At 45.2% G+C, this 65,649-nt stretch overlaps 1 protein-coding gene across 1 annotated transcript; it reads right to left on the bottom strand.

Annotated features, from left to right (window-relative positions):
* Positions 1 to 34,379: 34,379 nt before the first annotated feature.
* TBC1D22B (TBC1 domain family member 22B) lies at positions 34,380 to 62,683 on the bottom strand. The gene is made up of 13 exons (XM_030220843.1): positions 62,454 to 62,683; positions 49,201 to 49,257; positions 46,414 to 46,718; positions 44,705 to 44,884; positions 44,530 to 44,600; positions 44,165 to 44,293; positions 43,717 to 43,782; positions 41,425 to 41,539; positions 38,412 to 38,518; positions 37,544 to 37,619; positions 37,219 to 37,346; positions 36,389 to 36,484; positions 34,380 to 34,605 (listed from the first exon to the last, which is right to left on the bottom strand). Exons 1-13 carry the CDS (start codon positions 62,507 to 62,509, stop codon positions 34,477 to 34,479), a joined length of 1,515 nt encoding a protein of 504 aa, XP_030076703.1. The 5' UTR covers positions 62,510 to 62,683; the 3' UTR covers positions 34,380 to 34,476.
* Positions 62,684 to 65,649: the final 2,966 nt, after the last annotated feature.

Raw genomic sequence — 65,649 nt, 5'->3', positions numbered from 1 at the left:
TTTTGACATACAGGCAAGTAGGGAGGAAGGAGAGAGGTGAAAATTATCCCCCACCCCCATGGCATAGTCCATTGTAGTAACAAATAACTCCCTTTCCTGATCTGTAGCTCATCAGAATGATCTGAGCACATTTCTGAAAGCCAGTCTGTCCGGCTGTGCTTCCTTTCCACCAATTTTGTTCCTAAGTTTGCTAAACAGTAAGACAAGGAGTATTAGGGGATCTAGCATTTTCCATGGATCCTTGGACTCTGCATTATAGCTGCAGTAGAGGCCTGGAGAATGACAAGGGTCCCCTTCTCAGGCTTGGCAGTAAATGGGAGATATTCATGTCCAGCCTTTACTTTTTTGGCGGATGTGAAGACAGCAACCATAAACAGTAAAAGCAACATAGGATCACCCCCGTTCCTATCGACTGCAACTGGGTAGCATCCTGGATCTGTTCCAGGGAAACCATGCTGGAAGACCTGAGACCCTCTACTTGGAGGGATCTAAAATGAAGCTGTAGAGCTGTGGTTCCCAACATGTGGCCTATTAACCCCTGGAAGTCCATGAAACCATTACAGGGGGGTCTGCAGGACGTAGAGAAGAGAAAAAAATATTTTTATGTTGTTATAATCCATATGAGCAGAATACATTTCTTAGCATTCCTCCAGACCAATTCAGATGAGCGGGTTATGTATTCCTACCAGCAGGTGAAGACTAAGAAACACTAGCTTCAAAGATAAACCTATACATGCCTTGTGCAGTCCACTGTCATTCAGTATTTCTCGGTCTCCAGCAGATGGTAAGTGCCTGTACAGCTCAGCTCTAGTGTGGTATGCTGCAGGTATAAGGAATTGGGGGTGATTCCCAGTGTGCCCCATATACCTATGTTTTTGGCTTACAATCTTCTGGAGCATTGTGAAAAAAGAAAGAAAAAGAATAGGAGAACAGAGGATAGGATACCAGGGCCCCATCATATCTTCACGGAGGGGAGTGAGAGGAGGGACCCGGACACCAGGTGTGACATCCCGAAGGAACAGGGGTATGATGTTGTGCCTCGGCTTTCCCTTCCTACTTCTGGAGTGGAAATCTAGAGAGCATTCATAAGCAAGAAAAATAAAGCACCTAACAGTGGAAACAGACCTGCTCGGTGCATGAGGGAAGCTTCGGGGCTCCTTACATAAGTATTGTCATACTGGGAAAGACCAAAGGTCCATCAGGCCCAGCATCCTGTTTCCAACAGTGGCCAATCCAGGTCACAAATACCTGGCAAGATCCCAAAAAATTACAAAACATTTTATATTGCTTATCCCAGAAATTGTTGATTTTCCCCAAGTGGTCTATGGACTTTTCCTTTTGGAAGATGTCCAAACCTTTTTTAAACTCCGCTAAGCTAACTGCCTTTACCACATTCTCTGGCAACGAATTCCAGAGTTTAATTACACGTTGAGTGAAAAAAACATTTTCTCTGATTCGTTTTAAATTTACTCCAGGGTGTCTTACCCCATTTCTGCTGCTGTGGGTGCTTTAGGCAAGGGAAAGGAGAGGTGTGTGGTGCCCTAGTAGCAGTGTGTTAGGATCTCAGTTGGACAGTGCTGAACCTGCAGCCAACACAGTATAGAGACCTCCAGAGGCACTTGCAAGTTTTGCGTTGGACAGCAGGGTAGCATTGGTGAGAAGTGATGATATGGAGCCGTCTCCTGATATGGTGGCAATACCAATTTCAGCGAGAACTGGGATCTTAGATTCAGCTGTTGACATGGGGGTGACACCATTCTTGTAACCTATGGAGCCACGAGCAGCAGAGAAATCTTGTGGTCTGCTGGATGCTTTTCCTGGGGAGTGGGTTTCTCTCCAGAGTTTATTTTATCCATGTATCAGGCTTTTTGCCCGATACAATTGAGCCAAGCAGCTCCCAGAGCCTGAAGCCCTGTGGAAGGGCCCTGAGGACTGAAACTGCAGCAACAGGATTGGAAGACATCCTGGGAGTATGAAGACTCTGAGCTGTGTATGATTTGAAGGGCCCTGAGGAAGAGCTGCTATCCCAGATTGAAAAGATCATTCTTGGGGAGAAGACCTGCCTCTGGAGGAGGACCCCTTTCTGGTCTAGATTTTTTTTTTTTTTAATAGAGATGAGCTGAATGAGCTCAGATTATCTCTGTCTTAATTTTGCACAAGAGGGACAAAGTGAGGACACAAGGAATATGGACCCTCTCATAGAAGGAATTTGGTGGATCCCCTTTACCCCGGACATTTCTCATACATAGGATAGTGGAGGACATGATTTTGCAGAATGGAATACTGGCTTCAGAGTTGGTAGATCCATGTTGCTTCTTTATCAGATCCCAACCGAAATCAAGGAGAGACTTAACTTTCTGCAGGTGGATCATTGGTCATGGCCATGACTAAGACCACCACCATTCTAGTGGAAGGGGGAAGGCCTTGAAGGATCCTCAGGATGTGTGGTGAGAGCACATCTCTGCTAGGTGGAGCAAATGCTGGATAGTCCATCAGTTTCTTTGCCTGAGGTGGCAAAGGTCAGCAGGATTGAAATGGGGCCAGCTTTCTGGTGTACTGTTGGTATGACCTGGTCAGAGCCTCAACAAAGGAGATGACACTCCTGCTAGCGGTGTGTCCATTTCTCTGGTTGCAGAATTGATCCACAGATTTGGCATCTAAATCCAAGCTGAGCAAGCTTCTTTTCGAGGCAGATTCCTCTTTGGGGAAGAGCTGGATAAGGTGGTGAAAAGTTTTCAGGAGTTCAAAGTTCCCAGGAGTGTGGGGTGAAGTTCTACGACACATGGCAGTTTACGAGAGGCTCAGTGGTATCACTCAGATGGGAAAGTGGTGAGCACAGGCTGAGGTATTTCCTAAGGGGAGCAGTCTTGTCAGAACTAGATGCAGGGGCAGGCCCTCCTTGAAACAGGCCCAAGGTCTATGATGAAGGTATAGGGGCCCTCCCTCTGGTGGCAATAGGAACACATCTTCAGGAGTTTATTAGAGGTGGGTCCAGATAACTGAGAACCAGTGGGTCATGAAAGTCATCAGAGAGGGATACATCCTGGATTTCACCTTGCCTCTGCAGGTCATTTTTCTGATGTTCCCTTGCTGCTCTTGCTGGACACTGTAGAAGCTAGTGCAGCTGCAGATGATAATGCCCATCCTACTACTACTAACAAACATTTCTAAAGCGCTACTAGGGTTACGCAGCACTGTACAATTCCCCAAGAAGAAAAAGGTACAGGTAGGTATTCCATCTACTTCATTATGCCCTAGAAGAAAGGCTCATTTTGATCTATTTTTAGATCTCAAAGGGGTCAACAAGGCTCTGAGGGTGGCCTGATACTACCCCTGGATATTTGTAGGGTGGCCACTGGACTTCATTAGATTTATTTGCCTGACATTATTTCCTAGATGTGCAGGCGAGTCAGGATACTAAATTTGGAGAGTATTGTCTGCAGGCTTAGCAGTCTCTACCTCGTGCAGCTCACTGCTGTGGTACTTCTTGTTTTTCTGAACTTCTGAAGCAATGCTAAGGAAGGAGAAATTAGGTCTTACCTGCTAATTTTCTTTCCTTTGGTTCCTCCAGATCAGAGCCCAACCAGGGCTTAAGCTATGAAAGGGGAGTTTAGTTCCAGAAGATTTGGTTGGAGACATGGGTGGAGTGGCTGCAGTGTTAAATAGATAAATAAAAGAAGAAAAGAGGGATCAAGGTTTCAGTGGTTCTCGGTTTTCTCAGTGTTTTTGGTTCTAGTTTGTTTCCTGGTTTAAAAAAAAAAAAAGATAAGAGTTTCCTAGAAACGATCACGAATAATACAAAGGAAGACTTTGGAGACCTACTCATCTACCTTTATTATCAAAATATTGAGTGACAGTGGGCTACACAGGGCACTTATAGGTTCACTTTGAGGCTAGTGTTTCTCAGTTGGCATCTGATGGTAGAAGTGCATAACCCACTCATCTGAACTGGTCTGGAGGAACTAAAGGAAAGAAAATTAGCAGGTAAGACCAAATTTCTCCAAGGATGCTGTAGAGATAAGTTTCACAGTGGGTGCAGAGATGGTGGTAGCTATGGGGATGGAAGAATCCACTGTGATTGTGAGATTGAAAGTGTCTGCCCAAGAACAGAAGCAGTAATGGCTAAGGATGGGATCAGAAGCAGATGTTTGTGGGGGCAGGGGTAGTAGTTGGTAGCTGTAGAGGATGAAAGCAGGAGCACTTGGAACAGTATTGGTCTGTAGGGCCTGGGAACACCAGTGCAGCATCAATAGATGAGGTGAAGGAGAGAGATTAATGATGGGATCTAGCTGGAGGGTAAGAGAGACTGGCAGGGATTGGCTTGGGAATGGAGAAGAGAGACTAGTAAGGACTGGATAGAGAGAGGGAGAGACTGGTAGGGATAGAAACTAGTAAAGAGAGGGAAGGGAAATTGGCATTGAGGGGAGGGATCCACAAAGAACCCTGGGGAGTGTCCACACAATGTTTTGGATAGAGCAGCTCCAGCCTGATGATTTGGAGTTTTAGATTTAAGGACTTGTCTTTTTACATCTCAGCTCACCATGAGTTGCACTTCAGATACTGTAGCTATTTCCAGAGGGTTACAATCTAGGTTGTATGTGAAGCAATGAAGGGTAAAATAACTTGCCATAAATCACAAAAGAGTCTCCAGGTAAGATGTGGAGTTTGAGCCTTGGCTTCCCTGGTTCTCAATCCATTGTTCTACTAGTCTACTTACGCAGTCCCTGGAAGGAAGCTGAGGAAAGAGGTGGATATTAACCTCAAGGATCAGGAACAGCCTGTTGGACAAAATGGGCTGAATACTTCAAGCAATAGAGAAAAAAATGCTAATCATCATATGAGAGCGTGTGTGTGTGTTTGTTGGGTTGGGGAGGTGTGTGGTCATCAGGTTTCTCTGTCCTGAAGAAGGGCCCATGAGTCGTCTTTAGGATCCTCTTGGATTCTTTTCAGCCTTGGTCAGTTTGATATTTCTTCTAAGCCAACTCTTCTGTGATCAAAGCCTTCTGTTTTGTTTTTTTGGGGAGCTGAGCAAAGACTATCCAACTGTCCTCCTTTTGGGTGTCGTTACTGCTCCCTTCTTGATTCTTTTTGATGCAGGGATTGACACCAAACTAGAGATGTGATTAACTCTCCCAACAGCCATTGGCTGAGCTTTCTTGTGTCTATCTGGGCCCTCCAACTGTAGGCTTTTTGATTTGGAATTACGTTGTGTACTAAGAATTCTAGTTGCCTTGTCATTGCTCTTGATTATCCTTATACTAGGGAGAGTGGTGCCTAGGGCATGGAGATACTCATGCTGGTGGTTTTCTTGTCTTACTGAATGTGCTTTGGAGGATGAGGCCAGCAGAAAAAGGGGGAAAGGGAAATGATATACCGCCTTTCTGAGGTTTTGCAACTACATTCAAAGCGGTTTACATATATTCAGGTACTTATTTTGTACCAGAGGCAATGGAGGGTTAAGTGACTTGCCCAGAGTCACAAGGAGCTGCAGTGGCAATCAAACTCAGTTCCCCAGGATCAAAGTCCACTGCACTAACCACTAGGCTACTCCGTGGCATGCACCATGACTCCCTAGCCACTTCCACAAACCGTCTAAAAGCTTCAGTATTAATGTTTGGTTGATTTGATTAACTTCTTTTTGAATCCATCATTTCTTCTGTCCCAGACCTGTGATGGCATTACAGACATAAGACATAGCTAGAACAGGACCAAAGCCTGGAAGATATTTGATGTAAAGTGCAGGGAGACATATTCTTCAGAAGAAAAGCAAAACAAAACATCTAATAACTGTACCTTGTCCAAGCTTGTTGACTTTATTTTTAAGGCCTAGAAATTATGTGTGGAGGAGTAGCCTAGTGGCTAGTGCAGTGGACTTTGATCCTGGGGAACTGAGTTCGATTCCCACTGCAGCTCCTTGTGACTCTGGGCGAGTCACTTAACCCTCCATTGCCCCTGGTACAAAATAAGTACCTGAATATATGTAAACCGCTTTGAATGTAGTTGCAAAAACCTCAGAAAGGCGGGTATATCAAGTCCCATTTCCCTTCCCTTTCCCTGTACTACAAGCCACTGCAAAACTAGCCTTGTGTTATGGAGTCCCCTGTCCTCTCCTTTTCTGGTAAACTTACATAAGAATATCCATACTGGGTTAGACTGATAGCATCGAGCCCAATATCTTGCTTCCAACCATGGCCAATCCAAGTCACAAGTACCTGGCAGAATCCCAAATAGTAGCAAGATTCTATGCTACCAATCCCAGGGATAAGCAGTGGCTTCCCCTGTGTTTATCTCAATAGCAGACTATGGACTTTTCCTTCAGGAATTTGTCCCAACCTTTTTTAAACCCAGATGTGCTAACCGCTGTTACCACATCCTCTGGTGATGAGTTCCAGAGAACTATTCCTTGAGTGAAAAGATATTTCCCTCCTATTTGTTTTGAAAGTATTACCATCTAAATTCATTGAGTGCCCCCTAGTTTTTCTACTTTTTGAAAGAGTACAAAATTGATTCATGTTTTTGTACCACTTAGGATTTTGTAGACCTCTATCATATCCCAACTCAGCCGTCTGTTTTCCAAGCTGACGAGCCCACACCTCCCTCCATTAAGCTATTGTGGAGAGTGAGCCTGACTGACTGAAGGGTTTAATGCCCTTCCTTTTTTTCCCCCTCCCCTCTTTCTTATTTGGATATTGTAGTTATGCCGTTTTTTCCTCTTGTGTCCTGTTTTGTCAATACATATATATTAAACTATTCTGTATAACGTTTAGCTTGTATGCCGCCTAGACACTTGCCCTGAAAGGCAAAATAGTAAATCTCTAATAAAACTTTCTTCAAATGAGAGGAGTTCCAGTCTTTTAATCATTTTAGTTGCCCTTCATTGAACTTTTAGTACTTCTGCTATATATTTTTTGAGACAAAGTGACCACAATACTCAAGGTGAGGTCGCACCATGAACCGATACAAAAGCATTATGATATTCTTTCTTATTTTCCATCACTTTCCTAATAATTCGTAGCATTCTGTTTGTTTGTTTGTTTTTTGCCACTGCCACACAATGGGCAGAAGATTTGAACATATTGTCCACAATTACACCTAGATCTTTTTCTTGGGTGCTGACTCCTAAGGTGGAACAGTACCTAACATTAGGTAACTATGATTTGGAATATTTTTCCCAATGAGCATCACTTTGCATTTGTCCACATTAAATTTCATCTGCCATTTGGATGCCCAGTCTTCCTGCAATTTTTCACAGTCCAGTTGTGTTGTTAATGACTTTCAACAGTTTTGTGTCAACTGCAAATGTAATCACCTCACTCTTCCCATTTCCAGATCATTTAGAAATATTTTATTTATTTATTTATTGCATTTTTCAATACTTAAACAGGATACATCTGTCAAGTGTAATACAGCCAAATTTTTCAATTCGAAAAGAAAATACAGAAATCAAACTCTATATGGCTTTCTTAGACCTCAATACTGGGGGGGGGGGGGGGGGGGGGGGGGGTAGGAATTAGTGAAGGTTATGCAACATATTTAACACAATTTAAGAAAATTATGGCACCATGTTTCACAACTTTCTAATTTCTATCTTTTTATAGCTGTTTTGAGTCGAGAAAAGATTTTAGCTGTTCAAGGATAGGAAAGCAGAAAAGTCCCTCCTATTTCTATTCTTGTCTTCATAGAAAGAAAAGCTTTCCTCCTTTGTTGAGTTGTTTTAGTGACATGAGGTTACAGCCAAATTTTTTCACCTCTGAAGTTATAATTAGCTGATTTGAAATAGTCTCATAATTGAGTTCAGATCTTGCTTTGAGTTCAGATCTTGCTCGAAGACAAAGGAGACTATCATTGTGGCTCTTTCAGTTACATTATCTAGTGATTGTTCCAATATTGCTGTAATATTGGCCACATCGATATCATCTTTCCCATTGTCCTTTTGTAGTCCTTCTGCACTTTTAAATTTGTTTGGTATATAATAGTTCTCCGAGGACAAGCAGGCTGCTTGTTCTCACGACTGGGTTGACGTCCGCGGCAGCCCCCACCAACCGGAAGAAGCTTCGCGGGACGGTCGGCACGCAGGCCACGCCCACCGCGCATGCGCGGCCGCCTTCCCGCCCGTGCGCGACCGCTCCCGCCAGTTACTTTTTTTCCGCGACTGAGAGAGTGGTGCGTTTGCCTCTCTCTCTGTTCAGCCGCCGGATTTTCGACCGCGTTTACGCGGATCGTCGCTTGGACCGTTCGGTTCCCTCTGTTTTTGTTTGTATTGTGTTAAAGAAAAAAAAATAAATAAATTTTTTGCGCGTGTGGAGCACGCGCTCCCCTTTTTCCCTCGCTTTCTAGCGGGGACGCCACGTTGCGGCCTAGTGGCCGCTCGGTCGGTTGATTTTTTCGTGGTGTGATTTTAGCCACCATTGCCGACTTTGACTTCGCCGACGCGATTTTTCCGTCGATGTCCTCGAAGGTCCCGAGTGGATTTAAGAAGTGTGGTCGCTGCGGCCGGCCGATCTCGCAGACCGACACCCACGCTTGGTGCCTCCAGTGCCTCGGGCCGGAGCACAATCTCAAGTCGTGCGCTTTGTGTCTCGGTCTCCGGAAACGGACTCAGGTTGCGAGGCAAGTTCTGCGGGACCGTCTTTTTGGAACTTGCGCCGGCCCCTCGACGTCGACCTTGACGGCATCGGTATCGAAGGCCGGTTCTTCGGTACCGGTATCGATGCCCGAGACATCGGCACCGATGGCAGCGACCCCAGGAGAACAGGTCCCGTTGGCCCGCCGGTCCGCCGGTGAGAGTGGGGTTGAGAGGCCGCGTGGGCAGTCGGCCCCGGTCACTCCCTCAACTCGTGAGCCACGGGACCGAACCCTGTCGGACCCGGTACCTCGAGACCGAGGGGGATCGACCTCCTCCTCCTCCATGCCCTCCGGCGCCGGTGACGTGCACCGGAAAAAAGATAAGAAGCGCCGTCACCGGGAGCCCTCGGTGCACCCTGAAGAGGAGTCGACGCCGAAGCGTCATCACAGAGAGGAGAGATCTCCGTCGGTGGTGGAGGTGCCGACGCGTCGGGGTTCCGGCACCTCGGTGCCGTCTCCTGGCCCCCAGCAGCTTCTGGCACCGACACCCTTACCGGCCCCACCGCCTTTCCCGGCAGCGGGCCTGGACGAGTGCCTCAGAGCCATCCTTCCGGGGATCCTGGAAGGGCTGATGCGCCAGGCTGTGCCGGCGTCGGGGGTGCTTGCGCCCCCGGCGCCGATGACTGTGGCGCCGGCGAGCTCTAGCCCGGCGCCGGGGCTGTCGACACCGCCGCCGCTTGCGGTGCCGGTCTCGACCGCCACGCAGGTGGAGTCCCCGTCGACGTCGATGGAGGGAGCTCCGTCCCCGCCGGCGCGGGAGTCCACCGCTCGACGACACCGAGACCTTGGTGCCTCGACGTCGAGCCGGGCCCGGTACCGGACTCAGCTACATGAGCTAATGTCCGATACCGAGGATGAGGACTCGTGGGGGGAAGAGGAGGACCCGAGATATTTCTCCTCAGAGGAGTCTACGGGCCTTCCCTCGGACCCCACGCCGTCACCGGAGAGGAAGCTCTCACCTCCTGAGAGTCTCTCCTTTGCCTCCTTTGTGCGGGATATGTCTATAAGCATTCCCTTTCCCGTGGTCTCTGTGGAAGAGCCGAGGGCCGAGATGCTCGAGGTCCTCGACTATCCATCACCACCTAGAGAGTCCTCCACGGTACCGCTGCACAATGTCCTGAAGGAGACGCTGCTTCGGAACTGGGTGCGACCACTAACTAACCCCACCATTCCCAAGAAAGCAGAGTCCCAGTACAGGATCCACTCTGACCCAGAGCTCATGCGGCCCCAGTTGCCCCATGACTCAGCGGTCGTGGATTCTGCTCTCAAGAGGGCACGGAGTTCGAGGGATACCGCCTCGGCGCCCCCGGGGCGGGAGTCTCGCACTCTGGACTCATTTGGGAGGAAGGCCTACCAATCCTCCATGCTCGTGACCCGCATCCAATCTTACCTGCTCTATATGAGCATCCACATGCGGACCAATGTGCAACAGCTGGCGGACCTGGTCGATAAGCTCCCGCCGGAGCAGTCCAGGCCTTATCAGGAGGTGGTCAGGCAGCTGAAGGCGTGCAGAAAGTTCCTGTCCAGGGGGATTTTTGACACCTGTGACGTGGCATCTCGTGCTGCGGCCCAAGGTATAGTGATGCGCAGGCTCTCATGGCTGCGCGCCTCTGACCTGGACAACCGCACCCAGCAGAGACTGGCTGACGTCCCTTGCCGGGGGGATAATATTTTTGGCGAGAAGGTCGAGCAGATGGTTGACCAACTGCATCAGCGAGAAACCGCTCTCGACAAGCTCTCCCACCGGGCGCCTTCAGCACCCGCCCCCGCGGGCGGGCGTTTTTCCCGGGCTCGGCAGGCTGCACCCTATTCTTTTGCGAAGCGTAGGTACAACCAGCCGGCCCGAAGGCCTCGTCAGGCACAGGGACAGCCCCAGCGCGCTCGTTCCCGTCAACAGCGTGCGCCTAAGCAGCCCCCTGCGCCTCCACAGCAAAAGCCGGGGACGGGCTTTTGACTGGATCCATGGGAACATAGCCGCCCTACAAGTGTCCGTACCGGACGACCTGCCGGTCGGAGGGAGGTTAAAATTCTTTCACCAAAGGTGGCCTCTCATAACCTCCGACCAGTGGGTTCTCCAAATAGTGCGGTACGGATACGCCCTGAATTTGGCCTCCCTGCCTCCAAATTGTCCTCCGGGAGCTCAGTCTTTCAGCTCCCATCACAAGCAGGTACTTGCAGAGGAACTCTCCGCCCTTCTCAGCGCCAATGCGGTCGAGCCCGTACCACCCGGGCAGGAAGGGCGGGGATTCTATTCCAGGTACTTCCTTGTGGAAAAGAAAACAGGGGGGATGCGTCCCATCCTAGACCTGAGAGGCCTGAACAAATTCCTGGTCAAAGAAAAGTTCAGGATGCTTTCCTTGGGCACCCTTCTGCCAATGATTCAGAAAAACGATTGGCTATGTTCCCTGGATTTAAAGGACGCATACACTCACATCCCGATACTGCCAGCTCACAGACAGTATCTCAGATTCCGCCTGGGCGCACGGCACTTTCAGTATTGTGTGCTGCCCTTTGGGCTCGCCTCTGCCCCACGAGTGTTTACAAAGTGCCTCGTGGTAGTAGCGGCCTACCTACGCAAGCTGGGAGTGCACGTGTTCCCATATCTCGACGATTGGCTGGTCAAGAACACCTCGGAGGCCGGAGCCCTCCGGTCCATGCAGTGCACTATTCAACTTCTGGAGCTGCTGGGGTTTGTGATAAATTACCCAAAGTCCCATCTCCAGCCAACTCAGTCTCTGGAATTCATAGGAGCGCTGCTGAATTCCCAGACGGCTCAGGCCTACCTTCCCGAAGCGAGGGCCACCAATCTCTTGGCCCTGGCTTCGCAGACCAGAGCATCTCAGCAGATCACAGCTCGGCAGATGTTGAGACTTCTGGGTCATATGGCCTCCACAGTTCATGTGACTCCCATGGCTCGTCTTCACATGAGATCTGCTCAATGGACCCTAGCTTCCCAGTGGTTCCAAGCCACCGGGAATCTAGAGGATGTCATCCGCCTCTCCACCAGTTGCCGCACTTCACTGCTCTGGTGGACCATACGGACCAATTTGACCCTGGGACGTCCATTCCAAATTCCGCAGCCCACGAAAGTGCTGACGACGGATGCATCTCGCCTGGGGTGGGGAGCCCATGTCGATGGGCTTCACACCCAGGGTCTGTGGTCCCTCCAGGAAAAGGATCTGCAGATCAACCTCCTGGAGCTCCGAGCGATCTGGAACGCACTGAAGGCTTTCAGAGATCGGCTGTCCTGCCAAATTATCCAAATTCGGACAGACAATCAGGTTGCAATGTATTACGTCAACAAGCAGGGGGGCACCGGATCTCGCCCCCTGTGTCAGGAAGCCGTCGGTATGTGGCGTTGGGCGTGTCGGTTCGGCATGCTTCTCCAAGCCACGTACCTGGCAGGCGTAAACAACAGTCTGGCCGACAGACTGAGCAGAGTCATGCAACCGCACGAGTGGTTGCTCCATTCCAGAGTGGTACGCAAGATCTTCCGAGAGTGGGGCACCCCCTCGATGGATCTTTTCGCCTCTCAGACCAACCACAAGCTGCCTCTGTTCTGTTCCAGACTTCAGACACACGGCAGGCTAGCGTCAGATGCCTTTCTCCTTCATTGGGGGACCGGCCTCCTGTATGCTTATCCTCCCATACCTTTGGTGGGGAAGACCTTACTGAAGCTCAAGCAAGACCGCGGCACCATGATTCTGATAGCGCCCTTTTGGCCCCGTCAGATCTGGTTCCCTCTTCTTCTGGAGTTGTCCTCCGAAGAACCGTGGAGATTGGAGTGTTTTCCGACTCTCATTTCGCAGAACGACGGAGCGTTGCTGCACCCCAACCTTCAATCCCTGGCTCTCACGGCCTGGATGTTGAGGGCGTAGACTTCGCTGCGTTGGGTCTGTCTGAGGGTGTCTCCCGGGTCTTGCTTGCCTCTAGGAAGGATTCCACTAAAAAGAGTTACTTTTTCAAGTGGAGGAGGTTTGTCATTTGGTGTGAGAGCAAGGCCCTAGAACCTCGTTCTTGCCCTGCACAGAACCTGCTTGAATACCTTCTGCACTTATCAGAGTCTGGCCTCAAGACCAACTCAGTAAGGAATCACCTTAGTGCGATTAGTGCTTACCATTATCGTGTGGAAGGTAAAGCCATCTCTGGAGAGCCTTTAGTCGTTCGATTCATGAGAGGCTTGCTTTTGTCAAAGCCCCCTATCAAGCCTCCTACTGTGTCATGGGATCTCAACGTCGTCCTCACCCAGCTGATGAAACCTCCTTTTGAGCCACTGAATACCTGCCATCTGAAGTACTTGACCTGGAAGGTCATTTTCTTGGTGGCAGTTACTTCAGCTCGTAGGGTCAGTGAGCTTCAAGCCCTAGTAGCTCATGCTCCATATACTAAATTTCATCACAACAGAGTAGTGCTCCGCACTCACCCAAAGTTCCTGCCGAAGGTGGTGTCGGAGTTCCATCTTAACCAGTCAATTGTCTTGCCAACATTCTTCCCCAGGCCGCATACCCGCCCTGCTGAACGTCAGTTGCACACATTGGACTGCAAGAGAGCATTGACCTTCTACTTGGAGCGGACACAGCCCAACAGACAGTCCGCCCAATTGTTTATTTCTTTTGACCCTAACAGGCTAGGGGTCGCTGTCGGGAAACGCACCATCTCCAATTGGCTAGCAGATTGCATTTCCTTCACTTACGCCCAGGCTGGGCTGGCTCTTGAGGGTCATGTCACGGCTCATAGTGTCAGAGCCATGGCAGCGTCGGTGGCCCACTTGAAGTCAGCCACTATTGAAGAGATCTGCAAGGCTGCGACGTGGTCATCTGTCCACACATTCACATCTCATTACTGCCTCCAGCAGGATACCCGACGCGACAGTCGGTTCGGGCAGTCGGTGTTGCAGAATCTGTTTGGGGTGTAAATCCAACTCCACCCTCCAGGACCCGAATTTATTCTGGTCAGGCTGCACTCTCAGTTAGTTGTTCTTCGTAGGTCAATTTCTGTTGTACCCTCGCCGTTGCGAGGTTCAATTGACCTGGGTTATTGTTTTGAGTGAGCCTGAGAGCTAGGGATACCCCAGTCGTGAGAACAAGCAGCCTGCTTGTCCTCGGAGAAAGGGTATGATACATACCTGTAGCAGTTGTTCTCCGAGGACAGCAGGCTGATTGTTCTCACCTACCCTCCCTCCTCCCCTTTGGAGTTGTGTGTTTCATATTTTATTGCTTGTCATTCAACTGGCGGGAGCGGTCGCGCACGGGCGGGAAGGCGGCCGCGCATGCGCGGTGGGCGTGGCCTGCGTGCCGACCGTCCCGCGAAGCTTCTTCCGGTTGGTGGGGGCTGCCGCGGACGTCAACCCAGTCGTGAGAACAATCAGCCTGCTGTCCTCGGAGAACAACTGCTACAGGTATGTATCATACCCTATTTTGTTTATTGGCGGTATAGCTTCTTGTGGGTACTTTACATTTTCCTTAAGAAATCTTGTAAATAATTCCAATGGAGTCTCCCCAAAAAGCCTAGGAAAATTTAGCAAGCGGAGATTTAATCTTCTATTACAGTTCTCTATTTGTTCTAACTTTCTTCGGATATCCATATTGTCCTTTGCCACTATTGCTTTAAACTCTTGCATATGTTCTACCTCGTTTTGTAAAGCTGAAACCTTTAAGGAAAAATCTTGCTTAACTGATTCTACAGCCAGCTTCAATTCTTTAATTTTAGAGTTTAAGGCTTTTACCTCTCCTGATGATTGAAGTAAGTTCTTGTCCATTTCAAGGAGTTTAAGCCAAATCTTTTCAAGGCTAACCTCCATTTTTCTCTCCGAGGACACAGAAAACATGTGATCCTTGGGCCCCAGCGACGTCTGTGTCGGGCCGGGCTCCCCGCTGGGTTTACCAATAGACACACTTCTGGGGTCCATTTGGATTACCTCTCGGCTTGCAAAAGTCGCTGGACACGGAGGGTTCATAGAACTTGGGGGGGGGGGGGGGGGGGGGGGAGACAAAGGTGTTTCATGTTCCCGGGGCGGAACCACCTCACCGGGTCCAACCGCTGCAGGATCCAACCCACTCACCCCTTGAGAGACTACGGGGAAGAAGTGCTCTAAACCTGGTTGAATCGGCGAGGAAGTCAAGGTAGGCGGGGGCACTAGCCGCAACGTTCCTTTTCTCTTTGAGTGTGGCATATTTAATTGAGGAAAATTTTTCTCTCAATCAAACTAGCTGGAGCTGCTTACGACTCTCCTGTTCACAGCACCGTCTTGACACGCCCCCCATTTAGAAATATGTTAAATAGCACCAGTCCCAGTACAGATCCCTGTGGCACACCACCATTTACCCTCCTCCACTGAGAGAAATGGCCATTTAATCCTACCCTCTGTTTTCTATCCATTAATCAGTTCCTAATCCAAAACAGAACATTGATTCCTAGCCCATGGCTTTTTAAATTTCTCAGGAGTCTGTCATGAGGGAGTTTGTAAAAAGCTTTCTGAAAATGTAAATGCATTACATAGATCAACTCACCTGTATCCACATGTTTATTCACGCCTTCAAAGAAACAAAGCAGATTGGTGAGGCAAGACTTCCTTTGACTGAATCCATGCTGATTCACTCCCATTAAACCATGTTTGTCTATGTGTTCAGTAGTTTTATTCTTCATAATAGTTTCCACTATTTTGCCTGGTGTCAAACTTATTGGTCTGTAATTTCCCAGATCACCCCTGCAACCTTTTTTAAAAAATGTGGTGTATATTGGCCACCTTCCTGAACACTATGGACTCATGGGCAAACTCATTTCAACTGAAACTGAACACTGACAAAACACACTGCCTCATCCTGTCATCTCAACACAATACGTACAAACCTACAACCATAAACACCCCAGACCACACCCTCCCTATCTCAGATAGCCTGAAAATACTCGGTGTTACAATCTACCGAAACCTTACACTTGAGAGCCAAGTAAACTCCACAACAAAGAAAATGTTCCATTCAGTGTGGAAACTTAAATGCGTAAAACCTTTCTTCCCGAGGGAAATATTCTGTAACCTAATACAATCAATGGTACTAAGCCATGCAGACTATTGTAATGGAATCTATGCGGGATATAAAGAACAACTCGCAAAGAAACTCCAGACCGCTCAAAACACAGCAGCCAGGCTGATATTTGGTAAAACACGATTTGAAAGTGCCAAACCCCTCTGAGAAAAACTGCATTGGCTCCCAATCAAAGAACATATTACCTTCAAAATCTGCACCCTGGTGCACAAAATTATCTACAGTGAAGTCCCAGGCTACATGACAGACTTCATAGATCTACCAACCAGATCATCATGAACATACCTAAACCTCCAACCTCCATCACCCAAACTACAAAGGACTCAAATACAAAGCAACCTACTCATCCAGCTTCTATATAAGCACACAACTATGGAACTCACTGCCAAAAGCTGTGAAAACAACCTACGACCATCTAAACTTCAGGAAATCACTAAAAACCAACCTGTTCAAAAAAGCATACCCTACTGGCCCAACATAAATGCCTACACTCTGCAACACAGCAAAACCAAAGCTCGTAATGGACACTATATAACCTCTCCTCTCTTCGATCCCCATTGTGCCTGAACCTTAATCGACCACAACATCACCATGTATTTTTTTCTCTACTGGACTTGGCGAACGCCTTTATGGTACTATGTAAGCCACATTGAGCCTGCAAATAGGTGGGAAAATGTGGGATACAAATGTAACAAACAAATAATTAATATATCTCCCAATAACACAGCATTTAAAACACACATACACAAAAACAAGCCTACGGGAATGGTCATGCTCAACTTCATCCCTCTCCCAACTGAGCTTATTTTCAACACATCTATAATGAATATTCAAGACATGTTTGTGTATATTTTATCTGGAACCCCATAAGGAAAATCTGGAATGAGAGAGCATAAGATGATGTTAAAAGTGGATAGATTGAGAAGTAATCTATGGAAATACTTCTTTACAGAAAAGATAGTGGATGCATGGAACAACCTCTCGGTGGAGGTGGTGAAGAGGAATTCATGGGACAAGCATATGTGATTTCTTAGGGAGAAGAAGAGATAGTAGATGGTATGGATGGGCCTTTATCTGCCATCACTATCTATGTTTTTACTATATTTTGTTTCTTCTGATGTTCAGAGCTGGAGCCCTAACTGATGCAAGATGGTTTCATATTACTGACACAACAGGAGTTCTCTTCTACCTTTGAGCCACCTTTAAATCAACTGCAGCTCTACAGTATATGAAATGCACCTTTGGGCAGCCTATCCCCCAGGCCAAGGGTGCTTCCCTGTCTTTTCCCATAACTTGGTTGTTTTTCATATCAACAAAGGAGCAGCTACCTTTGTCCCCTGCATAACAAGGGTCCAAACTTAATGCAATATCTACGTTAAAGAAAAAATAGCAGATGATTTTCTCTCTAGGAAATAAGATTGCAGATCTGTACTTGGAAGGATCATGAATGAGAAAAGGAAACTGCTGGAAGAAAAATGTTGTTTTGTACTTGGCGATAAGAAAGAGTTTGGCAGCACAGACAACAAAAGTGATCCATGGAATAAGGAAAAGAGTGTTCACCAAAATAGATTTTATTGAAGAGGGACCCAACTTGGCCAAGAAATAGTTTGCCATAATAGACATATCAACGGTAGAGATGGTAGGCAGTCTGCCTACTCGTTTTAAGATGTATAAATGATGTAAGTAGCTCAGCTTCCCTTCTGTGTAGCGCTGGGTCCTCCTGGTGTGAAGCTGGTGGTTGCTTCTTGGGTGTATACAAGACCATGCACTTTGGGCCCTGCAGATAGTGTGGGGCTAGGACTGTGGAATTAAAAAAGGAAGCTTGTGGGTTCTATTTCCTGTTGCTGGAATAAATGGTATTTACTGAGCAAAGAAAGAGTTTTTGTTTTCTCGGTTGCATGATGTTGATTTATGTGTTCTGATGTGGAATTATGCTGTTTACTCAGTAAATAACGTCTACACTTAACATAAGTTGGTGGACCTCAAAATCTAAAAAGCCACATGCAAACCTACATTTGTAAGGTCATGATGAGCCTGCAGTTTACATTTCTTTTGATGTGAATTGTTCCTGCTTTTCTTACTGTTTGTTCTAATAGGTTGTTTGGATGACACCAACAGCATTCCTTCAGTACCCCTTACTACAGGAGCATCATTTTTCCAAAAGAATTGGCCAAAATAAGGTCTTGATTTTCCTCAGAACTCAATACTAAAACCCACAGGCTATACAGGGCTCCTGGGTATTGCCCTGCTTGGTGCATGCATGTAACTCTTTTTAGTGGGGGGAGGGCTGATCAGTATACATTAAACCTCTGATGGCTCCTTATTCTCCACACCTTACCAGGGTAACATTTTTGGAAAACAAAAATTCAATTGATACAACTCTGTGAATAGGATTTGATATACTGCTTTTCTGTGGTACAATCAAAGCAATTTACATTTATTATATGCAGGAACTACCCCTAGTGGGCTTGCAATCTTTTGTACCTGGGTCAATGGAGGGTTAAGTAACATGGCCAGGGTCACAGGGAGCTACAGGGGGGATTGAACCCAGGTTCTCAGCCCACTGTACTGACCATTAAGCAATTTTTGGGAAAGACTAATGGAAGCAAAAAGGTTTGTACTTCTGGCATTCCAGGTCTGCTCCAGGAGCTGTAGCTTTCTCTTTCCATAAAGCAGGGTTTCCAGGGACAAGGGCTGCCACTGTTTGGTGGTGTCATAGTTCTCTAAGGACTAGCAGGATGCAGATATGTTGACTGATGGGTGATGTCATCTGACAGCCTAGCATGGGAATTTTCCTATTCCAGAAGCCTTTGAGAGCTGCTTCCTGCCCACCATTACCATACAGGACCAAATCAGTCCTGTTTTTTTCTGCGGAGCAGTGTGGATGTGTTTTGTGATCTTTCTGCACAGCTTGCGTTTCAAGATAGTTTTTGTTTTCTCTATCATGATTCATGGTAACCATTTCCTTATTGTGTGTAAAGGGCCAGTGTTTCCTTTTCCCTCCTTTATTTCATTAGTCATGCTTTTGGCCTTTTCAAGTTACCTTCCATTCGCTATGACCCAGTAGGCCCACTTAGGTCTTGGGCACCCGGATAGGGTTTTTTGTTTTTAATTTTTCTTAACCATCAAGCCGTTTGATTTCACCTTGGCTATTTTTCCTGCAATGTCCCAGAAAGCTTCAAGTGGTTTTAGAAAATGCACTCAGTGCAGCAGGACCATGTTCCTCATGGACACCTATAATTGGTGTCTGCAGTGCCTGGGGCCCAATCATAATCCCTCTTCTTATAAACGCTGTTCACAGATGTTAAGGAGAGGTATTAAACATCGAGAGAAGCAGCATGAACAATTTTTGGCACTGAGAAGTCCAGTCCATTGTTTTTGTCTATGGGGGCGTCAATCTCTATGGCTCTGAGAGCTACATCAGACATATCAACATCAAGGCCTCCACCTTCCTTGACATTGAGCATTGATAGTAGCCACCAGGATCAGGCATCTTCCAATCCCCTCCCAAGGGCAAGGAAGGATTTGTCATCATCATGTTGACAGCATGCATCAGGTGGAGGCCAAGAAGCATCAGCATCAATCCCCCTCGAGGGCTGCTCAACCCCCAAGAACTGGATGGGGCATGACAGCTTCCATCAAGCAGAGAATAGGTCAGTGATACAGCCCCTATGACTTCAAAGGATGTGACCATGCTCGATGGGCACTAGCCTTCATCGATAACAGCCCTCGAGTGGCCATGCTCCAAGAGCAGATGGAGCACTCCTCTGGAAGGGATTTTCTCCTTTCATGTAGAGGGGATGGGTCTGAGGGAAGACCTCTTCCTCAAGAGGCTCTCTGGTGTCTCCTTAGACAGCCAAGAGTGGTCAGAATCAGCAAAAGAGGTAGATCTCTTCCGTGACCACAACATGGTGGAAATCACTGCTGCAGAGTAACCTCTCGTCCGCAGGTGCATCCTCTCAACAGCCAGGTTGTAAAAGAGAATGGAGATGAATCCGGTGTGCTGATGGCTTCCTGAACCAATAGAGTCTCCAACCCCTGCAGCTGCAAAGGATAGCTCACCTTGAGGTCATCAGGGCCCCCATACCATGGTCTCCAGGACCAATCTGGAGCTACCAGGACCACAAATCTGGTGTGGCTCTCTGTACATTGAATGACTCATCCTACTAATAGCCACAGGGGAAACACATAGAGGAGTCCCTGGCCCAGCCAATGCTGAATCCAGGTGTCAATCCCTTCTGACTTCATCGCCTGTTGGCAACTGAAAAAACAGGGAACCTTCATGTTGACTGCTGTTACCATGTCCCTCACCGGAAGGCCCCAAATGTGAACTATCCTTGCAAAGGCCTACCGACTGAGACTCCATTCTGCAGGATCTAAAGCTAAAGAAACAAGATATACCCCACAAGTACCCAAGGAGCCCTCTCAACCCCCCCCCCCCCCGCCTACCACACTGACCCAGACTACACAGACTGCATGTCCACCATCTGCTGGCGACTGAGAATGATACTGGATGGCTAGCTGACAAGTGCATAGGTCTATTATACTAGTATCTAACTTAAGTGTTCTCAGTCTCTATCTGCTGGTAGACGTGCATAACCCAAGCGTCAGCATCTGGACCGATCTGGAAGGCTGACACAAAAGGGTAGTTTGAGTTCTATTTAGAACCCCAATCATTTTGAAAACCTGGCTCCAATGCTTATTGTGCCCAACAATTTAATTTCCTGTACTTTCCAGAAAGCATAGAAAGTCCCTGAGTGAGTGCAAGCAAGAAGGAGTGTGGGACTTTTGCCTGTGGGAGTTTAGTTTAACTGCCTTGCATCTTTTTTTTTTTCTCCCTGTGAATTCAATTTTGTAACATCCTTAATTCACTAGGCAGCAGAATAGAGTGAACCGCATGGCCCATGGCATGACTAGTATTTTGCACAACACAGTAGCAGCAGCTTGGGGCCAGTTATTAGTTTGCTTTGTCCCTCCTACTAAAAAGGTTTTCTGTTGCCTCTGCTTAATCCTCTATTATGAGTAGTGAAACAATGCAAAGAGATGACAAAGAAGGACCCTAAGATAATTGGCAGTTTTTAAAATTTGTGCAAAAACCAAAACGAGCTGAAAGCTATTCTGTCTAGTTGAAACAGAAAGGGTTAAAATCAGATCTTAATTGAATGCGATTCTCTTGCTGTCTGATTTTATTTCTGATGCATCACGGAGCTTGCATGAGGCTGGCACAAACAGCTGGAGAGGATGGCACTACACAGAACCCCCCTGCATGTCACTGCATTATTTAAAAATATGACAATACAAAAGACTCTGAGGAGGCTCCTGCCTGGAGCATCAGCACAAGATAGAAATTACAGCCAAAAGCAAAAGGAGCGAGATAAATGCCCCAATAAATGAAGAGAATTCTGAAAATAAATCCGCAAGCAGGAGGCAATGCTGACTCTGCCATCCAATCAGATCTGGGGTTACAGTGCCTAGCAGGACTCTAGATGCAGTCCCTTCCTCAAGCACAATATCCCAAGGGTAGAGTTGCAAGGGTTTCCTGGCCCCCTCCAGGAACATTGTATCCTATTAGCAGGGCTAAAAATATTCCCCGCCTCTCCTTCCCAGGAATCCCATTTTGCATGGGTTAGGAGAGAGATTTCTTGCCCTACCAGGAAAACTAGAGCCCTTAGGCGGGTTGCAACAACTATCCCCATCCCAGGAACACCATATCCCATGAGTATCATCATGATTAAATGAGGCCTTGTGGTGCCCACAACATGAGTTCAAATTGTGGAATGGGATTTCTGTTAGCCAGCCTCTGGCCAATTCAGCCATCCATCCACTTTTGGTCAGCAAAGAATACCCGGCCTTAGCTGGGGTTAAAGATGACTGGGGAAGGCAATGGCAAACTACCTTGCTACTATCTACCAAGAAACTATTACACAAGTGGCAGCCCTCATGTCATTTCTGACTTAGTACTTGTAAGTACTAAGTGGAGGAGTGGCCTAATGGTTAGAGCACTGGTCTTGCAATCCAGAGGTGGCTGGTTCAAATCCCACTGCTGCTCCTTGTGATCTTGGGCAAGTCACTTAATCCTCCATTGCCTCAGGTCCAAACTTAGATCATGAGCCCTCCTGGGACAGAGAAATATCCAGAGTAACTGAATGTAATTCACCTTGATCTACTACTGAAAAAGGTGTGAGCAAAATCTAAACAAAATAAACATATGGAATGTTGCTACTATTGAAGATTCTACATGGAATGTTGCTACTATTTGAGATTCTAGATGGAATGTTGCTAGTGGAGGAGTGGCCTAGTGGTTAGAGCGCCAGTCTTGCAATCCAGAGGTGGCTGGTTCAAATCCCACTGCTGCTCCTTGTGATCTTGGGCAAGTCACTTAACCCTCCATTGCCTCAGGTACAAAATTAGATTGTGAGCCCTCCTGGGACAGAGAAATAGCCAGTATACTTGAATGTAACTCACCTTGAGCTGCTACTGAAAAAGGTGTGAGCAAAATCTAAATAAATAAATACAGGGAGGAATACCTTTACCATTAGTATTGTGACTCCTGGGATAACTTTGTTCAGTTTCATGGACTGCTATCTGGCCAGTTCAGCACAGCTTGGTGTAGACCCAGTAGCACTACAGAAATGAAAAGTAGTTGTAACAGTTGACAAGAAACTTCCCAAAGTTCATCCAGTTTACCATTGGCTGTAGATTGCCCAGGGATAAAAATAAACTAACATGAAAAACAACCACTCAACACTGTGCAGCTAGAATAGTGAAAACAAAATCCTTCACAACCCTTAATATGGCAAATTGCTCATATCTAAATATCATTGCTTGAGTCTGACTAGGTAATACTCATAACTTTTTCTTCAATGAAACTTCATCCGTTTTTGTCAGACCTCCATCTGTGTTATGGGACCTCAATGTGGTATTCACCCAGCTGAGGAAAGCTTTTGAGCCACTGGATTCCTGTCATCTGAAGTACTTGATCTGGAAGGTCCTGTTTTTGGTGGATGTTACTTCAGCTTGCAGGGTCAGTGAGTTCCAGGCCCTAGTGGTGGATCCACCTTACATAAAATTCATGATAGAGTACTCTGCATGCACCCTAAGTTCCTACCTAAGGTTGTATTAGAGTTCCATCTGAACCAGTCGATTTTTCTTACAACATTCTTTCCCAAACCTCATACCCATCCTGGTGAAAGTGCACTGCACACCTTGGACTGCAAGCGAGCACTGGCCTTTTACTTGTAGCGGACCAGGCCCTACAGTCTACCTATCTTTGTTTCTTTTGATCCCAACAGGATGGAGGTTGCGCATAATTTCTAATTGGCTGGACTTACTCTTGAGGGTCATTTATTTATTTTAAAAACTTAGATGCCATCTATAACTAGGTGGTTTATTTTAGTTACATTTGTACACCACGCTTTCCCACTCATGGCAGGCAATGGAGGGTTAAGTGACTTGCCCAAAGTCACAAGGAGCTGCCTGTGCCTGAAGTGGGAATCGAACTCAGTTCCTCAGGACCAAAGTCCACCACCCTAACCACTAGGCCACTCCTCCACTTTTCCATAAAAATGTTCATAATCAACCACAAATACAAAAACATTACTCATGTATAATTACCAAAACGCATAAACAAAGTTTTGTTTTCAAAAGTTTTTTAAACTGCATAAGGTCAGAGCATCACTGAAGCTGGACAGATAGTTAATGCCACAAGGAGATTCCAGCTGACACAAAAGCCGAAGCTCTTGTATCAGCATATCACAATTGCATTACATGGCGGTGTCGATAGCCCACTTGAGGTCAGCCTCCATTGAAGAAATTTGCAAGGCTGCAACGTGGTTTTTAGTCCACACATTCACATCGCATTACTGCCTTGAGCAGAATACTTGACACGATAGTCAGTTTGGACGACAATTCTACAGAATTTGTTTGGAGTCTAGAATCCAACTCCCCCTCCTAGGCCCATTTTTGTTCTGTTGCAGGCTGTACTCACACAGTTGTATATAGTTTCAGGTTAATTACTATTTTGTCCTCACCATTGCAAGGCCCAATTGACCTATGGTTGTTGTTTTGGTGAGCCTGGTAACTAGGGATTCCCACATGTGAGAATATGGCCTGCTTGTCCTCGGAGAAAGTGTAGATGCTTATCTGTTGCAGGTAACTCCGAGGACAGTAGGCCATTCATTCTCACTCTCCCACCTTCCCTTGGAGTTGTATCCTTTTTCGATATGCTACATTATTGTACTGATGGTCCGGCAATTCTCACAAGCGTGGTAGGGATGCTGTGCATGCTTAAAGAAGTTATTTTTAGCTGTTTAAACTCTGCAGTGGGTGACATGGATGAGAATACCCTGCTACAGGTAAGTAGCTTTGCTACCTCTTTAGCCTTTCCTCATGAGAGAGGAGTTCCATCCTCTTTATCATTTTGGTCAATCTTCTTTGAACCTTTTCTAATTCCGCTATATCTTTCTTACAATACGGCAACCAGAGCTGAACCCAGTCAAGGTGAGGTCCCACCATGGAGTGATACAAAGGCATTATAGTATTCTTGGTCTTATTTACCATCCCTTTCCTAATAATTCCTAGCATTCTGTTTGATTTTTGGCCACCACTGAATACTGGGCAGAACATTTCAGCTTATTGTCTACAATGACACCTATGTCTTTTTCTTGGGTCCTGACCCCCAAGATGGACTACCGATGCAGCCATGGCTCTAACACTGTAAACTGTGACTTGACCCTCCAGCGTCAACGCAGCTTAGGCATGAGCAAAAGAGACACAATCTCCCAGCGAATTGGACAAAGGGCAGTTGCTGATGGTTACCTCCATCCCAAAAGCTGGGTGGACTATCTATGGGCTCCAGCTAGCAGGCCAAGGGTCACCTGAAGTCTAAGGCATGCAGTGCACCCTCACAAGGATGGGCATGTGGTTTGGGGAAAAATGTTATCAAAACAATTGGCTGGTTAAGATGGAACTCTAACACCATCTTAGAAAGGAAATTAGGGTGAGTGCAGAGAATACTGTGTTATGATGAAACTTTGTGTAAGATGGATCTGCCACTAGGGCCTGAAGCCCACTGACCCCGCAAGCTGAAGCAACCGCCACCAAAAACAAGACTTTCCAGGTCAGGTACCTCAGCTGACAGGAATCAAGTGGCTCAAACGGAGCCCCTGACAACTGTATGAGAACAACACTGAAGTCCCAAGACACAGTAGGAGGCTTTATAGGGGGGGGGGGGGGGGGGGGGGAAGGGGCATTCCAAAGGCATCCCGGGTTATCAGCATTTAAGTGGTCAGAGTGACTGCATATGTCCTAATTTTATATGGTAACCCATGGCTGCTTAAGTGATGAATATTGACTTAAGTAGCTATGTATTAGCTGGCTTAAAAATAACCAGATATCTAAAGCCCGCACAAATGCCGGCTTTGAATATCTGGGAATAACAGCAACAGCAGTGAGCAAAACACTCACTGTTGACAGCTGAATATTGAACCCTAATTTAATATTTTTTAAGAGGGGGCATTCCTGCACTAATCAGTGCAACTACATTACCATACTCTGTTAGCATAGGAATAGCGTGAGAGCCTTTACCACCTACAATATGGATGGCAGTAAGTGCACATGCGCCAATTTTTTTTTTAAGTAGCTGTACAGTAGTGCCAACATGAGTGCATTATCATTAATACAAAAAGGCCATTTTTACAGCTGCGGTAAAAATGGCCATAGCACGTGGGAGAAAACTGTGCAAGGGTGCGCGAAGGCCACCGTTTACTGCAGCTTAGTAAAAGAACCCTCTAATTTATTTTCATATATATGGACCAAGTGAATAACGCATGCCTCTACCTTTTCCTACTTGAGCACACAATTCTGGAACGCGCTGCCGCACAGCCTGAAAACGATCTATGAACTAACTTCCGCAAACTACTGAAGACCCATCTCTTTAACAAGGCATACCACAAAGATCAACAAATGTGAACTCCTACAAATATACCCAGAATTGTCTTACAGCATTTGCTTGTCACACTACTATCTTATTTCATCATTATCATGTTAAACAAGATCCTTATGTAATACTAAATGTATATTCTCGTAGACATTTCCAACATTCATGATGTATTGTTAGCCACATTGAGCCTGCAAAGAAGTGGGATACAAATGCAATCAATCAATCAATAAATAAATAGGACTTAGCTAAGTAGGAACTGTTCCTAAGAAGTCCAGCTGAATATTGACCCTTTAAGAGTCTAGAAGTGATATTACTAGTTCTCTGTTTGGCCATTGACTTGCACCCCTCTCTCTTACAAGAGTTGCTTCTCATCTAGTGTCCTCTCTCTCTCTCCCACTGCTACCACCACTGGACCACGACCACGTTTTTATGTTATCTAATGGCCAAGGTTTCCCTACCCCAAATCTGTTCAACGAGCCTAATTTTCAAGGTAAGCACCCTACACAAATTATTCTGACTTGGAGAGTAAATATATACAGGACGATGCATTTCATAAAGTCAAAACCTAATCATAAGAACTCTCAGGACTTGCATATAAAAACCATGGACACACTGGCAAAAAAGAGATAGGAAAGTGAATCCAATAAGTTAAAAATTTCTGGGGCATCACACACTCCCACTTTCTGTCTGTCATTAGTTGCTCATCCAGAACTTACTTTTAATTTAATTCCTGGTCTGCTCTGAAACAGATCTTAACTGGTGTTGTCTCAAGCTTGATTATTGTAACGCACTTTATGTTGGATGTTTTCAATCATCTTTACAACGTTTGCAATTTTTGCAAAATACAGCTGCAAAATTAATTTATGGAAGACATAAGTTTGAACGTGTTACCCCCTCTGCTGCAGTCTCTTCATGGGCTTCCAGTTGAAGTACGGCATAAATTTAAGCGTTGCATTTTTATCCATAAAATGTTCTATGGTTTTAGTCCAGATTACTTGATGGAGCTCTTTACTATAGGAACAACAACTCGTTCTCTTAGATCTAAGGATCATTGTCAGTTAAAACCACTTTCTGTGAAACATGTGAAGTATAAATCTTACAATTCTAGCATTGTTTATTGCTCAGTACAATGTTGGAACTCTCTTCCTTTGGAGTTAAGTGATAGAATCTTATTTACGTTTTTGTAAAGTGGTAAAAGCTTATTTATTCTCCATTTACTTAATGTAAGTTTTAGTAATTATTGTTGTAGACATAAATATGACTAAGTTTATTAGTCATATTTATGTCTAAAAACTTCACTGGCTCCCAATCAAAGAACGTATTGCTTTCAAAATCTGCTCCATGACCCATAAAATCATCTATGACGAAGCCCCAGGATACATGAAAGACCTCATAGACCTACCAACCAGAAACACAACAAGATCAGCTCGAACATATCTTAACCTCCACTACCCAAACAACAAAGGACTCAAATACAAAACAACATATGCATCCAGCTTCTCCTATTTAAGCGTACAACTATGGAACGCACTACCAAAAACAGTAAAAACATACAACTACCTAAAGTTCCGGAAAAAACTAAAAACGAACCTGTTCCAAAAGGCATACCCCAACAACCCAACATAAGAACCAGAAAGCCTGCTACACAACACCACCAAGACTTTAATGGACTCACCCCTATCTCCCTCTTCACACTTAATGTTTCCCAATGCATTTACCGAATGTGAACCATACCCTACCACAACCACAACTCGTACTTGAGCACACGATGTATTTGTTCAGACCGGAACTGACGACCGCTGCTACGGCACTATGTAAGCCACATTGAGCCTGCAAATAGGTGGGAAAATGTGGGATACAAATGCAACAAAAAGATAAATAAATATTTTGTATTTTCCAACTAGTGATGGCCTAGTTTTTTGCTTAAATTGTTATCCACATGGATCCTAGTTGATACATAGCAGAATATAAATTTTGTATTGTATTGTATCCCTGCAGGGTAAGTTGAAAAGATCCTGATCTGATCAACAGTTATTGGTTCTTGCGCAATCCTAGAAGCCCCCAAAATAGTTGTAGCTGTGGGGAAAACTGGTTTGTTAAACCAATCTATATAAATATCTTAGTGATTCTTTGGGGAGATGCTCAGGATCACATCTGAGAACCACAGAACACACCCTGTCCTAGCCCCTGCCTTCTTTAAGTACAAAATTATGCTGCAAATGATATGGCCACAGTTAAAAAGTGAAAGGAACATGCGACCACATATGGTTGGAAAGTCCACAGGTAGCCAGGATGGGTTGGGAGTAAAATGGATCCAGGTGTTAGCACAGAAAGCAGCAAGAGGTGTAAGGACAGAAGAGAATGCAACCAGATATAACAGTGACACAGAGCAAATCTGCACCTGTTATACACTACAGTGAGGAGCTGGTCTAAAGTAGGGAGGTGACAGTAAGGCTTTGTATCCAGTTTGGCTTGTTAGCTATGGCCTGTATACTAATGAAACGGTTATTAGCACTCAATGAGATTAAAGCACCAGCAGCAAGGACAGGCAATTAAGTTTCCAAAAAGTAATTATATATGTTCCAGCTCAGTAAGCTTTTTAATTTTAAGTGTAATGAAGGAGCTCCGACTGATCCAGGTGGAATGAGAGATAAAAGGCATCCAGAACCAGAGGAATCAACTGCAGTAGGAGGAGGATGGACCATGAATGGATGCCTTCCTGGCTAGCTGAATGACCATGGTCTCCTGGAATCTTCCAGCATAATTTAAGTTGACATAGAACATAGAGCGATAAGAACTGCGTAGCTGCAGGAGGATGGAATGCTGCAGAAGAACTGGCTGAGAACCAAAAAGGTATTGACATTATCACCACAGAGTAGCACTTACTCAACCAGGATAATCTAGACAGCCATCAGCATTAAAAATAAACTGTCTGCACTAGGAAAATTGGCCTTTTTAGGATGTGGATTTAGCTCTAGCTCATGCCTTTTCAGTAAGATTATTCAAAGCAAGGTTAGATTCTGATGTAGTAAGTATTTTGCTATCCTCAGAGGGTGATGTGATTTGTTTGAAGTCCCAGGAAGCCACAGTGGTAAAGAACTGGCTTCCCTGGTTCTCAGCCCACTGCACTAACCACTATGCTATTCCTTGCCCTCCTATGACCTTCATGTTTCTCTGCCTACCTTTAGTACTGTTCACCAACTTCATTCAGATTTTTAGTATGGATAGTAAAGCACCCAGTGACTCTCCCCCACCCCTAATTAACATAGGTCCTCTGCATCCCTTGACATTTATGATCCCTTTTTCCTTTTAGTTCCTACTAGTAAAAAAGGCCCGTTTCTGACCCAAATGAAACGGGAGCTAGCAAGGTTTTCCTCGGAGTGTGTATGTTTGAGAGTGTGTGTGAGAGTGACTGTGTGAGAGAGAGTGAATGTGCGAGTGTGTGTGTGTGACAGAGAGAGACTGGGTGCGAGCGTGTCTGTGAGAGTGTGTGCCCCTCTCTTCCTCCCAGTTCCAGGGTCCCCCCTCCCTCCCTTCGTTCCAGGGTCATCCCCCTCCCTCTCTCCGAGTTTCAGGGTCCCCCTACCTCCCTCCCAGTTCCAGGGTCATTGTCCCTTCTTTTCTCCCTTCCAATTCCAGCACCCCTCCCTCCGACTTTTAGAAGTCATCTTCACTTACCAAGTCGGGGTTACGGTAGCCGTCAGCAGCGGTAAAAGGCGTGCAGGCTCGGCCCTTCTCTCTCTCAGCTCTGGTCCCACCCTCATTTCTGTTTCCGCAAGGGTGGGACCAGAGCGGAGAGAAAAGGGCCGAGCCTGCACGCCTTTTACGCTGCTGGCGGCCGCCGTAAACCCCAACTTGGTAAGTGAACATAACTTTTAAAATTCGGAGGGAGGGGGCCTGGAACTGGAAGGGACGACGACACCCTCATGCATGTGACGTCGTGTTCTGTTGCCTGGCAACTCTGCAGCATTCCCTTCCAGTAATTTGTCACTGCTGCTTGTGACGAGCCCGGAAGTACGTGATGTCAATTCAGGAGATGGATACAGCAGAAGCACGAACCCTTCAAAGCTTCACTTTTACGGAGTTAACTTCATAACGTTGGAGGTGCTTTTTATTATATAGGATATGGAATTGGGCCAGTTCAGACATGGGGGAGAGTCTGGATAGAGGAATAATGAAGTCGTAAACACAAATTGGATAGGGAGCAATGTCTTACAAGTAGTCGCATGTTTAGGACTCAGGGCTGGCAGTGTAGACTGCATGAGCAAACTGTTTCACTTGTCCTTACCCATCATACACCATTTTAATTCACTATAGCACAAAGAAGACCTCTGCAAGCTAACTTGCCATTGCTTAGTAACTGAAACATGCAAATTCCTGAACCAAAGGAAGACAGCAGGCATCATAGAAAGTTCAAACATTTTTTTCTTTCTAGGATTTTAATTCAGGTAAAAGACGTGTGCTTAAGGAGTATTATGAGGGGATGTTATGGAGCACATTTTTAAGTTCTGGCTGCTCAGCAGCTCCTTATCACTTAAAAGTAGTAGAGATGCTACCATGCTGCTTATCATCCTTAGAAGTGTGTGTACAGGAAGGTAATCAGACTCCTCCAGGTCATCAGAGGTGAGCCAGGCCTTCGTTTTCCCCTGGTGAATTTGCGAAGTTGTAATATTTCCTTTTATGTTTAGCCCAGTCTAGCAAAAACATGCATTTTTTTTAATTAAACCAAAATAAAGAACTGCAAATTAATTCAATGCAGCAAAACCAAGACTGGCTGAGCCTCTTCGAGCTGGACTAGGAAGCTGCAAACATACACACTGCACTGCTACTTCTCAAACAAAAATGCAGAAGCAGTGCAATTAGGCTGGAGAGGTGAAGAGTTTATATATATCTCTTAAGAGCTGGAAGGATGCTGTTTACCTATAGTTCTTCACTTATTCACACTTTAGATGTAGGCATTAAAAACAAAACAGACACACTTTAGGGAACAAAAAATCCCCCCCCCCCCCCCCCCCCCCCCCCCCCCCCAATCAGTACTTTTTTTTTTTTTAAGAAGCAACAAAGGCACACACAAAAAATCAGTCCAAAGAGGCCAAAAACTAAGAGCGGGTCAGAAGTTGTACTGGGAGGTTCTGCAGCACTTACTCTGACTTCCCTTTCCAGCACCCTTTCAAACGGCGCTATTCACTGCTACTTCTCAGGGGCTGTCAATGAATACAGTTTTCAGGATAGCCCTACTGAATATGCATGAGAAAGATTTGCATTTAATGGAGGCGGAAGGCACGGAAATCGCTCTCTTGCATATGCAGTAGGGAAATCTGAACCATCACTGGCCCTTTTAAGGTTGAGAGTAAACAGCGCTGCTTTAAAAGCTGTGTTGAGAGATGGCATCACGTCTCCTTAGACTGCTCCAGTCCTGGTTTTATCCCGTTGCCTCCTTAGACTGCTCCAGTCCTGGTTTTAGCCCGTTGCAAGCATTCAGATAGAATTTTGATCGAGATGCCAAACCTTTTAATGCCTGGGGGGGGAGGGGGGGGGGTCGGATTTTCAGAAGGGAAAATGCTCAGTAATCTTAAGCCTCTATCACCACATCAGTCATGCAGGCCTGTAAACAAAGCCTCTCCTCTTTCTATTTTTTTAAGTTTTGGGTTTATTATTTTCTGTGCCATAAAAAGTCACATTAGTGCCCGAGTTATCAGGGAATAGAACTTAAAACAGACAAAAGCTTCAGGGGCCAGAGGCACCAATCTCTTATGTCAAAGAACAAACCTGAAAATACCTCCAGTTTTTAATGTGCACATCCAGAAACAGTGCAAGGACTGTCCTAGGTCACCGATAATTGGCCCAAAAAATGGTAGGGATAAATGCCAGGAATTTAAAATAAAAGAAATGAGTGGGTGTGGTCCCTTATGGAGTGTAAATATAATCTAAGGCTGCAGTTCCCAACCTGCCTCTCAAAGTGGAGGAGTGGCCTAGTGGTTAGGGTGGTGGACTCTGGTCCTGGGGAACTGAGTTCGATTCCCACTTTAGGCACAGGCAGCTCCTTCTGACTCTGGGCAAGTCACTTAACCCTCCATTGCCCCATGTAAGCCGCATTGAGCCTGCCATGAGTGGGAAAGCGCAGGGTACAAATGTAACAAAAATAAAACAGATACTATTGGAGATTCTACATGGAATGTTGCTACTATTGGAGATTCTACATGGAATGTTGCTATTCCACTAGCAACATTCCATGTAGAAGGCTGCGCAGGCTTCTGTTTCTGTGAGTCTGAGCAGAAGCCTGCACGGCCACATTGCTGATCTGCACGGGCCGACTTCTACATGGAATGTTGCTAGTGGAATAGCAACATTCCATGTAGAATCTCAAATAGTAGCAACAGTGGAGGAGTGGCCTAGTGGTTAGGGTGGTGGACTCTGGTCCTGGGGAACTGAGTTTGATTCCCACTTCAGGCACAGGCAGCTCCTTGTGACTCTGGGCAAGTCACTTAACCCTCCATTGCCCCATGTAAGCCGCATTGAGCCTGCCATGAGTGGGAAAGCGCGGGGTACAAATGTAACAAAAAAAAAAAAAGTCCCACCTAGCCAGGCAGGTGCTCAGAATCTCCACATTAACTATGCATAAGATACTCTGTATTCAGTGTCTGGCTGGGCCTCAAGCACTGGATGTGTGTCCCTCCGTGCACTCACAGCAATGTTGGGAGGGTAAGGATGATCCAGAAAGCAGGGGGAGGGGGGGGGGGGGAAGAGACTAGGATTTGTCCTCCTGCCCCCCCCCCCCCAAGAGGGTAGAAACTAGTCACAGCTCAAGTGCTATCTACAGCAGGATTCTCAATCCAGTCCTTAGGGCACACCCAGCCAGTCAGGTTTTCAGGATATTCACAATGAATATGCATGAGGTACATCTGCATACAATGGAGGTAGCATATGCAAATTTCTGTCATGCATATTCATGGTGGACGTGGCCCAAGTGCTGGGTTGAGAACCCCTAGTCTACAGCAGAGACTCTTACTGTTAAAAATTCAAGTTAGTGCTCTCTATCTGTTGGACCAGAAAAAGTTTAAGCAGGGTTGAAGTAAAAACGTGCAGCTTACTGGATCAATTAAAAAAAAAAATTGTGAAAATAAATTACACATAGAAAGAGGGATGTCCAAAAAAAATAAAGCATGATCAAAGCTCATTCTCTGAGGCATCACCAATGTCAGCTAAAGATCAGGGCGAGGTCTCTACTAGCCTGTATATCTCTTACTCCTCTCCTCCCCTATCCCCACCACTCATTTGTGAGGGCAAAAAAAACCACAGGAGCACAAACTTCAAAAAGAAAGGTCCTAACTAGAGCTGTACCGAACAGCATACTTTACTATTTGGCCGAATATGAATACAAATAACGGGCACTGAGCTTTAGCATAACAAATAATGAAAGAAGCAACGTGAAATCAGAGGTCGAGTGTTTATTTCAGTAGGATACAGCACAGTACAGCCCTGGATTATTTGAATTTAAATCATTATTTGGCCAAATACGAATAATGTACTCGGAGAACTATTCGGGGCTGAATCGAATACAAATATTTGGTACAGCTCTAGTCCTAACACCCTAGAATGTCCTAGTGCAGGAGCCCTCAAGACCCCAGCACCAGGGTTTTTGAGCCTTTCCCTAAGAAGAGGAACACATGTTATAAATATAAAAGCAGAGATCACATACAAAACAGAAGAGCTTGGAGGGTATATCTTTACCCAAACCCACAAAAACCCCACAATATACAGATAATGCCTTTAAGGAGTGTGGTTATGGAGAAGGGATTCCCGGCGGCACAGTTCCTTCCATGGCCAGCAGGGGCACTCTGGCTTGCAGGAGTCTGGCCTCTGCCTTTCAAAGTTCACAGCTTTCTCCTTTGTGGAGTTTGTTAGAGAGAAGAGGATCACAGACACACAAACTAGCATCCCAGTAAATATTACACTGACATTCTGTGAAACCCGATAGTGCCTGGGAAGATACAACGGAAGCTTCTATCTTAAAAATAAAATTTATGATGTTTGTAATAGAGTTGTGTCTACCCAGTGACTTTGTTAAAAAAAAACAACACGGTTTACTTTTGACGGGTTAACACCCTTCCTTCTTGTCATTCTCAGATTGCAGCGGTTTACTGGCTGCTGCAATCAAGTTACTGTATCCTTAGATAAGACCCTAGATTATGCAGGAAAGCAGAGGCCTTGTCCACCATTGTTTGACGATCACTGAACTCAATGAGGTGTGTCTGCTTCCAACCAAACTATGTAAATGGCTTTCCATGTTTGCAAACTCCCTCCCATCTGCACACAATGCATGGTACATGAATATACCATGCTACACACAGGTGTCGTCAGCCATGCAAATGCACACCTAATGCATGTACAGGCAAATAATCAAACCCACTTCTCTTCCCACCTCTTCCAAAACCTTTCCTCTTCCGGCAGTACCAGTGGAACTAAGTGCTGAAATGTGGCTTTCAGTTTCTATCCTCAGCAGGGAAAGTCTGATGTGACTCACTGTACACTGGGTCTAGATCCAGCAACAGAGTGAAGAGAGGCTCAACAGAGAGCAAGCTTGGCAAGAGACCACATGGCTACACGATGGCTGGGAGCATTTCATTGTGACATGAGGTCATTATCCTCCTGGCTGGCCGAAGGCTGCTAAAGGCTTCTCAGCTCAGAAGGAATACTGATGGTACATCCAGCAGCATTTCCACCCAACACAGGGTGACAGGTAGGCATGTATCAACTTGACAAAAGTGTCGGAATTTCTTTTGCTTTGTTTTGTTTACAACAAAAAAGCAGTTCTTGAACAAATGTCCACCATAGTCACTTGTCTGCCACACATTTCATGGTGATCGTTTATCGCCGGTAATGGTTGGGTGCATCTGCGAACATGTACTTGAGTCTGTAAGCCTCCGCCAGGAGAAGCCCAATCTCTTCGTTGCCCCAGTGTATTGTAGGTAGATTCTGTAGCAACATGAGCAGGCCCTGCACAGCAGAAAAGGGAGCATGCTTATCACCAAGCAATGAACTTGCACTATGAAAGAGCAAAACGCTACATAAAAAGCAGACCACCCAGACTATGCAATTCAAACAAACAGTTGAAGAGAAAACAATCATGCACACATCAGTTGATGTGGGTGTGGACCAAATACACAAAGAGAACAGGGAAAAGAGCCAGCTGTATAGAGAGGCCAAATGCAAAACCCTACTAAGAATGTAACAAAACATTCTGACAATACACAGAAACATGACAGCAGATAAAAGCCAAATAGCCTATCCAGTCTGCCCATCCGTACTATTCACTACCTCCTCCTCTCCTCAAGGGATCCCACATACTTGTCCTACACTTTCTTGAATTCAGATACAATTTTTGTCTTCCCCCCTCCACTGGGAGGCTGTTCCACATATTTACAACCCTTTTCATAAAGACGTAGTTCCCCTTTCACCTTCATCCTATGCCTCCCATGCATTTATGCCACATAAGTATTTAAATGTCTCTATCATATCTCCCATCTTCTGCCTTTCTTCCAAGGATACATATTGAGATCTTAAGTCTGTCCCCATAGTCTTTATGACGAAGACCATTGACCGTTTTAATAGCCAACCTCTGGACTGACTCCTTTCTGTTTATATCTTTTTGAAGGTGCAATCTCCAGAATTGTACACAGTATTCCAAATGGAGCCTCACCACAGACTACAGCATGACTATTGCAACCTACTCCTCACTGGCCTCCCAACTTAGCCACCTATCCCCCCTTCAATCCGTTCAGAACTCTGCTGCACATCTTATCTTCCGCCTGGACCGATATGCTCATATCACCCCTCTCCTCAAGTCACTTCACTGGCTTCCAATCAGATACCGCATACAGTTCAAACTTCTCCTTCTAACCTACAAATGCACTCAATCTGCAGCCCCTCGTTACCTCTCTACCCTTATCTCCCCTTACGCTCCTACCCGAAACCTCCGCTCACAGGACAAATCCCTCCTCTCTGCTCCCTTCTCCACCATCGCCAACTCCAGGCTCCGCCCTTTCTGCCTTGCCTCTCCCTATGCTTGGAACAAACTCCCTGAGCCCATAAGCAGAGCCCCCTCCCTGCCCATCTTCAAATCCTTACTCAAAGCCCATCTCTTCAATGTCACCTTCGGCACCTAATCATTTTACCTCTATTCAGGAAATCTAGACTGCCCCAACTTGACATTTCGTCCTTTAGATTGTAAGCTCCTTTGAGCAGGGACTATCCTTCTTTGTTAAACTGTACAGCGCTGCGTAACCCTAGTAGCGCTTTAGAAATGTTAAGTAGTAGTAGTAGTAGTTATACAAGGGTTCTATCACCTTCCTTTTCCTGCTGACCATTCTTCACCCAAGTATCTTTCTGGCTTTGGCTGTCAACTTTTCTACCCGTTTGGCCACCTTAAGATCATCAGGTATGATCACTCCCAAGTCTCGCTCTTCTTTCGTACACAGACGTACTTCACATGCCATTAAGTGCATGGGGAAAAAAAAACACATGCAGAGAGTGTTCAGGTCAGATGGGGAGATTCTGTATGCACATATGTAGAACACAATGGTGAACACAGAAACGACTGTGCAAGAAGAAGTAGCAGAGACATACGTAGCTAGATCTAGAGACAGCACTTATGTTTACTCCAGCCTGCAGGCTCAGATTCTCCACACTGACAGCTACACAATGAAAAACAAACAAAACAATCCATGGCCACAGCATCCCACCCAAAAGAGTAAGAGCTGGAGGATACCGAATGGCACACCTGAAAGTCCTCTTCATCCAGGATCTCTTTCCGCCATTTGATGAGGAAGGCAGCACAGACATACAAATGGAAATGAGAGAAGCCTTCAGACTCAGCCTGCAATAGGAAGAGACAAGTCAGAACCCGGATGGACTGTGGTATTAACAAATCACAAGCACAGAGCGTGACTGGGTCTTCTCTGCTTGTAGCATGTGTAGAAAGCAGTCATACATTAGAAGAGTTTTGCTAGGAGTTGATCAGGGGTGTGCTGGTAAATTTTTAACAACAGGCTCTTTCTCCGGACGCAGCCAGCTCCGCAGTTGGAAGGCCCAGGGGTGGCCGGGGGGAGCAACACTTGTCTCTCTCCTCCCTCCCTTCGTGTGGGCACGCTAGGCATACCTTTGCTGGCAGCCAATAAATGGACTGCCACCACTCCCAACGTCTTGCTCTGAGCAGCATGCTGGAACTTCTCTCACATGCTCGAGAAGTCCCAGCCTGCTGCCCAGAGCTGGAAACAAGGAGCGGGGAGCAGCAGTAGTCTATTTACTTGGCTGGCAGGGCTCAGCATCCCCACCAGCAAAGTAAAAGATAATTCAAGCAGGGAGCCAGTTGTTAAAGTAGCCATGGAGGGCCCTACTTTAACAACCGGCTCCCAAAATTCTTAAAAACTTAACAACCGGCTCTTGTGAGCCTGTGAGAGCCTGCTCCAGCACACCACTGGAATTGATACTCTTCACTGACGTTTTTATCCTACCAGTTCTAGACTGATCCCGATATTTCAGTGATGCGTCTACTGAAAGCCAGGCCCAGTCTTTGGCTACGCTAAGTCTGCACTGTAGGTCCTGCTATACCTGGTAGGTATCCCAGAGTCGGATAGTGCAACGCAAGGGAAGTTCTCTCATCAGCAGATTGTTCATCCAGCGGAAGGCAAACTGCAGGTATTCCACCTCGTACCGTCGAAAGTGGTTATGCACCTGATCTAAAAGAGAACAAGCTTCCCTTACAACTTGAATATAGGAGTATGAGGAAAAGCCACACCTGCTCATACTGATGGACAGTGGGATAACCACAGGGACCACTCAATCTTCCTATTCCTCAAGTTCTGCATGCTGGACCCCATCCCCCCCCCCCCCCCCCCCCCCCCACCACCATGTGTGCCCTCCCGTGGGCACACACCATCTATTCGGCTCACTAGCTCTTCCAGTGCTTTGACCTTCTTCTGGATTCCAGGTTGTGCAAATGTGTAATTATCCTAGAAGGGAGAAAAAGACACACGGGATGAATTTCAGAGATCTGACTGCTGACAGAGAAGCACTTGCACACACCCGAGATGAGGCTGGGCCATATCCAGCCAGGAGAATAAACGCACCCAGGATGAGCCTAGCACTGCTGCCACCAGGAGCGCCCCCCTCCCCCCCCCCCCCCCCCCCCCCCCCGACAATGAGCTTGATAGCAGAGCACCTGATGGCAGGTAGGGACTGCAAGATGCATCTAGTCTGCCAATGCTAAACATCCAGATGATCTCTGGCTTCTCCACCCCATCCTGAATTCTGATCCTAGCCTTTTTTAAATTCCATTATCATTGTTCTCGCCACCACTTCCCCTGGAAATCATTCCATGCATTCACCTTTCTTTCCATGAAGAAATATTTTACAATGTGACTCCTGAATGTATCTCCTTACAGCTTCAAACTGATCTTTTGTTCTAAAGTTCTTACCCTGAAAAAAATGTATTAAGTATTTCTACTCTTAACGTCGCTGTTATAACCCTCTTTCTCCTCTCCCCGTCTTTCCTCTCCTCTATAGTATACATGTTTAAGTCCTGGCTTCAGTCTTTATGGTTGGACTCGGCCCTATTTCAGTACCCCTTCTCTGAACTACTCTTAACCTTTTTACATTCTTTCACAGGTATGGCTCTGGAGACCTGGACACAATATGCCCCCTCGATGAGCCTGAACAGCTATAAGGCAGCACAAGCACCTGAACTAAGAGAATGATAAATACTGCAGCTGGCATTAGCCTGGACTGCTGCCGAGTACAGTTACCTGGATTCCATCCAGTAGTTTGCTCATACACCAAAAGCTGTCAGCTTCAATGCTTCGTAAGACGTCTTCGGTCAGGCTGTGCACAGCAAAGTTCTCTACATCCTCCTCTGCAAACAAGGAAGGAGGCTTCAGTCCAGGTCCAAAAGCAAAGACAGGAAGAAGGGAAGAGGTGAGGGGAGACAGAGCACGCCAGATACTGCTATGCAAATAGGATGGCACTGGAAAAATATTGATTTTTGGCACCTCATCAGGCACTTGGATCACTTCACCAGACATTTGTGCAACTGAGTCAGCCTAATGGTTAGTGCAGTGGACTGAGAACCTGGGTTCAATTCCTGCTGCAGCTCATTGTTACTCTGGCCAGTCACTTAACCCTCTGTTGCCCTGGGTACAAAAGTGTGGATTGTGAGCCCAACAGGGACAGAGAAAGGTATTTGCGTGGAAACCACTTTGGCTACACCACAGAAAGCAGTGTATCAAATCCATGATCCTTTACCCATGACTCCTAAACAGATGTGTACTGATGTTTACGTTTATTCAATTCTTGATAGACTGCCTTTGAGGTACAACAAAACGGTTTACATATTACAAACAGGTGCACAGCAGCTTGCTACCTACACTTGAATATTTTCCCAAATTTCCCTTGATTCTATGGCTGGGTGAAGTACAGAGCAGAAAGCCTAGAAGATGAACTGTGGCTCTTCTGTAGGCCAGAATCCTTCAAGCTGTCTTTCAGGGTCTAGCATATTGGCTCCAGACTGTCTGAAGTTCTTAGAGACAGATATTCCCTTAGGAAAACACTACTACTACTTAACATTTCTAGAGCGCTACTAGGGTTACGCAGCACTGTACAGTTTAACAAAGAAGGACAGTCCCTGCTCGAAGGAGCTTACAATCTAAAGGACGAAATGTTAATTTGGGGCAGTCAAGATTTCCTGAATAGAGGTGTAGTGGTTAGGTGCCGAAGGCGACATTGAAGAGGTGGGCTTTGAGCAAGGATTTGAAGATGGGCAGGGAGGGGGCCTGGCATATGGGCTCAGGGAGTTTATTCCAAGCATGGGGTGAGCCGAGGCAGAAAGGGCGGAGCCTGGAGTTGGCGGTGGTGGAGATGCACCTCAAGGTGTTTTTCTATAGTGAGCAGGAAACAACCTGAGGGTCAGGTTTAAAGACTGGACAAAAGTCACAGAAAGGCAGGTGCAATGTTTTAAGAAGTCACAAACTGCTGTCCCCCAGCTCCCTCCCTTCACCAAAAGTAACCCCCATATTAAAATGGAGCAGTGCAGGGCTGGCTTGGTGACCTTGGGTTTGATCTCTGGCTCAAGTTTCCCACTCCCTGGAGCAACTAGGGTTGGGGATGAGTGATGCTTTTTGCTGGATTTAGGATTCTGTAATCGGACCGTTCCTGAAGGAGCTGTGATGTATGGCTCCCAGTCAAACCCTGTCGCTACAATGGCTGAACTAATGTAAACTAGGAGGATGTATTAAAAAAGGCTCATGACATGAAGATCCCCAGTCCTGGTTCTAACTGAGCTGGAGGAAATGACTAGGTCAAAAGAGAAAAACCAAAAAAGTTAGACCTCAGACGTGTATTGAACAGCAGACGAACGATCGAGATAAAGGAACTCTCACTATTCTGCTTCCAGTGTAAGGATTGTAAATACCGTATTTTTCGGACTATAAGACGCACTTTTCCCCCCCAAATTTGGGAGGAAAATGGGGGGTGCGTCTTATAGTCCGAAGGTAGAGATTTGGCTGGCTGGCTGGTAGGCCGCCCGCCCTCCCTCCGAGTTCGGGATCGCCCTCCCCACGGCCCTGTCACCACTTCTCCCCTTACTCACGCGATCTTCCTGGTGGTCTAGTGACGTCGGGGCAGGAAAGAGCCCCCTCTTTCCTGCCCAGCGCGCTGCTCTCCATCCTCCTGTATGCATTGCTGCCTGACGGTCTCGGCGAGATTCAAAATGGCTGCCGAGACTTCAATTCTCGGGGTTCTTTCCTGCCCCGACGTCACTAGACCACCAGGGAAGATCGCATGAGTAAGGGGAGACAGGGCCGGGGGGGGGGGGGGGGGGGGGAGGAGGTAACCCTGAGGGCGATCCCAAACTTGGAGGGCTTCGGACAAGACGCACCGGAGCACCTAGGTTTTAGAGGAGGGAAAAAGCAAAATTTTTTGTTCCTATTTCTCTCCTCTAAAACCTAGGTGCGTCTTATGGTCCGGTGCAGTGCGTCTTATAGTCCGAAAAATACGGTATATCTTCCCATTATGAGGCCTATGGGTCAAATCCCAGGAAGCCAACAGTGAGAGCACAAAACATGAAATAATCCAGGCTGAATTCAGATTTTTAACTATAAGAAGCAACTTCCATTTCAGATGGGTTCTTAGATGATACTGTAAAGCCTCTGAAAGAGGCTGCTTGGTTTTTCCTTACTGATAACACACACTGGGAATTTTGGCACTTTTGTCTGTGCTTTTCATATACAGGGGACAGAGAGCAAGGGATGTGTGCTGGTTGCTGGGTTTTGTTGATCAAGCCTCTTCACCTTGCTGTGTACAAACTGCAGAACCGCTCAGAAAGCCTCCAGAATGGTTTCAGTCTCATCTGCTCCAACTCAAAACCCGTTGGTACAGTATTGGTTTTCCTCAAAACAGCAAAGGCATGACTTTAGCTGCAGAATTTAATTGTTATGAATGTCATGTTTTTGCCATATCTATTTTGGTTCTAGTAATATGGTTAAGAGTGGATTTAGTAGCAGAGCGCATACAGAGACGGGTAGTTCAGGCCTTTAGATCAAAACAGGTTTTCTGTAAGCAAATGGCTGGAGAACAGGTGAAGTTTTATGGATGGGTTTCAGTCCCTTTTTCTTCAAAATGGAATCAGGGAAGTGACGTTCTAAGGAAGGAAAGGTGCTCAGAATTGCCAATGTAAAGCCACAGTGCCCTGCAGGAACTGTACAAATCCACCAGGCTGAGATTCTCAGGCTATTCTCACAGATTTAGGGTTCTGGATCTTCTTACCAACATGTTCGGAGAGGAAGACAACAAAAAAGGGTGTGACGAGGTCATTTATTCCCTGCACATAGCCACTAGCCGGATGTCGGATTGCCCAGATGAACAGGATTCTTTCAAATATCTAAAATAAATAAATAAATAAATAAAATATAAACATAAAAAACAAAATAAAAACAACCACCAAACACCCCCCCCCCCCCCCCAATGAGTCACATGTCTCTAGCACAAATCCTCTCCAGCAGGACAAAGGAAGTGCTGGGTCCTGGCACATACAACTGTAACAGAATGTGCTCTTACTAGGCACAGGTTCAAGCTCTGGCTAAGAAGGAAAGCAAGAGATTAAAGGAGACAAGAGGCAAGAAATCCAGCCTACATCTGAACGAAGGCTGACGGCTCTCCTGTCCTCCAGGAGAGGAACTGGGCACACACTAGTAGCTCAGGCAAACGTAAGAGCAGATTTTAAAATGTAAAAGCTAAGACAGTGGAGATAGTTTACAGGTTGGAATCTGCAAAATACAGAAAAGGAGTGCACATGGAGGTGAGGATTACACTGTGGAATATAGAAATGGATGCCCAGACAAAACAGGAATTCTCCATGGACAAGCAGGATGAGTCAGCCACACACTGGTGACGTCATCCAACAAACTCTCCTGCTGTCCACGGAGAACCCTCGTTACAGGTAAGTAACCCCACTTTCTCCTCCCCCAGCTGGCACTTCCTCATTGGCCCTGATGGATGTCTCCTCCTAGTCTAGCCCCTCGGTACCAGTCTATAAATGGATTCCTATCACAATGGCTGTCAGTCAGCCCCCCTCCATCCATTAGATATGAGACTTGAACCTGAGTCTCCCTGGTCGGAGCAAACTGCGCTGCAACAAGGAAAGACTGAAACCATCCCCTGCACAAAAATCTGAAATGTCCACTGTTACCATGAGTTCCAGTGGGAAAATTCATTCATTTATATATCGTGATCCACCACGAACAAAAAGTCACAAAGTGATTTACAACAAAAATTAAAATACAGTTATTACAACCAATTTAGCAACATAAAGCACTTATAACCACTTATAACCCATTGTGTCAAATTCCTATATCCCTCGCCTCCCCAAACACCAATTGCCACAGCTAAGCTTTTACCAATTTGCAGAACTGCAATTAGTTCCCAGACAAATCACATCCAGCAGCCTAGACCACCACCCCAAACCTACTAGGAAAAAAGCTCTTTTTCTAATACACTGAAGACACACTTCCTTGGAACCTGCAAAAAACTGAAGTTACAGCTCGGTGCTCACCATTAATCAGGTAGTGGGAGGCGGGGATAGTGCTGGGCAGACTTATACGGTCTGTGCCAGAGCCGGTGGTGGGAGGCGGATCTGGTGGTTGGGAGGCGGGGATAGTGCTGGGCAGACTTATACAGTCTGTGCCAAAGCCGGTGGTGGGAGGTGGGGATAGTGCTGGGCAGACTTATACGGTCTGTGCCAGAGCCGGTGGTGGGAGGAGGGGCTGGTGGTTGGGAGGCGGGGATAGTGCTGGGCAGACTTATATGGTCTGTGCCCTGAAAAAGACAGGTACAAATCAAGGTAAGGTATACACAAAAAGTGGCACATATGAGTTTATCTTGTGGGGCAGACTGGATGGACCATGCAGGTCTTTTTCTGCCGTCATCTACTATGTTACTATGTCTCAATGGTAAAGGGAGGCTAAGGCACGTAAGGTCTTAAAACTCAACATTAAAACTTTATACATTTCCCTATACAACACTAGCGGCCAGCGCAACACCTTCAGAAGGGGGAAACATGATCCTGAACATTTCATCCGTTCTGGTAGAGGCAACACAGGTGTCCTCACCTGCACACGGTATATTTGAGGGGCATCTTTTTAGCTACTTACTATCAGACAGAAAAAAAAAAAAAAAAAAGACACAGCTCAAAGCGCTGAACAAAGGGCATCTCAGAACTTTTCATTACAGATAAAAGATTCAGAGACAGACAGCTGGGATAGAAAAGCCCCCTCCCCTCCCTTTACTATATAAAGAAGCTTCAGAAAAATGAATGCAAGGCATATACAAACATAAATATACCCTGCATTGTCAGTCAGGTGTGTCTATTGATAAAAGAGATGAGCCTTTATCACTAAAACCCTGGACTATCCTAGAGCGATAGTAACTTGCATCTGTTTAATCAGTAAATACCAACATCATTTTTCAAAAGATAAAAACGCTTAAACATGAAGGAGAGAGAACAGTTCAAAGCAGCGGGTATGCTCCCCTGGACTAAAGACGGAAGGAAGGGCCACTCACCTCCTGTACTAAAGGCTGCTGAAACAGGGGGATGAGGGGGTTTGTTCGTGGAATGTCGATGTGTATCTGAAAAGTCAAAGGTAGATTAGATCACATACCTGGACTGCAGGTTCTCACAGACACACGCACCTCATCAAATCACACACAAACATACATACACAATAAATCAGCTGTGCACCTTGACTGGATTACATGCTTTTTCCCCCTGATCACAAATTATGTGGAAGGGGACAGAGAGATAATGGAGGAAAGGTGGGGGGGATGAGTGAAGGGTAAGAGAAATCAAGAATAGGTAATTAACAAAGGGGAGGGGAAAGAACTGAATCTGAGTAGGGAGGGGTTAGAAAAAGGCAAAGGGAGCAGGGAAGAATAACAGGAGAGGACACAGCAACAGGCTAAGGTTAAAGAATACCATGTAAAGACGGTGAGAGAATGGCACGGATCCTACCTGTCTGTAAGTATCCTGGTGATGCTCATCATTCCTGGAGTCATAATACTGCTCAATGAAGCCAAAGTACTCTTCCCGCTTCCTCTGCAGTGTCAGCTTCCGCCTCTCCATGTTTGGAGGGAGATAACCCTAGAGTCGAACAAAATGCACTAGCAAATCTCATCACACCATGACCTAGGTTCCAAGCACCTATCCATGTTTGGAAATCTAATTACACATTAAATACTCACTAGCACGTGATGACCACTATGTGTACTTATTCAGTGTACCCATAGCTGTAAATAAATGAGCATGAGCCTTGAAGTGCAAATGGAATATCACATCCTATTCCATAACACAGATGTATGATGTTTCTTGCTACTCACCGAAAGGAGCCTCCAGGTAACAGGCCGCACCTCTCTTGGGACGCCTGGCCAGCTGCATTTCCTCAGTTCTTCTACAAACACAAAAGATATTTGCTTGGATTACAGAGCAGGGTTTCTGAACCACACGACCTCCCCAATCCTCCTCCTTTTCCCTCAGACCCCTGCTCAGGCTCACCCAGGTCTGTGTTGGTACTTGACAGTAACTGCTTGAATTTTTCCAGTCGTGTTCTCTCCCGGATAGTCATTGGAGGCATCCCAGAAGCATTTTGGTCAGAAATCCTAGCAACTAGTGGAATGATGGGTCGGAGTGGGAGTGACTGCTGTTTCTGGAGTGGGTTCCTGGCCAACGAGTCACCTATCAGAAAATAAAAAGGAGAAAGAAATGTATTGAGGGAAATAAAGGAGATTAGATCAGCCAGAGCTCTTACCATTACACAAAGGCTCCTGACGGAGAAAATTTTTTTAGAAAGGTGAGTACAACTAATGTCCACAACCTCCCTTTGTGAATTAAATGGCAGCATTAGTTTCCCCTTTCAGCTCTTTTGAGTGTATCAGCAGGGGTTGCTTCTCTGAGGACTGGATTCAGTAACTTCACACCAACCCCTGAAAGGACTCAGGCCCAGATGCATGAAAGACATTGGTAATTCCCGTTCCCTACCGATTCCATAGCGAATCGGTAGGGAACGGGAATGCATCAACGATAGGGAATGCAAATGAGCTACTCGTTGTAGTTCACTTGCATTCTCTAGTCCTTCAGTACCTGAGTCGGAGAATCGGACGTCCCTTTAGATTAGGGCTCCTCTTCCTGGTCTCTTCAGCCAATCAAAGCGGGCTTAGCTGGCTGTTGTCAGCGAAACGTGCTCTGATTGGCTGAAGAGACCAGGAAGAGGAGCCTAATCTAAAGGGACGTCCCGATTCTCCGGCAACCAGGAAAATAGAAAAATTTCGCTGTTGGAGGGGTAAGTGGCGCGGCGAAGACTCAGAAGGGGGGAAAAAAACACGAGCGCCGGCAGAACAAAAAACTGCAAAAAAAAAAATAAAGACGTCTCTCAGAAGCGCAGGGAGAGTACGTCCTTAGAGGACGCCCCTCACCTGCGCTTCCTGCTTTTTTTTTTTTTTTTTTTTCTTTTTCACCTTTTTTGGAGGCCCTTTTCCTTTCCGATTCCCTCACAGGAGCCCTAACAAGAGGTCAGACATCTCGTTAGGGTTCCTATGGTAAGGGAATCGGAAAAACGGTAGTGCATCTGATTATAATGGGCTGCAACGGTACTGCAGCTCATTATAATAGCTTTTCAAACATTTGCATTCCGTTTTCATTGCCTGCTACCGTGGCAGGGAAAATGCCCTTAGTGCATGCCCGGGGTGAACTACTTGCGTTTTAAACTGGCTGGAACCAGTTTAAAACGCAAGTTGTGGGCTCGTTAGGTTTTGTGCATCTGGGCCTCAAATCACTAGGTCAAGATTTGACAGGAGAAAATGGAGATACTAGAGCAGATCTGAGGTCCGAGGCAAGGGGTGGACCACAGAACACCTTTTGATCTGTCCACCGCTTCAGGATGGTGCCTGCGTGGTGCTGGATCTAGCTGAAGCCAGTTCACAAATGTAGATATATGCTCAGCAGTGGAAAGAAATAGCACTTAAGTGGATTGGCATGTCAAAGCTAAACTCAAAAGAGAGAAAACATCAACCCAATTAAAGCAGTGGCCTAGCCATGTATTCACCTAGGATTTCAGCTATGGTAATCCAGGCCAAGAGACCATGAACAGGGAAAACAGCGCACAGGTCTCACCAAAGTCCAAGAAATGACCTCCTAATGCACATTGATCAGCATAGGCAGGGCAAGGTATTAATGAAGCTAGACTGTTGACTGGGAAGAATGCTTACTGGAGGCTCTGGAGATGTGGGCCTCGCTGCTGGACTTGATAACCTTGCAGGTGGGCACATCATCCGAGACGGACTGAGACCGCTCTGGCTTCTCTCGCAGCTTGCTATGGTTTTCTAGCACTTGGGCTGCTGTGGCTAAAGCCACCTTGGAGTTCAGGGCCTCAAAGGATGGAGGGGGGAAATCCTCCTCTTCATCGTCACCAATGTCCCAGGCGTCACTGGTGCTGCGAGCAAATTCGTGGAAGCTGGAGGTTTTCTTGCCCTTCACAGGCAGGGCATTCACCTTGGAGCGATCTCTGATGAAACTTGGAAAGGATAAGACATAGCATTTAGGGTTTAAATCTTTTTTATTGACTGAAAATCAATGCAAACCAACAAAACTTCAACATGAGCATTGTACAAATGCAAGTAAATCATTTACATTCCAGTCAATTAAGTTTTTCTTTTATCCCCAAACCTCCCTTCCCCCTCCCTAATCCTGCTACTTATATAGTTCAACATGTTATTGGTGACCATACATTATACTCCATTTATTCAACATTCCCCATTACATAGCCCACATCTTCCAATAGCATCCTCATTCCATTCTCTAATGATCCCAAAAGGAACAAAAAAAAAAAAAAAAAAACCCCTTTTCCCCTTTCTTCTTTCTCCTTTCTCTTCCCTCCTTTATCCGTTTCCCTTTTCCCTTCTCTTCTTCTTCCCTTCTTCCTTTACAGTCTATTTAACAGAAAACTTCGTGCTCTGGAGGATAATGATTGTATGTACATTTCCCAGATTCCTAAGAACACCTTTCTTCTCTTTGGGGATGATCCCACCTCCCTCCTTTCCTGCATGAGCAGGTCATATAGTCGGTTTCTCCAATGCCAATAGTCTGGCGGTTCCTCTGTCATCCAACCATTCAGAATAAGCTTCTTCCCCAGTATGCTGGCTTTGCGGATGAACTGCCGAGCCCCTTTTTGCGGGACTGCTAATGTTTCATATTGATCTAGCAAGACCCCCTTGGGGGAAAACTGAATTTTATGCTGCAACACCTTTTCCAAGTATTGAGCTATTTGTCTCCAAAAATTTTGTATTTTGTAACAATCCCATAGATAATGAAACAGCGTGCCCTTTCCCTGCCTACACTTGGAACACAATGGATCCGGGATCCCCCCCATTTGGAACACCTGAGATTTGGCCATGTATGCTCTATGTAGAATTCTATATTGACATTCTCTCAAATTTGCATTCCCTGATATTGAAGGTATTTGTGCCACCAGCTTCCGGAAGTTAATTTGCAGGTTAGGCTGTTTCAAATCTCGCGCCCACTTCTGCTGTATTTTGTCCATATCCTTACCTCCTCCCAGCTCCCACAAGGCTTTCTGCAGCCCTGAAACCGATAACCTCTCTCCAGGTACGGAACCATAGAATTCTCTGACTCTACGTCCATGTCTGCCTCCCAACTGTGCTGCGTCCAAGGAACGAACATAGTGAGCTAGCTGACCATATGCAAATGTGTGGCTGTAGTCTATACCTACTCCCAAGGCTCCCAAACCCAGTAATTGTCCCCGAGAATCCAGGACATGCTCTAACCTTGTTATGCCTAGTCCTGCCCATCTAAGAAACACTTTATTTTCTGATCCCGGTTTAAATTGGGGATTACCCTGTAACGGTAAAAGATCTGATGTCTCTGCCCCCAACCCCCAGCTCTTATTTAGATCCTTCCATATCTCTCTAATGGGTCTTAGCAACACGCTATTGCCCACCTGACTAGGTATAGCTATCCCTGGGCACTGCAGCAGGTAATATAAATGATATGGTTTAAAGTATTCCTGCTCCAGTCTCCTAGGCGTGAAATCCTGCCTGTCTAACAACCAGTCTCCCAAGTGTCTCAACAAACAAGCTTGGTTATAGCGCCTGAGATCCGGAAGGCCCAACCCCCCTTCCCTCCACGAGCCCATTAATATTTTCAAAGGATAAGACATAGCATTTAATTATTAACCTATGTCCCTCCCACCTCAAAACAGTCCACAGTTTTTTTGGGGCTGGTTAAGTGCTAAAAATATTGAAAGTGTAAGGAAAATGGAGAAAGTACCAGCAAGTAGTAGAAAAAAATATATGCTACACATCCTCCTCCGAACAATACTACTACTATTTATCGTATCTCTAGCGATACTAGACATACACATGTTAACATGTTATCCCCGACCTCCCACCTACAATTCTATGCAGCACACCCAAAGGAAATGTTGCAGAGAAGAACAGATAGTGTGTCATGTAAATTCATCCTCAACATTTTATTTCCATTCAAATTATGAGAGGCCAGCCAAGTTTTCCGCAAGCAAATGACTAAACAATGGGTGAGGTTTGTAACTATGGCTGAGTTTCAGCCCCTTTCATCAAAAGAAAACCAAGGAAGTAATATTCTAAGGGAAAGGGAATGGGACTTGATATACCACCTTTCTGTGTTTTTTTGCAACTACAGTCAAAGCAGCTTACATAGTATATACAGGTTCTTATTTGTACATGGGGCAATGGAGGGTTAAGTGAGTTGCCCAGAGTCACAAGGAGCTGCAGTGGGAATTGAACTCAGTTCCCCAGGATCAAAGTCCGCTGCACCAACCACTAGGCTACTCCTCCACTAAGGAAGCTGTGTAGAACCTGCTGATGCCACAGATCCAGAAGGCTCTTCATCTGCTCCCACACCAAGCACACATGAACTCTGGCAGTCAAATCTCTTGGGGAGCCAGTGCTCGAATGTAAGATCTATACAAATCCCCACAGTAACTTAAATCTTGCACTCACTTTTTAGTCAACCGTTGATCGAGGGGAGGGTGCTGAGCTCCGTAGACTGGCTGTATGCTGTGAAAGACACCAAGATTTACTAGTGATAATAATGTGTATTTACAGCACAACTTTTATCTACACAAAAGCCCAACATATGTTATAATTTTGAGCAGAGTGTGCCCAACCAGGTTCCGGAGCCGCATTCAACAGGGTCTTTAGTACAGGCAAATCTCTCCCATAAACATTCATGGTGGACTTCCTGAAACCAGAGCTGCTGGCTGAGGCTCCAGGACCCAGTGGGAAATCAGTGCATTCTGACACTTTACAAGTAGATGCACAGCGCAGGTGAGTAGGTGGCACGTCTGGTATTGCCACCGAATGATAAAAAGGAACATGGCTAATTGTTATTATCTGCTATTCCAGTTAAGTTAATCACAAAGACCAAATGACTTGCCCAATGCCATATAAAGAGACCACAGCAAAGCCAAGTCCAAATTTCTTAAAAAACAAAAAAAACATTTATAAACAGGGATAGGATCCACATTTTTTTGTTTTTACATTTGTACCCCGCTTTCCCACTCATGGCAGGCTCAATGCGGCTTACATGGGGCAATGGAGGGTTAAGTGACTTGCCCAGAGTCACAAGGAGCTGGCTGTGCCTGAAGTGGGAATCGAACTCAGTTCCTCAGTTCCCCAGGACCAAAGTCCACCACCCTAACCACTAGGCCACTCCTCCACTGTTGCTAATATTGGAGATTCTACATGGAATGTTGCTATTCCACTAGAAGTCGGCCCTTGCAGATCACCAATGTGGCCGCGCAGGCTTCTACATGGAATGTTGCTAGTGGAATAGCAACATTCCATGTAGAATCTCCAATAGTAGCAACATTCCATGTAGAATCTCCAATAGTATCTATTTTATTTTTGTTACATTTGTACCCCGCGCTTTCCCACTCATGGCAGGCTCAATGCTTACATGGGGCAATGGAGGGTTAAGTGACTTGCCCAGAGTCACAAGGAGCTGCCTGTGCCTGAAGTGGGAATTGAACTAAGTTCCTCAGGACCAAAGTCCGCCACCCTAACCACAAGGCCACTCCTCCAAAGTCAAAATAAACATGTCGATAAAGGTAAATTGTTGATGAAGTGTACCTAGATTTTCAGAAAGCTTTTGACAAAGTTCTTCATGAGAGAGATTCCTGAGAAAATTAAGGAGTGGTGGGACAGGAGGCAACGTCCTTCTGTGGATTAAGAATTGGTTATTAGACAGAAAATAGAGGGTAGGGTTAAATGGCCATTTTTCTCAATGGAGGAGGGTGAATAGTGGACTGCCGCAAGGATCTGTACTGGGACCGGTGCTATTTAACATATTTATAAATGATCTGGAAATTGGAAGGATGGGTGAGGTGATTAAATTTGCAGATGACACAAAACTATTCAAAGATGTCAAAACGCATACGGATTAGGAAACTGGAAGACTGGGCACCCAAATGGTAGATGAAATTTAATGTAGACAAATGCAAAGTGATGCACATTGGGAAGAATGACCTGAATCATAGTTATCTGATGCTAGGGACCACTTTAGGAGTCAGCACACAAGAAAAAGACCTAGGTGTCATTGTAGACAATATGCTGAAATCTTCTGCCAAGTGTGCGGCGGCAGCCAAAAAAGCAAACAGGATACGAGGAATTATTAGGAAAGAGATGCAAAATAAGACCAAGAATATTATAATGCCTCTGTATTGCTCCATGATGTGATGTCACCTTGAGTATTGTGTTCAATTCTGGTTGCTGTATCTCAAAAAAGATATAGTGGAATTAAAAAAAATTCAAAGAAGAGCAACTAAAATAACAGAGGGGATGGAACTCCTCCCGTATGATGAAAGGCTGAAGAGGTTATGGCTCTTCAGCTTGAAAAATAGATGGCTGAGTGGGGGTACGATTGAGGTCTACAAAATCCTGAGTGGTATGGAATGAGTGGAGGTAAATCGATTTTTCACTCATTCAAAAAGTACAAAGACCAGGGGACACTCGATGAAATTACATGAAAATACTTTAAAAACAAATAGGAGGAATTATTTTTTTCACTCAAAGAATAGTTAAGCTTTGGAATTTGTTCCTGGAGGACGTGGTCACGGCAGTTAGCGTATCTGGATTTTAAAAAGGTTTGGACAAATTCCTGGAGGAAAAGTCCATAATCTGCTATTGAGACAGACATGGGGAAGCCAGTGCCTGCACTGGGATTGGTAGCATGGAACGTTGCTACTATTTGGGTTTCTACCAGGTACTTGTGACCTGGATTGGTCACTACTAGAAGCAGGATACTGGGCTAGATGGACCATTGGTCTGACCCAGTATAGCTATTCTTACGTTCTTATGTACTTTTACCTCACTGACCTGAAAAACAAACAGGAAAAGATTATCAAATTTGCCCTTGGCATTCAAAATGTTATGACAAAAGGAAGCTTCTTATGTTTTAAATGTCACATACAAATGGTACAAAGTTAAAGGACAGAGGTACAAATGTAATCTGCATACTACTACTACTACTTATCATTTCTAAAGCGCTACTAGACGTACGCAGCACTGTACACTTGAACATGAAGAGACAGTCCCTGCTCAACAGAGCTTACAATCTAATTAGGACAAACAAGAGATAAGGGAATATTAAAGTGAGGATGATAAAATAAGGGTTCTGAACAAGTGAATAAGGGTTAGGAGTTAAAAGCAGCATCAAAAAGGTGGGCTTTTAGCATAGATTTGAAGATGGCCAGAGATGGAGCTGCATAGTGGTGATTTTTTTGCCAAATCCTCCACCCAGAACCTTTTGAACTTGCTTTGTTATTCCCATTGCAGCTGCCATGGAAGGTATAGATGGATATAGCTATAAATATAGATAGATATCGATACACAGACACACTTATTCCCGGAGTCTATATATGGTGACTAAAGTTGCACAAGCAAGGAGGACCTTGCGAGACTGGGAGAATGGGCGTGCAAGTGGCAGATGAAGTTCAATGTTGACAAGTGCAAAGTGATGCATGTGGGTAAGAGGAACCCGAATTATAGCTACGTCTTGCAAGGTTCCGCGTTAGGAGTTACGGATCAAGAAAGGGATCTGGGTGTCGTCGTCGATGATACGCTGAAACCTTCTGCTCAGTGTGCTGCTGCGGCTAGGAAAGCGAATAGAATGTTGGGTGTTATTAGGAAGGGTATGGAGTCCAGGTGTGCGGATGTTATAATGCCGTTGTATCGCTCCATGGTGCGACCGCACCTGGAGTATTGTGTTCAGTACTGGTCTCCGTATCTCAAAAAAGATATAGTAGAATTGGAAAAGGTACAGCGAAGGGCGACGAAAATGATAGTGGGGATGGGACGACTTTCCTACGAAGAGAGGCTGAGAAGGCTAGGGCTTTTCAGCTTGGAGAAGAGACGGCTGAGGGGAGATATGATAGAAGTGTATAAAATAATGAGTGGAATGGATCGGGTGGATGTGAAGCGACTGTTCACGCTATCCAAAAATACTAGGACTAGAGGGCATGAGTTGAAGCTACAGTGTGGTAAATTTAAAACGAATCGGAGAAAAGTTTTCTTCACCCAACATGTAATTAGACTCTGGAATTCGTTGCCGGAGAACGTGGTACGGGCGGTTAGCTTGACGGAGTTTAAAAAGGGGTTAGATAGATTCCTAAAGGACAAGTCCATAGACCGCTATTAAATGGACTTGGAAAAATTCCGCATTTTTAGGTATAACTTGTCTGGAATGTTTTTACGTTTGGGGAGCGTGCCAGGTGCCCTTGACCTGGATTGGCCACTGTCGGTGACAGGATGCTGGGCTAGATGGACCTTTGGTCTTTCCCAGTATGGCATGTACTTATGTACTTATGTACTTAACTTAATTGATTGACAAGTCAAGCGGTGCCAATAATTGGCCAATAACAGTTATCGGCACTAATTAGCACTAATCAGAATTGACATGCACAACTTTCTACATGTATTTTGTAAAGTGGTGCATGTAAATTGTAATGTGCAATGTCAAACGGGGGCATGGCCACAGGAGGAGCACATGCAGGTCACGGGTGTGCCTAAAAATCACATGCACCGTTATGGTAAATGCCCAATCCGGGCCTAACTTAAGAATGGGTATTTACATCAGGCGCCTAAATTTTAGTCGTGGGGACGGGTGCTACACGTATTCTATAAACTGCACCTAACTTTAGCCAAGGTTTATAGAACAGCGTTAAGCGTGTGTTTGTTTTTTTTTGTGCCATATATAGAATCTGGTCCTTAATGTATTTTACAATTATGTTCTTGCTTAGTTGAATACCGCTCGATTCTATACAGGTCAGTTTGCCAAGGGTCAGAGATGGACATAAACTAATCAGTTAATGTGGAGTTAATTCATAATTGTTGCTAATTAGCAGTCATTAAGTGTTACGGATGGATCTGCCCTACGTTCTATTCTAGAACATGTGTGCCTAAATTTTATGCTGCGCGTCTCCAAAGGGGGTGTAGCCATGGAAGAGGGCATTCCCAGGATTTAGGGGCGATGTTATAGAATAATGTAATTTAGGCGCTAGAATTTACACCAGCTTTTGGCAGGCATAAGTGCCGGCATCCAAAGTTAGGCCCCTGTAAAAGTCTCTCTGTGCAGAGCAACCTTTGCAGAATACTATCTTAGCGCAGATCATAATGGTGCCCCACTTTGGGTGCTGTTTACGGAATCTGATCCAGAACATACAACGAAATATCAGATATAAATATTGTGAAATAAATTATTAGATATAACGTGCACATATATCACCTCTGAATCAGAATGCAGGGAAAACAGCCACAAAGAACAGAAATACAGAAATTTAGATGATCAACATAAACCCAGTTCAAGAACAAAAAAGCCTTTGCGTCAGAGTTTAAACTGAACCTCGCTGTCAGGAAAAGGAGAAAGATCCAACCGTGGCCTTTATGCATAAAAGCCTTCTAACACAAGGCTCTAATCAGAACTGATCACACTAGCACAAATTCTGAGGGTACGATTACCTGTAATCAACGTGTAGTCCGTGGAGGCCTTTTCTTTGAGTATTGTTCCCAACAAAAGTATGCGTAAAGATTGCAGCTGCCTTTTCTGCTCATCATTTTTCCACTAGAACATACACATTTAGGGCCTGATAGTTAAAATATTTATGTTCCTAACTTGGCCTCTCTGAAAATTTACTAGGGCGGACTTTGTCTAATTTTATAATCAAAACATTGCTAAACTCTTATAATTAGGACCGTAGAAAGTGGGTGGCAATGGGGTCAGATTTGTGTGGAAGGGGAATGCTTATCAGCTTAGCACTGATAGGCTCATGAATGTAGACAAATGAATGGCAGGCTTAAATTTATAAGCATAACATTTAAGTTCCTAAATTAAGATGAACTTTCAACTGAAAATTTGGAGGGCATTTTCAAAAAAAGTCTAAATTCCCCTCCCCCCCCCCCCAAAAAAAAATGTTTGCACATAACGTCCACCCCCCCCATCTCACAGCCATAATCTAACAGGAAAAACATCTAGATTTCCTGTTTGATTATAACTGTGAGATGGACATGTTTGCACTGAAAATGCCCAAAATGAATAAACATTTTCCAAAGTGAAACATCCAACTTTGAATATCAAAAATACAGGGACACGAACGTCTGTCTGGCACCATTTTCAAGAATACGGCCACACAGATGTCCCTTCAGAACAGAGGAGTAGCCTAGCGGTTAGTGCAGTGACACTAACCCCACTATAAATCTTTTTTTTGGTAAATGTGATCCCTCCAGCAACTGAAAAATACCTATAGGACCTGAATGTACACTTCAATAGCCTTCACGCTTACAGGTGGCTTATACATTTAGGTACAACAGGTATTGTTTCTGGAAGGCTCAGAATTATTTTTTAAAAAAGTTAACATGGGACTTGAACCTGGTACGGAACGGCTCTAACGAGGACTTTCGTGCATCTTGCCCTGAGTCTCTTGGTTCATAATCCACTGCACTAACCGCTAGGCTACTCCTCTGATCTGCTTGCTAATTTATTCAGCATGACCTGGTTTTTCCTTTCCAGGTTCACTTTCAGGGGAAAGGGAAAAGACAGCAACCACTGGATCAGCTGCTCAATTACAGCAACATTTTGGACGTTTTTATCTAGACCTGTTTCAGTCATATCCTTTTTAGGCATAGACCTTTCTTCCCATTTGAAAATCCCTTTTGAACGTCCTACTTTTGGACCCTCTCTAGTCCTGCCCAAAGCACACCCAACAAGGCACGTTAAGCAGAGGTCCATCTGCTTTGAAAATGAGCACTTTAGACTCACAAACTTACAGAGGTTATTGGAAGTGTATTTTCAAAGCACTTAGACTAGCAAAGTTACATGGAGGGGCATAATTGAACGAAAACGCCTATCTCCATGGGCGTTTATCTCCGAGAACGGGTCTGTGAAGGGGCGGACCGAACCGTATTTTGGGAAAAAATAGACGCCCATGTTTTATTCAACAATGTGTGAGCTGGGCGTTTTTGTTTTTCAGCGATAATGGAAAATGAAAGCGCCCAGCTCAAAAACGAATAAATCCAAGACATTTATTCATGGGAGGGGCCAGGATTCGTAGTGCACTGGTCCCCCTCACATGCCAGGACATCAACCGGGCACCCTAGGGGGCACTTTTACAAAACCAAAAAAACAGGTAAAAGAGCTCCCAGGTGCATAGCACCCTTCCCTTGTGTGTTGAGCCCCCCAAATCCCCCTCAAAACCCACTGCCCACAAGTCTACACCATTACTATAGCCCTAAGGGGTGAAGGGGGGCACCTACATGTGGGTACAGTGGGTTTGGGGGGGTTGGACGACTAATAAGCATTAAGCAGCACAATTGTAACAGGTAGGGGGGATGGGCCTGGGTCCACCTGCCTGAAGTCCACTGCACCCCCTAACAACTGCTCCAGGGACCTGCATACTGCTGTCAGGGAGCTGGGTATGACATTTGAGGGTGAAAATAAAAAGTTGTGAAACATCATTTTTTTGTGGTGGGAGGGGGTTAGTGACCACTGGGGGAGTCAGGGGAGGTCATCCCCGATTCCCTCCAGTGGTCATCTGGTCATTTAGGGCACTTTTTGGGGCCTTATTCGTGAAAAAACAGGGTCCAGGAAAAGTGTCCTAAATTCTAGCTAAAAACGCATACTTTTTTCCCATTATCAGTGAAATGCGCCCATCTTTGTTCGGCAGATAACCACGCCCCAGTTCCGCCTTCGCCACACCTCTGACACGCCCCCATCAACTTTGTCCGCATCCGCGACGGAGTGCAGTTGAAAACGTCCAAAAATCGGCTTTCGATTATACCGCTTTATTCGTTTTTGTGAGATAAACGTCCATCTCCCGATTTAGGTCGGAACTTGGGCGTTTTTCTCGTTCGATTATAAGCAGGATAGTAACCCCAGAAACTTTGTAAGTCTAATTGCTTAGAAAATATGCCTCTTAGGCGCCTTAACTTGTCTGAAAATAGGGCACAAATTTAGGAGCCCAGCTTTTTTTTGTTAAATATCAGCCCCTCCCCCTTTTGTTCATCCAAAGCAAGGTGCATAAAATAGTAATCATTATTTCTTTTTTATTTTATACAGGACTTATAGCCCACTAATACCAATACAATCACTGTGGGTTACAAAAAATAAAAGACCGAATACAGCGTTCAGAATACATCGTAACACATTCAGAATAAAATAACCTAATTAAAAGATCCCACTACATACTTCTTAAACCAAAGTGTCTTAAGCAACCTTCTAAATGTAAGAAAATCTGAGCTGTGCCTCAGCTCCAATGGTAGATGAATTCCAAAAAGCTGGAGCTCGATAAGAAAGTGAAGATGACAAAATTCTATTATACCCGACATTCCTAACTGAAGGAAAAGACAATAAACACTGAGCCCTTAAACGGTCCAACTTTCCCCCCAATAATACGGTCATCGCTGAAGAAGGGGGCCTCACCCTGCAGCATCCGAAAGACTGTTAACACCTAACTTAAAATAAATCTGAGCCTCTACCAGGAGCCAATGTACTTAAAAATAGGACGACAGAGGCTCGAACTTATTCAAAGAATAAATCAAGTTCACAGCTGTATTTTGGACTATCTTAAAGAGGATTTAGCACAACCCACGTGCATTATTATTTCTTTAGCGCTACTGGATGTATGCAAGGTGGTGATAACTGTTCAACGCCAATCTCTCTCTCCTCTCCAAGGGTAAGGGAACACATACACTCAAACAATGCGGCCAGGTTGGCCAATATTCAAAGCCCCGATGTCCACAGCAATTCTACCCACAGAAAGTGCTTGTAGGATTATTTCCCTTTGGTCCTATTTGATAACTATACGACAAAAGCTTAGTAAACAAAGAGAGGAGGGGGCAAAGCTAGGAAGCAGACACCATGATAGAGATGTGACAGGACAGCGAGAGCCTTTTTTCCCCAAGTTTTTATACTTTAAGAATATTATAAAGTTCCTAAAAACGTGGCATTAGATGTGTGTAAATCCAATCACGCCAATTATCTACAGGTGCTTTATAAGAGGCTAATAAAATGCCGCCAAGAGGCGTCTTCAGGTGATGGAGATGACTCAGTTCATAGACAGAACCATGCCTGCAATGTTGTACCGGTCTTTTAACCCAAACAATATAGCATAACAGCTCTTACAAAGAGTCAGACATCTCTCTCCGTTTCTATTTGCGTAAGATAGAAGGAAAATTAAATGATGTATATCCATTGTTCAGTCATTAGGGCTGTTCGTTCCCTCAGGTTAAACTCAGTTTAGATGAATACAAAATGTACAAAACACCAAATCTCTCCTAAAAGAAAGCAGACATCCAAAGCACTGTATCACCATTATTATACCTGCTTCTCAAGCAACAGAAGGCACAGAGGGGTCCTTTTACTAAGGCGTGCCGAAAAGTGGTCTGTGCTGGTGTAGGCGCCGCGTATTTTGGATGTGCGCAGATCCATTTTTCAGCGCGACTGGAAAAAAAAAAAGGCCTCTTTTTTTGTGGCTGAAAAGGGACGTGTGGCAAAATTAAAACCAGCGCGCGTCCGTTTTCGGCCTGAGATCTTACCGCCACCCACTGACTTAGCGGTAAGGTCTCACACACTAACCGGGCGGTAAGCATCAGCGCATGTAGATGACCAATTACCACCGGGTAAGCGCCACGCACGTCAAAAATGGAATTACTGTCTCAGGCACGTGGTACCAGGCAGTAGTTCCAATCTGATGTGCATAGGAGCCTACGCACCGTAGTAAAAGGGCCCCAAAGTTAGTATCGTTTATTTATTTACTAGACCGTCACTTATTACAGAAGTAAATCAGAACGGTTTACAATATAACAATAAAATCAATATTAAAATACTATAAAAACACACTTTGAAATCCATTTCTGATAGAAAAGCACAGCAAAGTGATAAATTCAGTATAGATTCCTAAACTAGTATTCTATAACAGCAGAGTGGTGCACCAAAAATCTCTTACAGAATATCGATGGGAGCCTGCTGTGGTGCACCAAACTTTAGGCATGATTAGTTACTCCATGTGGATAAAGGTGAGTCGGTTGATGTAGTGTGTCTAGATTTTCAGAAAGCTTTTGACAAGCTCCTCATGACAGACTCATGAGAAAATTAGAAAGTCATGTGGATTAGGAATTGGTTATTGGACAGAAAACAGAGGGTAGAGTTAAATGACCATTTTTCTCAATGGAGGAGGGTGAATAGTGGGGTGCCACAGGGATCTGTACTGGGACTGGTGCTAGTTAACATATCTATACATGATCTGGAAATCAGAACGACAAGTGAGGTGATCAAATATGCAGATGATATTGGACGGCTTCCTAAAGGAAAAGTCCATAGACCGTTATTAAATGGGGAAAATCCACTATTTCTGGAATAAGCAGTATAAAATGTTTTGTACTTTTTTGGGATCTTGCCAGGTATTTGTGATCTGGATTGGCCACTGTTGGAAACAGGATGCTGGACTTGATGGACCTTTGGAGGCATATTTTCAAAGCACTTAGCCTTCCAAAGTTCCATAGAAACCTCTGGAACTTTGGAATGGAAGGCTAAGTGCTTTGAAAATATGCCTCCACGTCTTTCCCAGTATGGCAATACTTATGTACTTATGATACAAAACTATGCAAAGTTGTCAAAACAGATATGGACTGTGAAAAATTGCAGGAAGACCTTAGGAAACTGGAAGACTGGGCATCCAATGGCAGATAAAATTTAATGTAGATGAATGCAAAGTAATGCACGTTGGGAAGAATAATTCGAATCATAGTTACCTGATGCTACGGTCCACCTTGGGAGTCAGCACTCAAGAAAAAGATCTAGGTGTCATTGCACACAATACGCTGAAATATTCTAAAAAGCAAACAGGATGCTAGGAATTATTAGGAAAGGGGTGCAAAATAAGAACAAGAATATTATAATGCCTCTGTATTGCTCCACTGTGCAACCTCACTTTGAGTACTGCATTCAGTTCTGGTCGCTGTATCTCAAAAAAGATATAGCGGAATTAGAAAAGGTTCAAAGAAGAGGGGACGGAACTGCTCCCATATGAGGAAAGGCTAAAGAGGTTACGGCTCTTCAGCTTGGAAAAAAGATGGCTGGGGGGAGGGGGGAAATATGATTGAGGTCTATAAAATCCTGAGTGGTGTAGAACGGGTAAAAAGTGAATCGATTTTTCACTCTTTCAAAAAGTACAAAGACCAGGAGACACTCAATGAAATTACGTGAAAATACTTTTAAAACAAATAGGAGGGAATATTTTTTCACTCAAAGAATAGTTAAGCTCTGGAACTCTTTGCCAGAGGATGTGGTAATCATGGTTAGCATATCTGGGTTTAAAAAAAGGTTTGGACAAGGTCCTGAAAGAAAAGTCCATAGTCTGCTATTAAGACAGACAAGGAGAAAGCCACTGCTTGCCCTGGGGTTGGTAACATGGAATGTTGCTACTATTTGGGATTCTGCCAGGTACTTGTGGCCTGGATTGGTTATTGTTGGAAGCAGGATACTGGGCTAGATGGACCATTGGTCTGCCCCAGTATGGATATTCTTATGTTCTTATATCTATAGCTGGCAAAAGTGGTAGTGCTAAATGCCGCAGTTGGGCACGTAAATGCAACTATTCTATAAAGCGCGGAAGGTTAATCAGAACACCCCAATACGCCCATGCCCCTCCCACGTTAATGCTCTCTTTGCAACTGCACACAAGAGAAGTTAGGCACACTGTAAATAGAACAGGTGCATAAGTCTGTTAAAGACCAATAATTGTTAATACCAATTATTAGTACTTATTGCCAACTGAGTGCCAATTAATTATGTTAAGCTTGTACCTGCCCCTATTCTATAACTGTGCGCCTAACATTGGGTGCCATTTATAGAATTTGAGAGCCAAGTGCAATGAATGCTGTTGCTTCTGCCTTCCATTCTGTGGTGGCAAAAGGAAACAAGTTCTGTTTAACAGAAAATCAAAATATCGTTCATTAATTTGATATTCACCTCTTTCAAGCACAAGTCAAGGCGGTTTACATACAACTGTACAGATACTTGAACTGTCCCTAACGGGCTCACAATCTAAGTAGTATATTGTACCTGGGGGGGGGGGGGGGCAATGGAGGGCTAAGTGACTTGCCCAGGGTCACACGGAACTGCAGAGGGAATTGAACCTGGTACCCCAGGATCTCAACCCACTGCTGACAGTGGGTTGACAGGCAACAGGGGGAATCAGCAGAACCTTTGTTGGCTCTACTGACCACATGACACTCTAGATCCTGAAAGACCGCAACAGCTATGAAGTAGACCCCATCCCCCAAGCTCTGGTTCCTATATACAAGTTCTAAGATCGGTCCCTGGTGGCCCCAACATATCACAAGGCAGATGAACCAAGTTCAGTCCACATGCCCAGAGACATATCAGGAAGCAGAGAGAGTTTAGCATTTCCATGCAAGTTAACCAATACCATACACAATAAGTAGATGACCAACCCTGTCTACTTAGTAAGGTGTTAAAACTGCCAACCCATGCAGTTAAATCTTTTATGCCTCCTAGAGATTTTAGTGATGCTTAGAGCCAAGGCATTCAACGTCTGGCTTCCATCCGATCACCTTTCTGTGTATATCCCACTCCTTTTTGAAATTCATTATCATTACTGTCTCCACCGCTTTCTGTGGGAGAGGATTACATGGTTCCGTCAACCTTTCTGTTAAAAATATGTTTTTCGATGCTATTCCTGAGTCTATCCTTGCTGGCCCAATGACCCTTGAGTGGTATTCAGGAAGGTATTCCCATATCCTTATGGTCCCCAAAAAAAACTAGATGTGATATAAAAACTGTCAAACAGGGTTGGACCAATGGGCCTTTTAACTCAGTGACCTCCATCTTAGTAACATAGTAGATGACGGCAGAAAAAGACCTGCACAGTCCATCCGGTCTGCCCAACAAGATAACTCAAATGTGCTACTTTTTGTGTATACCTTACCCTGATTTGTATCTGTCTTTTTCAGGGCACAGACAGTATAAGTCTGCCCAGCACTAACCCCGCCTCCCGACAGTGGGTGCTTGAGCACCCCCAATATTGAGAAAATTCCACGTATGTGTCCAGGGAGGGGTTATTTCCACTGGGCTTAGCACCCCCCAATCATTTTGAAAAGTTGGCTCCTACGACCTCCAGGCCAAGTACAGGACTGCTCCCTCATCCCAGAGCAACCGAATCAGCAGAGGAGGTAACATAGTAGATGACGGCAGAAAAAGACCTTTACGGTCCATCCAGTCTGCCCAACAAGATAAACTCTTGTGTGCTACTTTTTATTTGTACCTGTCCTCTTCAGGGCACAGACCGTATAAGTCTGCCCCGCACTATCCCCACCTCCCACCAGTTGGCTCTGGCACAGACTGTATAAGTCTGCCCATCACTACCCCCTCCTCCTCCTCCCAATCACCAGTCCCGCCAGGTAGATCTGGTTTCGCCCCATGACATGCACAGATTTGTAGTTTTGACAATCTTAGGGAAGCCCACGAGAACTACAACTCCATGCATGCACCGGGACAAAAACCTGGCATGGATCTGTGTTCGGTTGACCGGGATGGGGGTAGGTGACAACCCTTATGGTCAGGGTAAGTCTGCATAAGTGAGAACGAACCATGAGTCCGTTACAGCCGGACAGTGACCCGGCCACATCCGGGAGGCGGCTGGTCCCTGCCCTGCCGCCCGGGCCGGCTCCTCCTCACTCACCTCCCCGGAAGCTTGGCGCTCCTCTTCCAAAACTGCTTGCTATGCTCCGCGGCCATATCGTGGTGGAGTTGGGGGGGGAGGGGAAGGTGGCCGGGCGGGGGCCCCCAGCGCACCTCCCCAGACCCCAGGGTCAGGAAGGCCGCTGCCGCCGCCTCACTCGGGACAGGCGCTCTCGGGCATAGGGGCAGCCATCTTGGATCCGGGCACGCAGCGCTCTGCCATTGGCTGACGGAAGAGGCGACATAGGCGGAACCAGTCAGAGGAGCCGAAGCTGCAGCGTGAGCCAGCGAGGATGACGCTGAGGTCTGGCAGGTTGGTGATGGGGGGCGGGGCAGCTTCTTGTGACAGGTGTTCACGTGATGAACGCGCTTTCTTCTTGGAGCTGCGGTGTAGGAGCGCGTGGGTTTGCAAAAGAGGCTTCTTGCAAGACTTGGGCCCGGGCTGGGTGGAGGTAAAAGTGCACCTTCCTCAGTGTAATAGTGCAAAGTGTCTAGTGCATTGGCGAGGAGGGGGGCGAGAAGTGTGCATCCTGCTGAGATAGCGCTTCCCGCCTGATCCCAAGTCAAACAGGTCAATCCTTTATAGATCTTATTAAAAGAGAGAGACCGAAAACGATTGCAAATTCAGGATCAATCTGTTTGGTCGATTTGGTGTGTGAACATGACTGCCAATTTACCCAAGTGTACAGCGCTGCGTACGTCTAGTAGCGCTATAGAAATGATACATAGTAGTAGTAGCACTGCCAGCAGGGACATTTTAGATTGCTTCTGGATTTCTGATAACCATAGCCTGATGCCTTATTTATCCCGTAACTTTGTTTTCAATGAGTAGAATCGGGGCAGAAAAATACCATACTGTTTTGGGGATGTAAGTTTAAAACTTAAGACGCTACTACTGAAAAGGTGTGAACTAAATCCAAAACAAATAAAGTAAAACCAAATAAATTTGTCCTGGAAAATGGAATCAGTTGGTCAGTCATGAGCTCTCTATATTATCTTTTGGGCAATAGTAAATAATCTCCAAAGAGCCCATCGGACATTGTACTGCGATTCTGCAATAGTGCACCCATAATGGGCAATATTTTTCCCAATAGGTCTTGACTAGTTCTAGTAAGTAAGATTAAAATGGCACTTCTTTCTGTCTTGGACCTGGTTCTTGTAAACTGCTCAAATGGTATGCTGATAGGCAGTATATCAAACAATATGGAAACCTGAGTTTGTCAATTTGTGCATCATTACCACAGGATTTAATAATAACCCATGTCCTTACGTATATCCCAACAGCGCAATGCAGCTGAAGCCCTTCCCACTATCTTTTTATGGAGCTGGAAGACAAATTCTGTTCACCTTTTGGGCAGGACTACAGTTTGTTTTAGGTAGAGAACACACGATTCCTTTGCTTCCCACAATAGGGCAGTATTGTACTGCAGCCTGATAAAATTAGAGTTTGTATATACTGTCATCTACTACTATTTAACATTTACCAACATTTGCTTATTTCCGATCTGACGAAGAAGGGCAACCTTCGAAAGCTAATCAAGAAATGTATTAAGTTATGTCCAATAAAAAAGGTATCATATTTTCTTTTCCATGTTTTATTTTGTTTGATTTCTATTGATTACCTTTAAAAGTGGACTAACACGGCTACCACACCTCTCTACCACAAGAGTAGTGAAAGTAATAGAAGTGGTTAAAAATAAAAGCAAAATATAATACTTACAATAAAAGTAAAATAAACCTTGACAAGTATAGAAAATATAATAACAAAATAAATTGCAGGATTTTGAAGATGTTCAGTATAGTCTGGTCACACTGGGGACAGTTTCACCAAGCTGTCTAGCGGAAAGCTACACAGATGCTCTTTCATATGCACATAAGCTTTTCAAATATAAACTAACTAGGTCGTTTTTGTTTGAAATTTTACTTACATTTAGGTAGATGCAAAGAACTCACAATACTTTTTGGCCCTGTTTCTGTGGACTTTGGAATGGGAGGGAAACTATAAATGTTTCAAAACTCAATTGTGGATTGGCTCCGAGAACTGGGTTCAGTTCCCAGCTGTCTTATACTCCTGGGTCATCTAGAGTTAGGGTTACTGTGATAGCAGCATACACAGACTCTAAGGAGGGGGTGGAGTTATAGTCTTCACCCAATAGTGACACCTAGTGGCTGAGGTTACATTTTAGAGCCTATCATTTCAGGGTTCTTGAAAGAGTTCTAGTGCAGTGATTCTCAAACTTGTCCTGAAGGACCACCAGCCAGTCTGGTTTTCAGGACCCTTAATGAATATGCATGAGACAGATTTGCATGCTTGTCACCTCTATTATATACAAATCTCTCCTTCATATTGTTTTCTATACAACTTTATTTGCTTTCAAAAATATATATTTTTAAATCCTTTATATAATAATTCTAATACAGTTTCCCCTTACTAATTAAATTAAATTCACTCATATATACTCTCACAACCATTCACCCACTACCCAAACTAAAATGCTGTCACACTCTTTCCCTTAAAGTGATGATACGGACATACTTGTATATTACATTCACTACACAGAAAAATACAATTTTTCAGCTACATGCCATAGAATCCAGTTCTCATAAATATCTCATAATAATAATTCGTCCATAGATGACTTGAACAGAACTTGCTGGCAGTAACCGTAAATCAAATAAACTCCACAGACAACTAGCTTATTCCAATTTCAAATTACTAGTACTGTGTCAGTCCACCTCAAAGCCCAAGTACAAAACCTATTATGGATCCAACTTCTCCTTCCTAGGCAGCCAACTCTGGAATGCCCTCCCCAGACCCATCCGATCAATCTGTGACCATCTACCCTTCCGGAAAGCACTAAAAACCCATTTAGTCAAGCAAGCCTATCCAAATGACCCAGAGTAATCCTATGAACCCATCTACCCAACACATACCCAGGAGACAACGACATTGACCCAGTCTATATCTCCCATCTTACTCCCTTCTCCATTGCCTATCTCTACCTACTTATCTATTCTACTATTCTGTTATACTTAATTTTTACTTTCTCTAAAAATATTCTGTATTCCCTATTACTATGTAAGCCGCATTATTTATTTATAAGAATTTAATTTTACAAGCACTAAAATAACTTGCCAGAAATACAGACAAAATAATACAAGAATTATTTCAATCAGGTAATTATAAACTCTTCCTT

The sequence above is a fragment of the Microcaecilia unicolor genome, chromosome 12, assembly GCF_901765095.1.
Source record: "Microcaecilia unicolor chromosome 12, aMicUni1.1, whole genome shotgun sequence".
NCBI classification, from domain to species: Eukaryota; Metazoa; Chordata; class Amphibia; order Gymnophiona; family Siphonopidae; genus Microcaecilia; species Microcaecilia unicolor.
Note: the sequence above shows the minus strand (reverse complement) of the source record. Positions and strands in the feature narration are given on the sequence as shown.

Bases quoted from the DNA above. Each gene is read 5' to 3' on its own strand.
- TBC1D22B (XM_030220843.1), bottom strand. From the start codon at position 62,509: ATGGCCGCGGAGCATAGCAAGCAGTTTTGGAAGAGGAGCGCCAAGCTT. The intron at 38,519-41,424 runs GTAAGAAGATCC...CCTTGTTTGCAG, and splicing joins CTTCCTCTCCGAACATGTTG to AGGAGGATGTAGAGAACTTT. The intron at 37,347-37,543 runs GTGTGTGCCCAC...GTTCTCTTTTAG, and splicing joins GCTAGTGAGCCGAATAGATG to ATCAGGTGCATAACCACTTT.